Below are 72,089 nucleotides of genomic sequence, written 5' to 3'. Positions count from 1 at the left end.
TCAGGACTGTCCACCTCTCCTCTGGCCACATCCCTCATGGACGCTGCTCTACACCCTTCTCAAGTGCTTTTCCCTAGCTGAAATGTGCCTTCTTTCCTGCCTGGATGGAAAGAGGCATGCATGCAAAGAACCTTCTGACTTTGGTATGTCTTTGTGTAGAAAAGGAAGTGTCACATCCATTATACCACCCACTTTTTCCTCTGGCCCCATTCAGTACTAATATAGTGTACTTACTTCTTATTATTTTCAAAATGTGGTACCCTGCTGGTGCAGAGACAAGCATGTGGCACCTCACAGCTGCACAGCTGCCCCCCGCCCCGGTATTCTCTTGTGGGTCTGGTATCCTGCTTGCATCACCACCAAGTCACCAATAGCTCTTCCACAACTCCAGTACCACCAGCTTTAAAAGGCTACTGCCCAACTGCACCCCCTCTGTATTGGCCACCCTCTGCACTGCAATGAGATGATTGTGAACTGGATGGTAGGGAAGGAATCACCGGGCTTATATAATCCATCCAAACCTCTGCCCCCACCCACTCATCCTGCCTGGCATGTGTTTGATGGCATGACTTCACATTGTAAGTCCCACATGTTCAGACATAAGAGCCAACTTCTAGGGGCCAAGGGGTCTTTGCCCCCTCCCCAATAAAATATTTGATGGTCCCCCTCCCTCAAGTTGACGGACATTTCCTTTCAAATGATGTGCATGCACTGTGTCATGTGATCGATTATGTGGGGCGGGGCTTACCTGCCCCCCTTCAATATTTGATTCAAGTTGGCACCCCTGTGTCAAAACACTATCAAGGCTGAGTGAAGATGCAGCAAAAGGGAAATTTAGAAATAAAATGCCACCCACTCACCCACGCCCGGTGCTAACTGCAAGCAACATTTCAGGTGAGGGTGCCAAAAAGTTGTGACATTGAGCAAAGTTCTTTTTATGCCAGGCGTCCCACTGCTCAGAGCACAATGCACAGCAAAGGCTTCAGGAAAATCATCAGAACATCTGCTGGAGCAACTGCTTAGAGTACCAGAGTTTTAAATGTACAGGAAATTTATGGGAAAGCCTCTGTGACATTCATAAACGAGCTGATGGCATCACGAAGGCACCTATTTCTCCAGTCGTACAGTCAAGGAGGTAGAGTGAACATCGTGAATGTAGATGCAGGGAGGACCATCTGGGCTAGTAATTCACCTTTTTGATTGTATCCGGATGATCACCCATAAAGACTTTTCTGAATAACAATGGAAGGCAAGTTGTCACATTTCTTCCCCCCTGTATACATCTCATGTCGAAAGGCCCTTTAAGGCTGTCGGTTTGTTTCAGCCAGAAACTCAAAATCTGCCAGTTATCATATGAATATGATATCAGTAAAAACAATGTTCTGAACATATCATTACTTTTTCTCTCAAGGCAGATGCTGTTTCCCCAACATGCCACCCAGCAGTTGCTGCTGCAGTAAATCCAACCTTCTCTTGGAAACACTCTTGGTATTTGGATGAGATCTGATTGGGATATCAAATGATCTTACACTTAATTAACCTGGACTGTGTACACACCATACATTTAATGCACATACCCCCGGAAGAATCACGGGAACTGTAGTTTACCCCCACAGAGCTACAGTTCCCACCACCTTAAAAAAGCTTCTGTTGTTCAAGATTCTTTAGGATGAAATATGCTTTAAATGCACATTAAATATATGGTATATATGCACTCCAACCTAGCAAGGAAACACCCTCTCTCCCTTCCGCACACACACAAAACAGCCCGTGTTTCATTCCTCTTAGAGGAGTCACTGGCCACTCATTATTAATAGGAGAGGAATAGGGGAGTGCATACATTCAAGGACAGCTAGCTGTGTTTTTTTTTAACCAGATGGTTGCTGGCAGGGATGACTCACAAATACCTGCCATATTATGGGACGCTGTCAACCTAGGTGACATTGCAGAGCCCTTGACAATTATTTCTTGAGCAGGATCTGTCATCCTAATAAGTTTCTCTAATATGAATTCAATTAAAATACACATAAATATTTCTCTTTGTCGTTTCTTCTTGGAAAGCAGAGATGAATGAGTAAAATTTAGGAGAGGGGAAAGGAAGAGACTCTCTCTTTTTGCCCATCAGACTTTGCTTTGTCTTTCAAAACCAGCTCTGCTATAATCACCCATTTGTATATGCCCATGCTGAATATTGAGTGGGCAAGAGTTGAGTGGGAGTGTGTCATCAGAGACAGGTTGTTTTTCTGCACATAAACGACATCTTTCTGGGGAATAATTCATCAGTGAAGCTGTCCAAAAGCACGTGTGCTTCACAGAAAACGGCCACCTCAAAAAGTGTTATTTCATTCATGGCTGCTCCATGTGTTGAATCAGTTTAGTGGTATTTGGTTGTTTAAATGTTTCCATGAAGTATTCTAGCTTGTGGCATGAGAAGCCACATGGTAGCAGCCAACTCAGTGAGAAATTACTACCTGCAAGTGGTTTGCCATGTTGTCTATTCACCTTTGACAATGCAGTTTCAAGTGGTGGCCTTTTAAATTGAAACTATCAGTGAAGTGCTCTGATGGATTTTCATTTTTTTTTTTCTTGAGGACTCTTCTGATGAAGCTCTTTGTTACAAGCAGTGGATTAAGGCTTTGCTAAACATTCACCCTAGTGCTGAAATCAGTCCTTGAGCTTCTCTAAAGAGATATTGTCTTGCAAACAAGGCTTCTATTTTCGTCTCATTCTCAGATTGCTTTAGAATTTCTTCAGAATGTTGATGGAGTAGGGGATGATTTTGCTTTGTTGCTGTAATGGGGCCATGGGTGGTGGCTGTCTGTGGGCTGTATTTCTTTCCACTAAATATTCCTCTAGCACTCTATAGCTGCTTTGGCTGCACCATCTTCTCATCTGAGAAAACCTCATGTGAGGAGCTGGGTCACAACGTCTTCCCCTGAGTTTCAACTTGGTTACCAAATGTGTGAGATGATTTTGTTTTTAAGAGAAGTTCTTCCTTTTGACCTTAAAAAAATTATTTCCACACTGATTTGGTTAAAACAAAAATTTCATCTTTTTAAACAACAACAAACAGCTACCACACAGTGAGCAGCAGCCCTGCCTTCCTGTACTTAAATGAAGCCTAGCTAAGGATGTAATAAACTTTTCAGGAAAATGAGCACACATTAAGGCTGCAGACTGCAAATTTCTAGATTGATCTGTGAAGTAAAAGGAAGGACATTGACAGATACCCACTGGGTAAGGTAGGCACTAGAAAACTCTGCACTACTCCCTTGAGAATTTGCCTAAAATATCATCTCCCCTTTGATAATTTTTGAATGCACTTTCTTGTCTCATTAACTGATGCAGAATGCCCCCAAATGTGAGAGAATTCTTTAGGCACCGTTTTGCTGATTGCAAAAGTTGCATTTTGGAGAGAGTAAAGGTAATCATTTACCTGTACCATCACGTTCTTTCAATACTATTGGGACAGTCGTATGCAACCCTACTTTCAATATTGTCCGCACCTGCAAAAGTTCTAGGGTGGCCATGCTGCTTCCAGTCAGTACCTATCCTGCAACTTCACATAACATGACATGTTCATGCCAAGTGATCCTGACATGGAAGAAGTCTGAGTTCACCTTGCTGAAAGCCTTTTAAGGCGTCACAAATTGAGAGCTGCTAGAAAGAAGAAAGGGAGATTGTGCTTGAAGATAAAATCGTCACCAGGCCTGTTAGTGTAGCTAAGCTCCCATATAGCTCCCAGCTCCCCAACCCCGACACAACAAGGGATGCTGGTGAGAAAAGTAGGGTTAAACTACTTGACACAGTCAAATGCAGCTCGATGCATGACAAAAATTGCTAGCTCTATAGAAAGACTGGCTGGGATGTATTTTTAATCTGTTTATTCCAGCTCAGTTTGCATGCCTGTTCCAAAGGTAAAAAAGACAGGAAAGTACTGTGAAATTACTATGACTAAAATAAAAATGTGACCACAAGCCCCATCACATGGCTACAATGCATTATTTTTTTTACAAGGATAGGAGAAAGAGTTCAAATTATTATTATTATTATTATTATTATTATTATTAAAGCATAAGGAGAGGAAAATAAGAGATCTAATGCTGAAAAGTGAACTGTGATGGTTATTATGTGCTATAAATAAATTTGTTTGGTTACAAAGAATTCTCTGTTGCCTTAGATATAAAATGTGGGACTAAACACACTCTCCAGTCAGGGAGAGCCCCAACAGTAGGTTTTATTTTTCTTTTAAAAAATATAGGGAATATAGGCTGTTAGACCTTTTAAATATCTTATTCTGACTCTTACAGCACTTTCTGCCCCCTTTTACAGTGAACAGACCACACAGTGTGATAAGTTTAAATGCCTTTTACTTACAAACTTTCCTGCATCTTTCCATTCAGCAGAAAGGAAAACACAGGTAGAAATCTTGAGATACAAAATATGGTAGATAAAGTTTCTAAACACACAGTTTGTGCTTGGAGCTCCTGGTCTAGAATTCAATTACACACAGAGTTGTAATGGTAGACTGAGTGAACAAGTCTTCCTTCTTCACCAGAGGGTTCTTGACCTAGACAAGTTTAACAACAACAGCTTACTTTGTGGTTTTAACCCCTTAATGCATTAACTAGAGCTACACATGCTAGCTATATGAGGCTGCAATTTATCCCCCAAAGCATGAAGAAATTTTACTGAGCTATGAGGTTTCCAGCATCAAACTGCCAACTCTATGATTAAGGCCTAATTACTGTTGTTTCTAGGTCAGATCTGAATCGGCAAAAAACCCTCCAATGCACACTTGTGGCCTGGTTGTGTGATGCCATCCCTTTTGTCGCAGACATAAAGTTCCTGAAATTTATGCTCTGTGGGATAGCAACATACTGTGAGAGGTAACCTCTGAGAGGCACTGTTTCACTGTATTTAAAGTGTGTGCTCTCTATGTTTTCGTAGAGGTTTCTCTGTTCAAGAGCAAGTCACTTGCCAGAAAAATCCAGCTCCTGTAGCCCTGCCTTCTTAAGTCCTTTTGAGCTTTTATGAGCATTAAAGCAAGCCTCATACTGATAACAAAGGTTAAGGCAATCATCTCTTTTCCTTTACAGATAAGGACTTGAAAACTGCCTTTGCAATCTCTCTCTCTTCTGCGCCACACAGAGAGGTATTTGCTGCCGACTGCCATTTTTCTTAGTCTAAGCGGCATTTATCAAATGAGAACATATGTATATAGTAGGTAAGCAAACATTTGCTACACTTTGAAGAAGGCTTTCTCTTGTTTCAGTGCCGGCATGTGTGGACAAAACAAACATTCACCCCCCACAATATTTTCATCTTTGCTCCCCCCCCCCTTAACGCTTCATAAGGGAGCTCAATCATTCTGATTTCCCTTGAACTGTAAAACAAGCAATTTCTTAATTATATTCTTTTGTGCCTGCTCTTTCTCCCCTGCAGAGGAAAGAAGGTAATTACAGGCATTTTTTAAAGATGGCACAAGTAGTTCTGTGGCAATTATTTTACAACAGCAGAGGGAATTTGTGAACACCTCCCTTCTATTACACCAATTAGAAAGCAGCTTTCTGCGCTTTTACAAAGCTGAAATAGGTCTCATACTGCCCAACATGGGACAATCATAGGGCAATTTCAGCCGACTGATATGTAGGCTATGTATATTTAGCAAATGTGAATTAATTATTGCATAAATGACTCAACTTTCCTTGGCTTAGATGTGGATCTCACTGTCTTTTTGACCTTGGACAACGACCTACACCTAGAGACGAGACAGATAAGAGAAAGTGCATAGATTAATACCCTCTTGCAGCTAACAGTGCAATCCAATTAATGTCTATTCAACAGTAAGCTCAGCGGGGTTCACTGCGCTCATGTTAGTGAATAAAGGATTGCAGCCTTTGACCTCAGCACACCTACCTAAGATCAAGGCCTGTTGAACTCAGTGGCTCTTACTTAAGAACAGGCATGCATATGATTGTCATGGTAAAGATATAAAATTTATAAATACTTGAAATCGGGGTGGAGAGAGAAAGGGAGTGCTTGTACCTTGTTTAAAAAAAGAAAATGACTTCTGTAGAAATAAGAAGCGTACCATTTGTTTATAAAAATGTATGCCATGCCACTTAACTGTAAAATGACCTCAAGGGAGCTTAGAATAATAAAAGTTGATAATTGAATGAACACCGTACAAACCAACAGGACTGAGAAGTAAAACCATCAACCTGAAAACACAGAGACATACACACAGCAGATAAAGGGTCATTAGAAGATCTCATAGAAAAGAGAGAACAGAGACTATAACCTAGGATGCATGCCTATAAGTACATTAAGAGAGAGTTTCTTCAGGGAAATATTTGGAGCAGTATGGAAGAAGTGTGGAAGCACCTATCTAAAGGTAAAGGTAAAGGGACCCCTGATCATTAGGGCCGACTGTGGGGTTGCGACGCTCATCTCGCTTTATTGGCCAAGGGAGCTGGCGTACAGCTTCCGGGTCATGTGGCCAGCATGACTAAGCCGCTTCTGGCGAGCCAGAGCAGCACATGGAAATGCTGTTTACCCACCAGAGCGGTACCTATTAATCTACTTGCACTTTTTTAGGTGCTTTCAAACTGCTAGGTTGGCAGGAGCAGGGACTGAGCAACGGGAGCTCACCCCATCATGGGGATTCGAACCGCCGACCTTCTTATCGGTAAACCCTAGGCTCTGTAGTTTAACCCACAGCACCATCCGCGTCCACCTATCTAAAGAGGATTGGGCAAAAACAAAAACTAAAGCAGATTGCCATATTTTGAAGAGCAAAAAAGAGGGCACATTTGCCAACTTCTACTTCTATGGATCTCTGTGACAACTCTCATCATAAAAAAGAGGACATGTCCTGGAAAAAGAGGACACATGGCAACCCCAGAGACCATTAAATGGCCCATAGCTCAGCAAATCACACAAAAATATGTAAGAGCACCTAGCACCCATTAATCAGATAATGGGAGGTTATTTGTAATGACTATGAAAGCTTTAATTGATTAATCACACTAATTAATCAATTAAAATGTGCAGCTCTATAATTTACAATGCTCATTTTGAACTAGACATTTAATTATCTTGAAATGAAGGACAAACATTTCTTAATACTACTGTGAAGAGGAAGTTTCAGGCAGGTAGGCAGTGTCGCCAAAAACTATGGCATGGATTTCCAGGGTGCAATGTCATATTTATTTATTCGTTTGTTTTATGTAAAGTATTTATCTACTGATTATTATATTAAAGTGTACATGGGGCTTCAGCCTAAATGTTAAGTGCAAAGGACACTTGGCTGTCTTTTAAGCAAGGGTAGTAGATCACTTTGGTATACTTTCATTAGGCTGATTGGGCTGGTTTTAGCCTTTCATTGGGTGGAATTCCAGAGGACCTCCAACCCTGGGGAAAGGACTTCTTGAGAGACACAGGAACTTCCATCAAAAGGGAGAGCCTAGAGGTTCCCATGCATATGTGGAAGTAGCACTACATTTTTCTGGATCTCTCCAACTTAATTAATTTTCTCTTTCCCCCCTCTCCTAGGGTACTGGAGGGCAAAAAGCTACAAATGGAAAATGGGACTAAAGTAGATTTTCAAAAGTCTGAACCAGGCAACTGACCCCACTGAAAATTCTCATCCAATCACTGTGCATGGAAAACTGAAGACAGAATCGCTTTCACTGTGTGGTGAGAACGAGAAAGGAATCGCTTTCATCTTAGGTCTTAAGATTGTGATATCTGTGCTGAGTCTCCATTGATAAAAGGCAAAGCAAGAGACTGTGGCATTAGCCTGAGTTTTTATCATTCACAGGTACAATCACAGTTTAATCAGTGCTGAAGAAAGATGCTGTGTTGGGAAATGCAAAGACTTCAGCATGGAGATGATCAAGGCTTTTATTTAGAACTCAAGAAAATAAGTCAGTTGTCACTTGCCTATCAGGCAGCTTTCACTTCCATTCTCCTTATCTACAGATGGAAACAGAGAAATCAGTATTTCCAAGAGCAACAGGGACATTTCTGTTAGAAGCTAAAACGGTCTGATGATATTGCACAAAGGAGCCAGATTTTATCATGTAATCATGCGGAATGAGTATTCTTCCTTTTGCTGCCATTTCATTCCAAAGCCCTTGGTTCGCTTTGAGAATAAAACAGAAAAACTCATGTGCTTAATCAGTACAGTATTGCAAGACTATTAAATGGCAGAACATGTGTGCATGTGCATGTGCATGCATGTATGGATTAATCGGCACATGGATATATATATTGATACAGAGAGCATAATAACAAATAACAATAATATACACAGTAGCATTATATGCTTTATAAATAATAATTGTTGTTATTTATGGTAAGCGTTATTTTCGAAAGAGGAGTGCAGCTCAAACCCATTGACTATATATGACTAAATTAGCAGTTATGCAGCACTGCTAAATTGTGAATACTTTCTTCATTGGAACACTTATCTATGCATTATCAGAACAATGCAATTCATTGTATGTATATGCCAAATTCTATGAATATTTTGCATGAAAGAAAAATCCAAAAAAAGATTCTGAGGGCCTTTCCAGGATATACCGGTTTTGTGAGATTCCTAGCACCAAAATAAATATATATCACATTTTACACTTACAGCCTTATTAGATGCATGTTTATTCTGAAGTAAGTCCCACTAAGTTCACCTGGGGTTTAACCCTGAGGAAGTGTGCATAGGAACTGCCACCCTGTGCATGTTTATTTAGAAATAAGCTCTACAATATTCAATGCTGCTTACAGATAAGCATACATAGGATTGCCTCGTAAGTCCATCTATTACTTATCCATAGGACAATTAGTCAGAGTTTCCTTCTGGTGACCTCTCCCCTGGGCAGTCATCTAGGTATTCCCCTTTGGAATTGCATCTGAGTTCTTGATATAGATTCATGGTCTTCTAGGTTGCAGTGGCTTATTTTGCTGCATGCAAAGAACAATTCTGTGGTTCAGAAGCAGACATTCACCTCCCCTTTAATTTAACATATTGCTTTCATTGTCATGGCACATTATAGAATAGTGGCACATAGACTGGGTTGGGTTCTTGTGGAAAAATAAATATGGGCTGTGAATACTTTATGAAGTTTCTGAGATGTGTATCTGAGGTCCAAAGCTGAGCCTGAAGTAATTAAATAAGTGGTGAGCTAACCATTCATTTGAATAAAGAGTGGATCTCATGTAATTTGGTTTGCAATTTTGGCAGTTAATGGCACTGATACCAGAACTGCTTCTGCATCAGAGGTGGAGGCAGCAGGGCAGGCTGGCTTGATGCAGGGCTGCCATTTTTCAGGCTTCCACCACCTATCTAATGGCAGAGCCGGCTCTGCTTTAAAAATTCATAATTTGCGAAATGTCTTATACATGGTTATTCCATACCCTCCAACATTTCTCTGGTGAAAATAGGAATGTCCTAGTCCATAATAATAATAACACTAATAATTTATTATTTATACCCCATTCATCTGACTGGGTTGCCCCAGCCACTCTGGGCAGCTTCCAACATATATAAAAACAGAACTAAACATTAAAAAACTTCCTTATACAGCGCTGCCTTCAGATGTCTTCTAAAGGTTGTATAGTTACTTATCTCCTTGGCTCAGGAGTTGCATAGCTCCATACCCTCCAACATTTATTTGATGAAAATGGGGACATCCTAAGGAAAAGCAGGACTTTATGGGAGCTAGTCAGAAACCAGGATGGCTATTGTAAATCCAGGACTGTCCCTGGAAAATAGGGACATTGGAGGGTCTGTTATTCAGCAGCACGCAGATAACAGATTTCTCTCACATGTCGGATGCTGTTGTCAGGTTGGCACAGATGCTGCAATCAGTTGCCAGTAAAACACTTGGATCGAAAGGCACCTCTGGAGGATTTAGGTCACTCCAGTTCAGTCCCTCCCATCAAACTGTTCTGCTGCTCTGAAACTCCCTGATCGTACCCACCACCCGCCACCCCCACCTCCAGGTACCAACTCCTTCTTTGTCTTTGACATGTAGTTGTCTGGGAAACGCTCATCCTCTCTAACTTGGAACTGCTGTGCTAAGAAATATCACTTGGCAGAGATAGTTGTTAAATGCTTCACGGGCTTTATTAGGAGATGCACTTCCTTTTTGATGCAATCTTCAACTCTTTTACTCGCCTTCACATAAATTATATTTTAGCCATACCTCTCTTTGGGGGGGGGGGCACACATCCCCACATGAAACCTCTTGAAGCTGTGCTCTTTTTTTGGACAAGCTCAGCAACGACGCAATTGCTGAGATTTGGAGAAGATGAAGAAAAACCACGCACCCTGTCTTTGCTAATGTATCAAGCAAATTGTCACTTTACCAGGCACTCCTGAGCTCCTGTCATGGAAAGCGAGTTTGCTCTCCACAGGGGTGCAGGAAAACATGAATGCATCCAAGTTCCTCAAGGTTGAACTTTTGACACCACCTAATTTCTCTCTTGCTATAAATGTGAGAGAAAGCAGATACAGACAGTGAGGATAAGAGTGCTATAGATTTGCTTTGCTTGGGAAAGTGGTCTCAACTATAGTCTGCTGCCCTGGCATATCATTGTAGAAAGTATAACAAAGGGGGAAAGGATTACCTCCCATTTGGTCCTTTCAAAGATTTTGCTCTAAAAATAGAGCTTTTGGGGCCTGGTGCTTAGAAGAAGAAGGGAAAAGGCTGAACGATGAACCAAGGCAGATCTTCTGCATGTGTAATAAGAGCATTATATTTGTGATGGAAATGTTTCCTCTGATCTGAAGCAATATCTGCTCTGCGTATTCTGTTTGCCAAGGGGTAACTTTCAGACCCAGGCATCGTCTATGTATATTTGATATTGAATAATTTATCTAGAGCAAATCATAAAACCATCCCACTCTGCAGCACTTTGGGGGAGGCAGGTGGTTGAAATGACACTTAGCAAACAGAAAAAAATTCCAAATCTGCCTTTTCTCCTCACTTGCCTGATGACATGGATCAAAAGTGAATTGTGGTGGGGACCCCAAAACAAACCTTGAAGCTTAAGCAAATGTCATTTAATTGTTCTCTTTAAGACACAATGGCAAGCCCTTGCTGTATTTCAAACACATTTTGTGATGTATTCGATTATAAGGGTGTTTGATAATACGTGGGGTGCAAGTAAGGTGAATGAAGGGTATGGGGTTCTGCATAGCACACTTCCACAATCTGAAGCCTTCTAGATGTTTTAAACTACAACTCCCATAATCCCTGATGATTTGCAATGCTGGCTGTAGCTGATGGGAGTTGTAGTACAAAACATCAGAATGATGCCAGTTTGCGGAAAGGTGCTTAAAGATTGGGGGACAGGCAGGGTTCATGTGAGTAGGGACTGAATATATGGCCATGATTTGTGACTATAAGAAGGATTTTGAGTTCATGGGGGATGCAACTATTAGGATTCCTGCTCTGTGTTTGCAGTCATGAGATTGTTGTCTATCACATGATGGTGTATGTTTTCATTCCACAGTGTGGGAAGTTATGGAGACAGGATGTTTTTACTACTGTGTTCCATGAAGTGGGGCTATTGTCCTTTGTTCTTTCTCTCTTTGCTATCTAATGAGAAAGAGGAAGGAGCTAAGTCAGAATGCTCCAAGTGTATTATATGTAAATAAATGTAGATTAGCCAAAATGCTGTGCTACTGAGTTTTGTTACGCAAACTGCCAATACTCTGCAGATCCTTAAGTGTGCTGATGCTTCTTGGTATCAGCCACTGTGATGTTTGGGCAGAAGAAAGCGTTTGAAGCTCCCGAATGATCAACCAGGAGGGAGAGAACATGCCAGTTGGGCATGTGTCTCTACCAGGGTCCTACATAAGAGTAGAACAATCCTAACAGCAACTTCAGTCTTTCAGTGCATAGAAACATATGTGGAGGGGCAGGGTTTGGCTCTAGGAATAAATCTGAATTGTTTTAAGGGAGAGAGCCATACCGGAAATCCAATTTTTCTGCTGGGAGTTATGTTAATAAAAGAAAAAAGTCTACAGGTTGGCTAACAGGCTGATATTCATCATTGGTCAATTTTATACATGAGCTAATCCTAAAACGGTTCCTTTCCCAAAATGTTCCCTAGTTTCACCAATTCAGGTGCATTTTCCTGTCTCTTCTGTTATCTTCAGGACACATTTGCATTGTCACTGATCTCCCATAAAAACGAGGCCATTTCTGTGGGAGAAATTTTCTGATGCGGTTGAGTTGGAATAAAGGTTTGGGTCATTGGTGTCCTTAGTGAGGAACTGATCTTGCACCCATTTTTATGGTATTCCCAATTCCCAGCCTCTTTTTTTTGCTTTCCCCTGTGGATATAGAATGATAGTATCATAGATGAATGAGTTCTAATGGCTTAGACAGGAGAAAGAAGAAAAACTAATGCAACCAGTGAGTAGGGCATTTCCACAGTTTGAAAATAATGAATGTAGGACAAAGCAAATGGAACTGGGAAGACTGGTCTGAAGGGGACAAAACCACCTCCTTCTTCCTTGGCACCAGCCAGCAGTCCCCAGTGAGGTGGGGTTGGTAGAAAGCTCACACCTGAAGTTGTGGCCCTAATTTCAGTCTTTGTACAGGGATGCGTTTAATAAAAACATGAGAAGAGCCCTTCTGGATCAGACTAATGGCCCATCTAGTTCTCTTGGTGGCCAATCAGATGCCTGTGAGAAGCCTGGTAAGCTCAGGCTCAGCAACACTTTTGCCTCCTGCAGTTTCCAGGAACTGGTATTCAAAAGCATAGTATCTGGTGTTATGGAGAATGAGGTTATACCAATTTTTGACCCTTCACTTCCTCTCACTCAATTAATGATCTGGGAGAAGAAAACATACCAATGGGCACTTCATTAGTTTAAAAATAAACCTGTGTTTTGCTGTTCTCCCTTTGTCCATGAAGCTTGAAATGAACTGCAACTAGCTGTATTTTGGGCTCGCTGCCCGCACATATTTTATTGTTGCTCTATACAGTATAATTGTGTAATCACATGGATAGATTTAATTACATTTGCTGATTTAAAACTAAACATTAAAAATTGTATCCAGTTACGTGAAGATTGCTCAGGAGAAAAAATAATTCAGGTGAATATTGAACCACACACATTATTGGCTCCAATGGGCTTAAGTTAGAAAGAGAGGCTAAGGGAGTTGTAATATGAATTCTATCGATGATGTACAACATTTGGAAAATCATAATAAATGAAGATGCATATCTATTCCAGCTGGACCCTGGAATATGATCTATAAAGGAAACTACCTAGATAAAGGCCCACAGAGTCTATTATACACTGGCAAGAGCTGTTTATGTTCACAACCGTGGCACTTGAGAAAGTAGCATTCTCTAGACCAGTGGTTCTCAAACTTTTTGCCCTTACAGATAATTTGAAAATTTTGAAGACCTCAGCAGACCAATCAGTGATCTCTTTCTTGTTGTTGTTGTTTCCAGGTCGATGCAGATACATGTCATAGTTTTATGACAGTAATGCTGCCTTTCTAATGTAAAAGATGTGCATAAAGAGCCATCTCCCCAGCTCAATGGTAGAACATATATTATGCATGCAGCCTTCGGGCTCAGTCCTTTGCATTTCCTGAGACTCAAGGAAGCTTCTTCCAAACAAAGTACTAGGTTACGCAAACCAAGGAGGCCAGTATAATTCTACTTCCCACTATAATGCAGCTTCTTCTGTTCACCTCTAATAACTTTTCATTTAGCCCATTAATATTTCTACATACTTAGAGCAGACCCACGGAAATGAATGTATTTAAGTCACTAATGTTGGATGCCACCCATTTATTTTAGGGGGTTTAATGCTATATACAATGGATCCCCAAATGCAACATTATGCACATAGTATTACATAGTATTACTATGTGTTTAAGGGTTGCCATATGTCCTCTTTTTCCAGGACACATCCACTTTTTCATGGAAGTAGAAATTGGCATATTTGTCCTCTTTTTTGCTCTTCAAAATATGGCAATCCTAAGTAAGAAATTGGGACGCGGGTGGCTCTGTGGGTTAAAGCCTCAGTGCCTAGGGCTTGCCGATCGAAAGGTCGGTGGTTCGAATCCCCGCGGCGGGGTGCGCTCCCGTTGTTCGGTCCCAGCGCCTGCCAACCTAGCAGTTCGAAAGCACCCCTGGGTGCAAGTAGATAAATAGGGACCGCTTACTAGCGGGAAGGTAAACGGCGTTTCCGTGTGCGGCTCTGGCTCGCCAGAGCAGCGATGTCACGCTGGCCACGTGACCCGGAAGTGTCTTCGGACAGCGCTAGCCCTTGGCCTCTTTGAGTGAGATGGGCGCACAACCCTAGAGTCTGTCAAGACTGGCCCGTACAGGCAGGGGTACCTTTACCTTTTTAAGTAAGAAATTAGGTAACTAAGGATGAATTTACACAATATATTTTGGTACACTGGTAATTAAATTTGAAAGCAAAAATGTTTAAATGAAAAATGTATCACTTCTTGATGAAGACATGTGGGCTGGCTTTTGCTTTCAGTTTTGGCCACACTATGACATGTCTGAGCAGAGCAAAAAAACTCATTACCAGACACCTGTAGCCTAGCTATATAGAACAGCATCCCACATAAGCCTTTGACTGCATAAACCCACGATGAGCATTCTGTGTGTTGTTTTATTCTCATGCTGTAACTTCATTCAATAAAAACAGGACTAAAAACAAAAGTACTCATTTAGGAAGCAGCTGCTGCTTAGCTTTCTGGTTGCACTGACCTGCTGCCTTCATTGTGCTCCCAAAAATTGAAAGCAATGGTTGGCAGCCATAGGCTGCCATGGAACCAAAAGGTGCTACACTGGAGTCTTTGAAATAGCCCCCCAAAATGATATTGGGAACGCAGAAGTATTGAGTCATGTTTAGTAGTTCACTACTTGCCAACTAATGCAGGAAGGCATCAACAGACAGAACAAACCAAACACCTGATCCACTGTGCTGAAGGTGGTTTGGATAGAGTGGAAGTGTCCCTTTGCCCCCAACACCAGGGAGTCCTCATGGCAAGCAAAACTTAATGCACCTTCCCCAATGGTGGGCAGAAGCTACTGCTGCAGGTAATAGTGAAAGTTACTGCTGGCAGCATCCCCAGAAATTCTTGGAATGGGGCATTTTAGGAATGAGGCACAGTTGGGCTTGGCTGGAACAGAAGCCACTGGATCCTGAATTGGTCCTGCTGACACCACATAGTGGCAATGGGCTCAATCCAGGCCTCTTAGATGGAACAGCCTGGGAAGCTGGCACAGCTAAGGGGATTTTTCCCTACTACTCCCATCTTCTGATCTGGCCAGTTCAGGTGGTAGGTCTGTGGATGTGGCAACAATTGCCTTGCTTCATCGAGTGCTGATGGCTAGGGTGAGGATTGAAGACTACACATTGCTATGTATGTCTTCTCTATAATACAGAATGTTGATTTAATAAGAGTTTTGTCCAAGCAGAGGTGGGGAACTTCAGGCCTAGGAGCAGAATGTGACCCTCCAAGCACTTCTGTGTGGCCCACAGGACCCTGCTCATTCTTGGTCACATTATTCACAGCCTCAGCTTTGCTTTCTCCTGGCAGGAAAGTGTACTTCAACTTTCCTTCAATAGAGGGTGATACTCAAATTGTACTCAAAGCAGTCCCATTGAAATTAATAGTCCAAACCTAGTCATGTTCATTAATTCAGTGGGTCTAATCTGAGGAAAACTCAGTCATGGTGACTGGAGCAATGTAGGTTGTAGTCCAAAACATCAGGCTAGGGATGTCTGGTTTACAGTTTTAAAATTACAACTGTATGGTGTAATAGCCCAGTGCACTCATGTTTAATGTAAGGGAGTTGTGTTTCGTTCCACAAAGCATGCTGGCCCTTTAATTAGCCATCATTTTTAATCATGCAGTTGGGTGAAGTTAATATATGTTGTGCTTAGAAAATCATTTTTCTCAGTTACAGATTACCTCCCATTACCTGACTTTCAGAGTGTAGTTGATTACTTTAAGGAAGTCAAAGTTAGCTTAAACAATTATAAACAATGTAACCCAAGGTACAGTGGTACCTCGGGTTACATTCGCTTCAGGTTACATATGCTTCAGGTTACAGACTCCGCTAACCCAGAAATAGTGCTTCAGGTTAAGAACTTTGCTTCAGGATAAGAACAGAAATCGTGCTCCGGCAGCGCAGTGGCAGCAGGAGGCCCCATTAGCTAAAGTGGTGCTTCAGGTTAAGAACAGTTTCAGGTTAAGAATGGACCTCCAGAACAAATTAAGCACTTAACCCGAGGTACCACTGTATATCATAAACCATAAATATATATCATATTTTCTCAATCTGTTCAGGATGGTTGCTACCTGGGGCTATATCCAACACTGCAGCTGTGCTGGTCCAGGGGTCTTGTCTGCGTGCAGCAGAACTTCTTTCACACATATCTCTTCCAACACTCACTCCTTCCTAGACACCCTTAAAATCAGCTTCAGAGGGTTGGGGGATTTTGGGGGAATACAGGGGGAGGAGATGCAGTAGAAGTTCCATTCTGCTAGTGGAACCCCACTTCCACAGTTTTGGAGACAACCCCTGGTCTTTTTGCAATTGAAATGTATATCGCGTGGGATCCATTAAAGAATCTCCAATTTATTTTCTTCCAAAGAAAGGAGCTGATATTTGGACCAAAACCTTAAAATAGGCCACTGTACCAAATGAGTACATCTCTCACCCTATAGAGACTTGTAAGTGGGCATTTTCGGCCTATTAAAACAAAGAAGGTCACAATCTTCTCCTCTTGTGTGGCTTCCATTTCTGTCTCTTCATTTCACTGACCTTGCATCCTGAGCTGGTTTTTGCCTCCACCTAAAAGCCACTACACGCATGACATTCCAATTCGCTATCCCTACACGCCTAGCTTCCGAGCGTGTTTGTTTTTGCCGTTCTTCTTTCCTAGCTACAAATATGATTGGAAAAATGCTGTCTAATAGGGTATTCTGAGGATGAGAAGTGACAGTCAATATCGTATGACACCTTGACTGATGCTCATACCGTCAGGTAAACTGGCTAAAGCAGCAAATAATAAGAAGCTGAAACAAGGCATCTACTGGGTACCGTAAGATAAAATGTAGGGCTCCATTGCCTGAAGCAATACACGTAGCATAGCTGCCCATATGAAATTGCTCTTCAGTTGGTAGTAATGTGACTCAATCATCAGCCTTTGCAGTGAGCTTAAGTACACAATATACACTGTTATTTTTATTGTCTATTGAAAAGAACATCAAAAACACAGTGATGGGGTTACAAGGTAGTAAACAGGCAGTGGGCTGTTGTTGTTGTTTTACTGGCATGAACAAGGATGTAAATTTGTTTTGTCAAGCACTGCCAACATACACTCTCTAACGTATCTTAATGCACATGTCCTTCACTGATAGGGAATTTGGCCTGGTGCACTTGCTTTGCAATTCAGCTTCCTCAAAGCAAACATTATTTAATCTTGATGCCAAGCAGCAGCACAAAACCAGTGGCTTATTTCCCTTCCTTAGGTCTTATGATGTCTAATGTAAGTGAAGCTAAAGTCAACAAGCCCTAAGTGAAAGAGGAATGAAATCCTTCATTTATATGCACACCATATTGAATTTTCTTGGTCCCTTGATCTTTCTGAAGTCATATCACAATTTAGCCTCAAAAAATGATGTGCAGAAACAGTTTGAAATAATCAGAGCAGACTTGTGTGTGTATGCGCACGCAAATAGTATTCCATCTAGATGTACAGCTCAATATAAATCTTCATCCAGCCTCCCCCAAGATGGTCCTCTCCAGTAGTTTTGGATTGCAGCTTCCACCAGCTCCAGCCAGCATAGCCAATGGTGAGGGATGATAACAATAATGATAATAATTTATTATTTATACCCCGCCCATCTGCCTGGGTTTCCCCAGCCACTCTGGGCGGCTCTCAATCGAGTGTTTAAAACAATACAGCATTAAATATTAAAAACTTCCCTAAACAGGGCTGCCTTCAGATGTCTTTTAAAGACAGGATAGCTGCTTATTTCCTTCACATCTGAAGGGTGTTCTACAGGGTGGGCGCCACTACTGAGGAGGCCCTCTGTCTGGTTCCCTGTAATCTCACTTCTCGCAATGAGGGAACCGCCAGAAGGCCCTCTGCGCTGGATCTCAGTGTCTGGGCTGAATGATGGGGGTGGAGACGCTCCTTCAGATATACTGGACCGAGACCGTTTAGGGCTTTAAAGGTCAGCACCAACACTTTGAATTGTGCTTGGAAACTATGAGAGTTTTAGGCCAATGCATTTGAAGGGCAACAGGTTGGAGAAGACTTTTCTGTTTATAAAGATTCTTTAAGATTTTGCCATACAGATACCATTAGCTGATTGTGGACACTTTCACAAACTGGAGGAAAATAATGTGACTTATATACCATTTGAAGTTTCTTGCATTTGGAAATAGACATATAGATGTACCCTGACATCCAGGCTGATATGCACCAATTTTGCAATGCACAAAATTTGATGCTAGGACAGATTACAAAACTAAAACAATAAAACTACATAATCAAAATGACAATAGCACATGTATTCTCTCTTCTTTTGGATTTCTTGTCATCTAGAATTGGAATGAAATCTAATGCATGTCCTTTCAAAAGTAAGTCCCAGAAAGTTCTGTGAAATTGACTCCAGTGCAATTTGTATAGGATTGCCATTCCGAATTTGATTTATTGTAGTCTATACATATCCATTACAAGAGGTTTATCCTAATACAAAGTGTAATCATTATTCTCAGGCACTGAGACTACAGTTGCAATAAGTGGGCTATTCTGAACTAATTAGTTGGTCATGCAAATCCATTTGGCAATGAATGTGCTTTTTTGTAACCCAGTCGTGTCTGGCAAGATATTCTGTACTAGATGAGATAAAACAGCCAACTGCTACATGCTAGGTTGTTCCTGATTCTTCTTGGCATTTCTACAAGTGTCTGTGGTCTTTGTTATACAATCACAAATAAAACCTTCAGTTCCGGCTTTAAGCCAACATGCTTTGGAACAATTCACAGGCGGTGCTGCATCCCCATTTCTTCCATTAACGATTTCTGTATCTGCGGATTTCCATGTTTCAATTCTTTCTTTATTGATACTGAGGCTGTCTGAAATGATTCATCAATGAAGTTTAGAAGAGGTGATGTCTGATCAGTTTTAATCAGTGTTTCAAGAATCAGATAATCAGATACCTTGAAGAAGTTCTGGAGTTCTTATCTTCGCAGAAGAACTTCTCCATGCAGCAGATAGTTAAACCATGGGAATTTGCAAGTGCTGCATGTAGTGATAACCAGCAACTTGGATGGCTTTAAAGGGTCTGTGTGGACAAATCCATCAATGACTATCAGTCTTCATTGCTATTTATTTTCATAGTTATATCCCATCTTCTTTTATGATAGAACCCAAGGCATCTTACATGGGGTTCACAGACAGTCTGCCGACTAAGCACTGACCAGGCCCAGACGTGCTTAGCTTCAAGGCCAAAGTAGTGGCCATGTGTACTGTCAGACTAAAAGGTAAAGGTAAAGGACCCCTGGACAGTTAAGTCCAGTCAAAGGCGACTATGGGGTTATGGCGCTCATCTCGCTTTTAGGCCGAGGGAGCAGGCGTTTGTCCACAGACAGCTTTCCGGGTCATGTGGCTAGCATGACTAAACTGCTTCTGGTGCAACAGAACACCGTAACGGAAACCAGAGCACACGGAAATGCTGGTTACCTTCCTCCCGCAGCAGTACCTATTTATCTACTTGCACTGGCATGCTTTCAAACTGCTAGGTTGGCAGAAGCTGGGACAGAGCAACGGGAGCTCACACCGTCATGGGGATTCGAACCGCCAACCTGATTAATAAGCCCAAGAGGCTCAGTGGTTTAGACCACAGCGCCACCCGTGTCCCATTTGTACTGTCAGATACAAGGCATCAGTTAAGGAGGTGCAAGGAAATAACCACTCGCTCCCCACTGGGTGACACCATCCTGGTTCCAGGCTCCAGATCAATGATCAATGCCTTTCCTCAGATTTTATTATGTGGACCATATCGGTGCAAGACTGCCAACCTGCAGATCACATCTCATTAGTATATTGATAATTTAGTCAAAATTAGTCAATGGAAACCATCCTCCACATGGATCCACTGGCTTCATTGATATCCAGTACAGCATGTACAGACTACTCATGATCAGAGCATATGTGGCCTGCAAGTGTGACCCAGAGAAGAAGGAAGAGGAGAGCCATCAGATCTCTGCATAGGAACTGGACACAAGGCTGCCACTGATTCTAATCGGCAGGCACATTGCAGTGTCCCAGGATTGCAGCAGTTCACAGCATGGAGAACAGTTCCACTGAGTCTTATGAGAATGCTGATAGATTCCTCCCGGTGCAGCTTTGTTGGCTGTATGCAGAAGAGAGCATGGATCATTCTCCTCCTGGTCCCAGTAAGCAGGAATGTAGGAAGTTGCCTTATATTGCCATGGCCATTGGTCCATCTAGCTCTGTATTATCTACACAATCCCATTTTTCAGCTGGACACTGAGGTCTAGGTCTAAAGGCCTTCTGGTGGTTTCCTCACTGTGAGAAGTGAAGTTACAGGGAACCAGGCAGAGGGTCTTCTCAGCACCGGCGCCTGCCCTGTGGAACGCCCTCCCATCAGATGTCAAGGAAATAAACAACTATCTTACTTTCAGAAGACATCTGAAAGCAGCTTTGTATCAGGAAGTTTTGAATGTTTGACATTTTAAATATGTTTTATATGTGTTGGAAGAGGCCAAGAGTGGTTGGGGGCAACCTAGCCAGATGGGTGGGGTATACATAACATCATCATCATCATCATCATCATCATTTAACTGATTGTCAGCAGCTGTCTAGTATTTCAGACAAATGACATTTCCAGCCCTATCTGGAGATTCCAGGGACTTAACCTGGGGTTTTCTGCAAGCTAGACCAATACTTTGGCCCTTCCCCGGGAATACCACAAATAAAAACATTTTGTTAAATAGAAGCTATTGGCACCCTTTCTAAAACCATGTATTTGTGGGGAATTGCCAACTATGGTTATAGTTAATTACAATTAAATATGAAGGGAAAGCATTATGCCCTCTGGATCATTCATCGCCCATATGCATTATCCTGGTTGAATGTGATGCTGCAAAAGGCCAAAAACTAGCTACTCTCATTTCTGGAAACGATTTGATGCTTTGGACAGTGAGTGGTGCTGCTGTACATGAAATCAAATAACAGTGCATAGAAAAAAATGAAAGAGGGAAGGGAAAACCCTATTCACAAATGAATGTCCCTTTCCCCATGTTGGGCATGTGTTTGAAACCGGCAGTGGTGCATAAACAGCTTGCATATCAAGCAGGCAAAAGGTACTTTTCAAAACCCTGCTGGCAAGGAAAGCAAAAAGAAATTAGCATTTTTGTTTGCATACCTTCAAAGTCGTAAGTAATCCACTAGAGACTTCCTTATTCTCAGCATTTCTCATGTTAATCCATAATGGAGTCAAACTCTTAAACATCAGCTGGGAGATCTTAATTAAAACCACCAGCTTATAGTTTTATCTGGCAGCAAATGTATTGCAATATATATATATATATATATAGCAATAGTAGTGTTTATCATTTCTAGTACTTTTTGTATTAAACTGTTTCCTTTCCTCTCCAGGCACATGTTACTTATTCTTTGGATTTGGACATTTTTAGGACAGTTTAGGACCTCATACATGATCATCCAGTATCTCGCTCTCCCAGAACAGAATCTCTTGCATGCCAATCATAGAATTGTATTAAATTTATCAGTTGCTTCATCTTGCCCAGGACACCCCAAAGTGACTTAGAACCAAACAGATGGACAATGAACCTCAGATAGGTACAACAAAACCTAGAGGAAAGAGAAATACATTAAAAATATACCATCCACTTCTAAAAGGCCACAAATAGTTAGAGGCCAAAGACCTGATTAGAGAGGAAAGTTTTTGCCAGGCACCTAAAGATATATAATGATGGTTCCAGGTGAGCCTCTCCACAATTGCACAAATGGGGAGCCGCTGCAGAAAAGACCTGTTCTCTTGTTGCCACCCTCTGGGCCTCTTATGGAAGGGGCAGATGAAGAAAGGTAAGTGTCAGGAGTGCGTGCAGGAGCCAGGCCCTGTGACTGGCAGGGCCTCGCAAGACTGGGGCCTTCCTGAGTTTGGCCTGGAAGGGCAAGGCACGGCCGCACAGGTGAGGCTTGACAAAAGACTTGTAGCACCTGGTAGCAAGGACTGGGAGGGGTATATAAGACCAGCATTTCCCTCTGGCTCTTTGCCACAGCAACACGCTGCCCACCTAGCTGTGCTTTGGCTTCCTGACTCCTGGTATCCTGACTCCTGGTTTCCTGACCCTCGGACTCTTGGCTTCCTGAGTCCTGGATTGCTGACCCTAGACAGCTGCTTCCTGCTTCCTGACCTCTACCCCGGTCCCGATGTACCAAGCCGGGACTCCAACTGCCTGTAACCCAGAACGTGACAGTAAGGGTATCCTGTTAAAAGGATCTGGGAGGTGTGGCTCCTGTCCGATGCCCAAACGGGGGCTAGGGCCATACCACTCCTCCCATAGGGACTACTTGGGGAACGCCCCGATCTGATGTAGGTCATAGGGTGTCCCCCCGCTGGCTTCACCTTTAGAAACACTCCCAGTGGAAGGGCGGGAGTGACATATGCAGTTTCTTACCACAATACCGATGGCCAAACCTTCACATCTGTAAAGTTATGGCCTTATTTGCTCCCAAACCAATATGCCGTGTGATGTCTAGTTGTTTGCACCTAGGGAACCACTAGGGTGGTTATGGGACCTCGATACGCAAGTTTGAGTAAAGCAGGAGTGGGGAGACGCAGAAGAAAATGATCGTTTTCAACAACAGCTGTGATTTGAATAAAACGTGGATTGGGATGCACAGAGAAAATGATGGTTTTGAACGACAGCAGGCATTTCACTAAAGCAGGGATGGGAAAAACAGAGAGGGGAAAAGCAGTAATTTTAAACAATGGCAGAGATTTGGGTAGAGTGATCAGGGAGTGATATGTGTGGAGTGGGGAGGCAGTTTAAAACAAGGTTTGAGGACAGTGGGGAGGGAGTAGAGAAAATCACTGTTGTGTTAGCCTTTTGGTTTTAAGTCAATTGTTGATGCCTCACTCACAACTGATTTTCTTTCAGTTCCTTTCAGTCCCTTCAGGCTTCAACCCTATTCTTCCTTTCCTGAGAGGATGTCCAGCCAAACTCATTAAATGCTCTCTTTTTTGGACTTGCAGCAGGTATGATGAAATCTGCTTAGCTTTTCTAGAGAGTGCTCTAAGTGAATAGTAAATGTTTTTATTTTTTATTGAAAATCTCTCTTCCAGACTATTAATCTCTATGTTCTGCATAATATGTAATAAAAATACATGGCAGTATATGTATTAATATACAACAGCATGCAAAATACCATATAAGATTAAATATATAATTAATTTCCTATGCTGGTGTTACGAAGATGTAAATAAAGGTTGATCACACACACACACACACACACACACGAAGAAGGAGTGGATGATTAGAAGGACAAATTATCCATCCATTCCTTAACTATTAAAACTTTTTCCAATATCTATTCAAACAATATTTTGGCCTTATAAGTGTGTATAATATAGTTTATATCCTGTCCTGGAATCTTTTGTTGCTTCTTTATAAAATGTTAAACTAAAAATAATAATCTTGAAGCAATTTATAAAAAGTGTAAAACATTTATTTAAGAATGCATATAAAATCAACACAATTTAAAAACAATGATAAGTAATAAAATTATGAAAGCCGCAGATAAACCACAGATTGCTTCAATAGAGTTAAAATATCCCTCTCCTTGAGATGGAAGGGTTAAACAAAATACATTTCTTCGGCACTGTAGAAACTGTGCTGCTTGAATGAACAGAATGAATCAGAACAAATATTTTATAGTTAAGTATAAAGAAATGGCCAGAGTTGACTGTTTAGCTGCTGACTCATCCAGGAATAAATTAAAGTTGGAGGAAATTGGTTACTGAAGAGACAAACCTTAATTGTTTTTCATTATAGGGTCTTATGTAATGTTTTATTTGTTTATGGAGTTACATTTTATAAAGCCAGGCTTGAAAAAAAAAGTTGGCATAGTTTGAAACGGTGACAAACAACCTTATAGAAAAGGGGATTAACTCATACAAATTTTATTCCCATTGAAAATGTGGAACAGCGAGAACTAGGTTTCCCCCCAAATCATTTTATTTTACTTTTTTAATGCCCATTTTCACTAAACTGTGGTTAAACTATTTAACACTGGTATTGTAGTAGCTTAGCAACAATGAAAAGGATAGAAAAGCTACTATGATCTTGGTGTCTGGTAAGGAGCACTCGTTAGACAAGAACAAAAACCACAAACCCTTAAAAAATAAGATTTCCCTTTCCTCCAAGACCCAGACTTCTTCCTTTATCTTTCCCCTGGTTTTTCGTCCTTAACTTGAAGTGCAGTCCTGAGAGCTCAGACCACAGAGAAAAGGAAAAAGGAAAAAAACCCAAGAATGAACTGCAACAAAGGATGAGGGAGGTTTGATTCAGTTCATCTTTAAAGGGAAATCTATCAAATTTGCACTTTCTGAAACAACATGAGAACTGAAACACAGCCTTTCTTTTACATTCACACTTATCCAAAATTCGCGATGTAGTTCTCCAACCGACCAGTGCTCAGATCAACAGTGCAGCACAAGGAGGACAGTCTAGGAAGATTGTGGTTCTTCTCTATTCACCCTTCCCATGTAGGTACAGTTGTACCTTGGATCTCGAATGCCTTGGCTCCCAAACTATCGAAACCTGGAAGTGAATGTTCTGGTTTCTGAACATTCTTCTGGAAGCCAAACATCCGACAGGGCTTCTGCGGCTTCCAATCGGCTGCAGGAGCTTCCTGCAGCCATTCAGAAGCTGTGCTTTGGTTTCCAACTGTTTTGGAAGTCGAACAGACTTCCGGAACGGATTCCGTTCAACTTCCAAGGTTCAACTGTATATAAATCAGCATACACTGCAAGCTTAGCTCCATCCCAACACTTCTAACATAGGATTGTGTTGTTAATTATGACTAAGGTTAAATGGATTGTGGACAATTTATTGTCACACTGTTTCTATTCTAGAGACCTAATAAAATAAATAGTAGCAGTAGGGATCATTTTTCTTTCTTTCTTTCTTGTCAAGGGATATATTTAAATAAAATATCAATTTCAAATAGTCTCTACTCTGGGTTTTTTTTATTATTATTACATTACTAGGTTATTTTCTGTATCTTTCTCTGTAATTTCAATGTACTTTACTCTTGTTGAAAATTAGGCTATTACCTCTAAAGAGATTTCCATTATGCTTGTCGTCAGAGGATCCTGAAATGCAAGGATTGAGATACTGCCAAGATAAGAGCAGAATCAACAGCTAAATTCTTCTCCAAGTAAAGCAAAAGTTTACATAATTTATACATTCACAATATTTTTGGCATATAAGTTATTACGGCTTTTCCACCACTGCTAGGATTTCATACCTTTATTTATTTTTTAATGTCAGCATTCCATATCGTTGTAAAATATACAATGCAATATAATTGCCTGTGAAGGTCACAGCAGCATTTCAATAATGCCATGAAGAGAATGTTGCCCTGGGATCAGATAAAACAATAACACACATTCGGAAAAGGAAAGTCTCTCAAGGTGAATTAAGGTTAAAAGAAAACGAATTCATATTGTAGCTATTGTATCCCTCTTATGCTACAAGATACAGGCTGTTGTTGTTGGGTTTTGTTGTTGTTGTTTTACAAATCTACAAGATCCAGGGTTGTTGCATAATATTTTGCTATTTTTTATTTAATAATAAAAAGAAGGTACTTGAAATTCCATATTGTCTCCATTGCTGTCCTTGTACTGAAGTTCAAACAAGTCATTTTCTTTGCTTTTGGACTAGTGGTACCATAGAATCAAATAATCTTAGAGTTGGAAGGGACCCCAAGGAATGCAGGAATCTCAGCTAAAGCATCCATGACAGATGGCCACTCCCTTCAATATACCTATATTTCAAATTTATTAAAAGAAAGAGAGAGCGAGAGAGAGAAGCAGGTGCCATAACTTTCCAACAATTTGACATTACCCTGAAGGTGGCCTCTTTCATTGTCTTCTTTTCATATAGATTTTTTTTTGTTTTTTCAGATTTTTTTTACAAATCAAATAATTAAATTATTTCATGAGTTGACTTGCCACCCTCGCCTCCCCAGTGTTTTTACTCAAACCTTTTCTACTTTATTTATCTTTATTTACTACAAAAAAGTTTCTCTTACAATTACTTTGTCATTTTTCTTCCACTGCTTTTTATCTCAAATCCTGCCCATGATTTCATTTGACTGTAATATCACTATTTCATTGTCTTCTGAGACCAATGAATGCCAACCACAAGTAATAAGTCCATGGGAATCATGGCAGCCCCAAAGTCCCAAGCCAGTCCAGGTAAGGGGACCTCAGCATATACCGTATGTTAATAGTCCCCCCCACCCCCCAAAAAACCCTAGCAAAATGAGGGTCTTCAACATAACCACTTCCACATGTTCAGGTAGGAGGACTGTTGAGCAGTAGGGTGGATATATGTGAGTTCATATGCATGCATGTTTCCCCTCCCTTCAGAAAGTCATCTGGGAATTCTCATCTTCTATTACTCTATATCTGCATATTTTCAGTCTGTACCCTTTCTGGAGCAAGTCTGGGCAGTAACAGGTGGGCTCCTAGAATGGGATAATCTGATTTGCCTGCTAAGATTCAGCCTGTCCCTCCCCTCCCCTCCCCTATTTGCATAACACCATCTTGGTCGTGCTGAGCATGAGCAAAGCACCATAGGCTATTATGCATATGACATAGGCTTCCTTGTACTCTGTTTATCTTGATGCTCCCTAGCCTTAATTGCTTTCTTATTGCAGCAAAACGTTGCCTTGCAGCTTGGCAAAATTTCTCATCAGTTCTGACCTTCACAGCAGCCCAGTTCTCTCCTTTTCAGTATTAGCCGTTTTAGCTTGTATAAGTAGAAAATTGCTGTAGGGTCCAGTTTACTTAGGAATATATCTATTGACAAACACACAAGCAAAGTCTTTTATCAGCAGTGATCCTTTTATTGTGAAATGGTGTTATGCGGCTGCAGGGACTGCTGTTTTAGTGACCCCTTTCATCCCATCTTAAAAACCATTTTATATACCTCCCTCCCCATTAGCAAATAGTAGTAAAGGTAATGCGTGTTGACATTTCCAAGTCTTCATCTTACCTATTAAGACAGAAAGCAGTAGTGTTATTGATCTCTCTCTCTCTCTTTCTTTCTCTCTCTCTCCTCCTGTGTGTGTTTGTTTGTTTTTGTTTGTGTGTTGTTGTTTTTTGTGTGAAGACATATCACACTCTTTGGGCTTCTTTTCTAATTGATAGCTAAACTCTTGACACAATCAAAATAAAATATTTAACGTCAAATTCCTGGATGCTAATCTGCCCTGAACAGCTTCTAAGCCAATTGCAGGATCATCAGATGCTGCACAACCCTGTATAAAATGTATCTGTGAACTTTGTACACATCTATTAACAAAGCAACAAGAAGCTTTGACTGCATATAGAGCCACCTTAGAATTTTTAAAATCCACAGAAAATGTCAATGTAGTATTTCATATCAGGAGTAGGAACCTCAGGCCTAGTGGCTGAATGTGGCCTCATGACCTTTCGGTCTGGCCCTCTGGAATCTCTCCAGGCCACATCCCTCAGCAGAACTTCTTTGAACCCCCTTGTTCATGGCTGCAATGTGTCTTTGAACTCTGCCCTTGTCTCTTGCCTGCCTCAGGGGCGCTGCAGGGGGCACCACAACTATGATGCAGAATAGAAGGCGAGATGTGTGTGTGTGTGTGTGTGTGCTGGATTTTGGTGTCACACAGGGCGCCACTGCTACAATCCTTCCTCAAACAGGCTTTGGTAGTGACTAGCTATGGTCAAGGGGCATTTACAATTGAGGCTGACCTACAGATTGACGTTGAATACTGACAAGACAGAAGTACTGTTTTGGGGAAACGGGGCAGGCTGCTGTGGAGGACTCCCTGGTCCTGAATGGGGTAACTGTGCCCTTGAAGGATTGAAGGACAAGGTGTGAAGCCTGGGAGTCATTTTGGACTCACAGCTGTCCATGGAGGCGCACATGAATTCTGTATCTAGGGCAGTTGTCTACCAGCTCCATCTGGTATGCCAGCTGAGACCTTACCTGCCCACAGACTGTCTCACCAGAGTGGTACATGCTCTGGTTATCTCCTGCTTGGATTACTGCAATGCACTCTATGGGAGGCTACCTTTGAAGGTGACATGGAAACTACAACTAATCCAGAATCCAGCGAGACTGGTGACTGGGAGTGGCTGCCGAGACTATGTGATACCAGTCCTGAAAGACCTACATTAGCTCCCAGTATGTTTCCAAGCACAATTCAAAGTGTTGGTGCTGACCTTTAAAGCCCTAAACTGCCTCGGCCCAGTATACCTGAAGGAGCGTCTCTATCCCCATTGTTTATCCCAGACACTTAGGTCCAGCTCCACGGTCCTTCTGGCAGTTCCCTCACTGCGAGAAGTGAGGTTACAGGGAACCAGGCAGAGGACCTTCTCAGTAGTGGCGCCCGCCCTGTGGAACGTCCTCCCATCAGTTGTCAAGGAAATAAACAACTATCTGACTTTTAGAAGACATCTGAAGGCAGCTCTGTTTCAAGAATTTTTTAATGTTTGATTTTATTTTTCATATTCTGTTGGGAGCTGCCCAGAGTGGCTGGGGAAACCCAGGCAGATGGGCAGGGTATAAATAATAAATTACGACTACTACTGCTACTACTACTACGGCAAATGGAGCAGCGTCCCACCAATCTTGGTCTGCCCTCATCCAGCCCCCAGCTTCCCGCCTTCTTCAAACCAGTGAGGGGATTGCTCTGCATGTCATTGGCTCTGGCTCCACTTACTGTTGGTCCTCCTACTTTGCACCCTACCAGCCCCAAACAGTAGCAGCCATCATGCGGGACATAGAATTTGCCATTATCCAAGTTTGGTGTCCTAGAGAGTCCAAGAATGATGTGTGTGAGAGAGAAAGGATGTGAGACAGTTCTGTCTCGTGAGTTTTCCTTTGAGGTGTGTGGGCAACATTTGAATAGCATCAAAGTGAAACATATGCATTAGTAACTTTGCCTCAGTAGACAGCTAAAAGGTTTGTGAAAATAACAGGGGCTAATCTGATTTCTAAAAAGCTTCCTCTCAGTGGGTATTGGGAGTTTCCTGCTCTTCCTATCCAAACTGAATTTAGAAAAATGGCTTTCATTGTCCTACAGATTACATTTCCTTTCCAAATGAAATCTTGTGGAAAAGGATTTGATTTACTAGGTGAAGGATGGGATGTCATTTGTAATTCTTACGGTCCTACTGGCAGCTTTATAGGCAATAATAATTGAAACTGTAGATAGTCTTATGCTGATGTTGTAAAGCTGGACAAAGCAATGCAGAAGAGGAAATAACATATCTCACTGCACTTGATCTAATCTTTGGAAGCTTGATGTAAATAAATATAGCAGCTACATTAACCATACCAGTGTAACTTGATTATACAAGATAACTTGATATGTTCCACAGATTACCTGTTGGACATCCGATGCATGGGTGACAATGGCTTGAACTGTACATTGAAAGAATTTGTGCTGTATTATGTTCTTCAAAACTGAAATATCTGGTATAGCATTAAGCAACTTCTCTCCATACTGAACTTCCTCTTGTTTGAAAAATGTACCATAACCCTGTAACCTCACTTCTCGCAGTGAGGGAACCGCCAGAAGGCACTTGGCGCTGGACCTCAATGTCCAGGATGAATGATGGGGGTGGAGACACTCCTTCAGGTATATGGGCTGAGGCCATTTAGGGCTTTAAAGGTCAGCACCAACTACTGTCATACGCAATAACAGCCTTTCCTTGCTGCTGTTTTTCTTTCCACCTTAACCAATGTATAGATATATGGAATTTGCTTCAACTTTTTGTTTGTAATCATACAAAATCAGTTGCTAGTTTTGCATTTCCATTGGAGAACACTGCATTTTGGACTACTCTAAGACCGATGTTTTGCCCCTGTTTCATAGTAGGAGTTGTGCCATACAAAAACTCAGTAATTCTTTGCAGAGGAGGAAAGGTTCTACATACATTTCCCATGACCTTGACCACTCCATGAGTAGACAATATCCCCATTGGCTTTTCTGTTTCCAATGTGAAGTAAGAAAAAGACAAGTGTCAAAACAGTGATATGTCTACCTGGATTATCAGAGTTTGTGCCGTTGATACAGTTTCTAAGGACTTTCTGAATCTGACACTTCACCATATTTACCAGATATCTCCTGCATCTCCCCCTGTGCCTACTGCTTTTACCTTATCTGCTTTCTGCTTTCTATCACACATTCGAAACAAAGGTGAGAAGATAGGGTTGGGACTCACAAAGTTAAGAATCACTGATGTAAGATACATTGATTTCAACAAATCAATGCATAATGATGAAACATTCACCATTTTCCAATGATCATCTACTGAGGCATCAAGTGATTCAGAGGTGAGTACACGCGTTTATGAGGAAAGACAGAATCCAATCTACTGTTGTAAAATTCAATGTGGAGTTGCTGACATGCTCAATACAACATAAAACACCTTCACTCACTCATATAAAAAAGATAATGAAACAAAGAGGGAACAAAATACAATACCAATCTCTTATACTAAAAGTAATTGTAGAGTTCATTTCCACCACAGTTAAAGAAATAGTCTAGCTAATCAGCTCATGTGCCCTGTGTGGATGTTCATCCCTTATGAGGTGTGACTTTGGAGGAAAAGTAGTCTTTCTATGACCTCATTAAATATGTGGTGAATTCATAATGGAATCACTTTGAGGTAAGGTGGTAAGTCAAATATAAGTCAAAACATTCAAATATAATGAAGTGTTCTTGAAAATATATGGAATCCTGGGGAAATTATGGAATCTGGGCTGCACTGGGATTTGGTGAGCTCCACTCTTGGCCTCTTGTTTGTGAGACAACACAGCTGAATTTCTCATTTTCATAATTTAGCAAGAAAACCATGGATTATCTAAATCAGTACCTGTACCTGGAAGCAGTAATAGCAGGAATGAGAGCTAAGAAATTGACAGGTGTGCTCTTAGTAGACAAATATTGGTACTTTACTTGAAACTTCACATTTAGGCTATTGTAATGTGCTTTGCATTGGACTTCGCTTGAGGATGGGCCAGAGATTGTTGCTAGTGCAGAAGACTATCACCAGATTTTTGACCTGTGCGCATAGTCACAATATACTTGTTCTGCAGAATCTGTAGTAATGGCTGCCCAAATCAGACAAAATGTCTTCCACCAAACCCATCTATCCAGTCTTTAAGTAGAGGCAATGAGACCATCATTGTGGTCCATGCAATAAATGAGCATGGGCGCCTATAATAGGTCCCCCCCCCCCATGGCAATTCCAAAACTGGAACCATTTCTCCACTGAGGTGCATCTTGCCTCAGCACTATATTTCATTTAGGTTTATTTTGTATGTAGCTTGTACTGATGTTTTAGCTGGTTTTATACATATGTATTGCTCTGTTTTAATGGGTTGCACATTGCTCTGTGATCATATGGTGAATCTAAATAAGTAAATAATATAGCCTACTTGATCCAATTGAAAGTGTTACTACTGACTTTTAGCGCCCTTCATGACCTCAAATTCAGTTATTTGTTGAAGCACCTCCTTTCATATCAACTGATCTGGATCCTGGAATTACTGTGTGTGTGAGAGAGGAGGCTTTCCATCCCACTGAAATTCTCTCCACCTGGAAATGCAGGTGATGACAATTTTGCTGGGCTTCCATCATCGAGTTAAAAACATTTTTGTTCTTTCTGGACCTGAAACAAATTGATAGATCTTTTTTTCTGTAATTTTTAAAAATTAATTATTGGTTTCAAGTATTGCATTTTATTTGGCAAATAAATAAATAAAATACCGTTAGTTGATCAGTAGGACACGTTCGACCTCCACTCTCACAACACAGTTTTTGAAGAGACTTACTTCAGGATAGGAATCATAAATGATCCTCATATAACATTTGTATGACATTTTACAATTTTAGCTTTGAGGTACTTTCTTCCAAAAGGTATGCAATGTTAAGTATTTGTAGCATCACTGTATTGTTCACTTCTCTTTTTCATTGTATTCTTTTATCCCCTTTTCTTGTTCTGCTTGTCCTTTTTGAGATTTTCAACTGCTTTCTCTACTTATGTATCAAAACAAAATTGAAAAAAAATACTTGATGGGAAGTTGAGAATGACCTGGGAGAACAGGAGAATCTGACAATGTTCCCTAATTCCCTATTCAGAAACTCCTCCACCAGATTAGTTTCTGCCTCTTAAACACTTTTTTGAAAAAAAATATTGAAGGAGGGAGTAGGTGGTATTTAAGATTTTGAACACTGGCATTGTTTAACAACATGACCAGCCAATTTGGTGTGTGATGCACGCTATCATAGTTAGCAGCTGTTGTGTAAGTGGCAGAAATTAAACAAGTGGGTGAGTGTAAATTATCCAGTCACATCAAGAAAGGAGGTCAGGGTTGAGGTTAATAAAATGTAGAAATGTATGAAGCTTGCATCCAAAATTAAACTTGCTAATTACCAGACTACCCGAGCATTTCCTACCACAATAATTAAGAAAATTTAATAGGGAACGAATTTCCCAGGGTGAATGTGTGATTGTTCCTGCTGACATAAACATTAATGGAAGTGACAACCCTACTGGACTACGTCCCGGTTTTGTGGCCAATGTGCCAACCAGATGCTTTTTGGCTCAAGTGACATAGCAGGATGCATGGTGCGGCTAGCAATCTGAACTGTGCCAAAACAGATTGCACACTTGCCACAACCTCTTTCTGGCTATGCAATCTACCTTGAGGTTGTTAGCTCTCTGTGCATCCTGGCACCTGCTGCCCCCATGGCCCTCTTGGGAGTCAGATGGGAAGGAAACTTAAAGGGCCATCTTTGCCATTAGAATTTAACCCACAATAGAACAATCCAGTCGGTTGCTAGCTGCCATCCTCTACTGAATTCAGCAGAACTCTACAAAAGCTTTACTAAAAGGCCCAAAGCAGGGAGGAAATAAAGTAGGGTATTCAGAAACCCTATGGATTAAACCACACTAACTGTACAATACACGCAGTTGGATTTAGCAACAAAAAATGTATTCTGCAAAACAGTATTGTAGTCGCTTGAAATATACAAGAAAAGTTTGTTCTAACTGCTAATTTGCTCTAATAAAGCCAAACAGCTTTTCTTATGGGTAGCTGAGGATCTCTATTTGGCATCAGTAGTTGAGTTGGACACCAGCAGCTTAATGTTTTTACCCTCCTGGCAAACAAATAGCTTAGATTTTGTCATGGAGACTTACTGGCTAATCCCAGCACAGATATTGATTAAGCATTAATTGGCCATTACCAAGTGCTTTTTTTTCTGGGGAGACGCAGGGGTATGCATACCCCTAAACATTTTGTGAATCTTTGTACTTTTGTCTCTTTATTGTATTTATTTTCCCCAATTTGAACTCAAAAGTGGTAATTTTCTTGAGTCAAAATGAGAGTACCCCTAAACATTTTTATTTTTATTTTAGAAAAAGCACCCCCATTTCATGTGAAGGGAATGCAGTGACCCAACCAGCTTCAGGATTTCAGCAGTGGTGGGAGGAAAAGTCAACCTTGACTAGGACAGAAGAAAAACATGGAGGCATAATGGGGTATTGGGAGTTAACAAAAGGTCAAACTTAATTTTAGATGTTTTCTGTCCTGGACAGGTTATCTTTGGGATGTCTCTCCCCTTTCTGCTTTGATATCTTGCATCTGGAAGTGGCTAACACCATTATCATTGGAGACTCACTTCTGAAGGATAACATTGTACCATGGAAGGCTACTTTTTGAAGGGTCTGCATCTTGCTGTGTCTTGCACAGCAGTTATGAAATGTTGCTTCCTCTTAGCGTGACTTTAACTTTTGTCACTGTGGTGATGTACAGATGGTCATCAGTTGATGCAAAAGTGATGGCAGCTGGCATGCTAATGGCAGAAAGGCCTGACTCCAAATATGACCGCTTGTGACAGAAGTATTTGGATAATTATGCATTTACTGTGCAAAGTGATGGCAAGGAGGGAAAACAAGCTATTTTGCCACCTTTAATAGCATGATTAACATGAAGTGTCTTCATCCGCAGCAAAACTTTCCACTTACTATGTCCAATTTCTGTTTTGCCTCTCATAAAATGTTTGCAAGTCTGGTTCCCTTGGCAAAAGTAGAAAGATCAGGTGAATAATGCTGTCTTCTCAACTTGGCTGGCATTTTTAATGCCTTGATAGGAGATTGGTGGCTGGTGCGTCCATTGAAGTTTAGATGAAATAAAAACGTGCCGCTAGTAAAAGTGAAGACACTTGCTTTCGTTAGGATTATAGTTATACAAACTATACTGCAGTTGCTCACAAGAGTTACACACAAAGTAATAGGCTTAACACATGAATGCATAAAAATGCATCTATTTGCAATAGTAATATACACAATGCGTTAAGTGAAGGGAAACTGCTTTGCACAAATGGGTACATTAAGCAAACTTGCATACAAACACACACATTTGCACTAAAATGCTGAAAACTGTTCATGAGAACTTTTTATATTACAAACTGATGTGGAAATGTAAAGAACAAAATTTAAGATTGGAAAAATGAGAACCTAAGAGAAACCAAAATTGGCAGATTTGCCCATACCTAAAACTAAGTGATGTTTTTGTTTTAAATTTTTCATTCATCTTCACTTGAGCTGAAACACAACCCTCTCTCTCACTCTTATCCTACCCAAATCATAAAACATGGGTATACTTGCCAAGACTAGAGCAATGTAAACTGATCTCTTTCAAGGAGATCCAATAACAGTACAGTGGTACCTCGGGTTACAGACACTTCAGGTTACAGACACTTCAGGTTACAGACTCCGCTAACCCAGAAATAGTACCTCGGGTTAAGAAGTTTGCTTCAGGATGAGAACAGAAATCGCACAGCGGCGGCAGTGGGAGCTCCCATTAGCTAAAGTGCTACCTCAGGTTAAGAATAGTTTCAGGTTAAGAATGGACCTCCAGAATGAATTAAGTTCTTAACCCAAGGTACCACTGTACTATGTTTAACATGCTGACTGCATTGTGTCCTGTGAACTGGGTCAATTGAACTTTAGTCTTCATCATTTATAAATCTGCATAGTTATCCCAGAGAGCTAAAGAAGAAGAAGTGCTTTCAGCTGTATCTTCTGCCTACCTGAAGCTGAGGTGGAAGCTTTGTGAAGGCTGGATTGGGATCTCCCACCCCTTCAGATGCCATCTGAGAGGGCAGCAAGTTAGCTGCAGGGCTCCAGGGCAGACCACATGGCACACCTTTCTAGCCCCTCAGAATGTGCTGCTTGAGATAGCTGCCTCACTCTGCCTCACGACAAAGCTGTTCCTGTGGCAACCTATACCTTCTACACAACTGTTAAAGATGCAGGAGCCCTGTCCTCTTCTGCATCTGACGACTCCATGTCTACCAACAGCAGGGTTTAGCATAATCCACAAACCATAGCAGACCACACATATATAGCCTTGTAGGAATGGCTGCAAATCTTGCTACTTGGCCTGCTGCCTTCATGATAGTGATCAAACTTGGAACGCTTTCCCCTACAACTGTACACCTGTCATGTTTTTTTAAGTCTTCTTAACTTTGTGTTCTAACTAACCCTTCACCTGTCTTAAGAAATGTGGGTCCTTAAGTCAAATAGCAATCAACCAGCATCTAGAACTTGGGTAAAACAGGGATCAGTTCCTTGACATTTGCTGACCAGTCTCACTGGAACTTTATGCATACCTTGCTAAAGATTTTCTAATTCCAAAAATACAGAAAACAAATATTAGTGTTGTGAGGAAATATTAAGATTAGCAGGGTGGAACAAAAGCATGTGAAAATCCTCCCATTTCTTCTTTATTCCATTTCTGAGTATCCCAACCTTTTTTTCCTGGATTCTACTACAGAGATACTTTGATTTAATCATTCACATTAGCTGGACTAATTATAATTTTCAGTCCCTGACAACCCCAGGCCTCTGTCTAGAATTACCTTGAAGTGTTATTTGTTCAGAGCTTTTAGTATTCACATGATGCTGCTTCATTTCTGCCAAAACCCTGAGATTTAATAGCTATAATGCCTTTTATCTGACTTCCACTTTCTTTCAATAAAGAAACTGAAGTAGCGTATACTTTGAGATGTATAAACCTATCCTAATGGATAACATCTGAATGGCAGAGCTCTAGACCTTATCAAAACTGGGGACTGTGTGATAAAAAGCCCATTGGACATATTAGTCTGTCAAATTTTTGGTTTGATGTCAAAATATAGCTTGACTCAACTAATTATTGTCAGCAAGATTTTGGCCATTAAAATGCCAAGTTATTGAATTTTATATTAATTGCAAAATAACATAAAGGCCTTTAATATTCACAGGGAGCAAAGATACAAATAGCCACCTTCCACAGAAAGACTAGCACCATGGAAGCAATTTAATACAATCAGACTTAGCTGCACGAAGCCTCTACTATGCGAAACTTCAAACTGAACGGAGGCCCTAAAATGACTCACGGAACATTTGGTTTGCTCCAGATCCAGGGCTTTCCCCACACATCTGCTTGTCCAGTGCCTACTTGTGTATTCATATCTCATAATCCAACATCACAAAGTCTTGTAAGAACCACCCATCCCTAAAACATACAGAGCCTTAGAAAACATCCTTTGGCATTTGAGATCTAGAGCTGGGTAAGCCATCAGACGCCTTGCACAACACGATAAGACAGAAGGGGACAACATTTCATTAAAGATTTCATGCTGGTGAACCACGACAGGACATAGTGCCATTCAGTATCACTCCAAGCAATAAAATATATTGGGGCTACAGTACACTTCACTTAACCATATGAACAGCTGTCTGACTCTGCCCTAAATTACATACAGTTGTTTAAATTGAACACACCAGCAGCTAAGGAATGAGTCTGTTCTTTGCTTACAGCTGTCATTCTTTTTTCTGGGGGAGGGGAGGGAATGAGTTTACCCTAGCATGTTTAGGAGGCGAGGATAAATCCATCTATGCATCCTAACTTCAGAACAGAACTCATGTACATACAATCCTTGCATTTCTAGGAAGGGACGCAAAAGAGGAGCGCTACTGCCAGTCACTGTTGACAGTACAGAGTGAGATGCACTTGACTTATTAAAAGGCAGCTTCAGAATCCGATGCACCCTTATTTAGGAGTAGGTCTAGTTGTCTTGTCTTTCCTCCATCGATTTTATTAAAGTTTGAAAAAAGATATGCTCAGTACCCAATATATCCAATATCCAATATCTTTTTAGAAAATAAAAAATAAGTTAAAAGGTAAAGGACCCCTGGATGGTTAAGTCCAGTCAAAGGCGACTATGGGGTTGCGACGCTCATCTCGCTTTCAGGCCAAGGGAGCCGGCGTTTGTCCACAGACAGTTTTCTGGGTCATGTGGCCAGCATGACTAAACTGCTACTGGTGCACGGAGGACTGTGATGAGTGCCAGAGTGCATGGAAACGCCATTTACCTTCCCGCCACAGTGGTCCTATTTATCTACTTGCACTGGCATGCTTTTGAACTGCTGGGTTGGCACGAGTTGGGACAGAGCAACGGGAGCTCACCCCGTCGCGGGGATTTGAACCACCGACCTTCCGATCAGCACGCCCAAGAGGCTCAGAGGTTTAGACCACAGCGCCACCTGTGTTATAATAAACTAATAAAACTAACTAAACTATAAACTAACTAAACAAATCTTTATAAAAACACAAACAAAAAAAGGAAGAGAAAAAAAGGACAAGGAAAAAACACCTTGAAACTTCTGGTTCTTAGTCTGTCAGCTATATTCACGAGTAAGTCTAATTAAGCTTAGTTGGACTTACCTCAGTGAACCACCACTGAAGCATTTCACCAAAACTCCCAAGTTACTGTAACTAGTTAACAAGACAGAGCTGGTAAAAAACACTCCTAGCCATAGAAGACACTTGGGCCTCTAGTGACAGACATGTTGCCAGGAGTACCTCCAAGCCTCCCAACTTTAGAAGGAGTGCAGCCCCATCCAGAATGGGTTGTTGTTGTTGTTGTTTAGTCGTTCAGTCGTGTCCGACTCTTCGTGACCCCATGGACCAGAGCACGCCAGGCACTTCTGTCTTCCACTGCCACCCGCAGTTTGGTCAGATTCATGTTTGTAGCTTCGAGAACACTGTCTAACCATCTCGTCCTCTGTCGTCCCCTTCTCCTTGTGCCCTCCATCTTTCCCAACATCAGGGTCTTTTCCAGTGAGTCTTCTCTTCTCATGAGGGTAGCTTGGCTATTTCATGAAGAAAAGAACCATCCCTCCAAAGAACCTCCATTTTCCCAGGATGCAAGCATTGTTTATTGGCCCTCAATCAGTTCACCTCTGCATTCAGACACCATTGCAGAGCTTTTACAGCCTCTCCTGGTTGAGATGTTATGGAGAAATGGAGCTTCATTGTCATCAGTGTACTGATTCACAAGATACATAGAATCACAGACTTGGAAGGGACCCTGAGGATTATCTAGTCCAACTCCCTACAATGCAGGAATATGCAGCTGCCCCTTAGAGGGATTGGACCAGCAACCATGGCATTATCAGCGCCGTGCTCTAACCAACTGAGCTATCCAGTACTGAACATGCTAGTCATTTATTTCCTTTAGGAAAAATTAGTTACCGCATTTTTCGCTCTATAAGACACACCAGATCACAAGACGCACCTCGTTTTTGGAGGAGGAAAACAAGAAAAAAAAAATTCTGAATCTCAGAAGCCAGAACAGCAAGAGGGATCACTGCGCAGTGAAAGCAGCAATCCCTCTTGTTGTTCTGGCTTCTGGGATAGCTGCGCAGCCTGCATTCGCTCCATAAGACGCACATACATTTCCCCTTACTTTTTAGGAAGGAAAAAGTGAGTCTTATAGAGCAAAAAATACGGTATTCTGTTTTCATGTATAAGTTACCTTAAGAATCCAAAGGCCTACTTTAGGTATGGACAAGGCTTTGGAGTACCATACCCATGACATTGAAAATAGGTTTCTATGAACATCTTATTTTTATTTGTCTTTATTTTATTTAGGAGTATTTACACCCTACCTGCTAACCAAAGTTCGTGAGCTGCCTTGCATTATATTATTGTTATTGGCCTTTATTAGCATAAGTTTAAACAACAAAATCATAGCATCATACAAAGTCATCCAAATACATTAATAATCTGAACACATACAATATATAAAAGACTAGATAGCCACCCCTGAGTAAATCAGGCAACTTTAGATTTAGCTTTAAAAGATTTAGCTTTAAAAATCTCAGATGAAACAATCTTGCATTAGATAGCATCATACTTCCATGTGTAATTTTCTTTTGAATCTCGCCTCAGTTTTAGAAAGGGTTTGCAATGCTGTGTGGAGTGTGTACAGGGGTACTATTTGAGGTACGCTAGCTCCTAAAGGACCTTGGGCATGTGGAAATAGTTTGAACTTAGCCCATATATCTAAGAAACTGTTGGCAATGTGTAGACTATGTAAATAAGCATTATTTTAGTCCCCTTCATCATTTTTAATAAACCAGCCTGGGAAAATCAGATAGATCTCTCAGCATAAACCTTGCAAAATGATTTAAGGTCAACAAAAAATGAAATATGGAACATGGTGAAATGTCATTGTGCTGCAAGAAAAGTTGTAGATTACCCAAGTAAAATGAAATGTCTTTTAAAAATGTGGGAAGTAGTTGAGATTAGCAATCAGCTTTGTAAGTAAAAGTGATTAAGTAAAATAATAAAATAAAATCCCAACACTGATATTAATCAAAATTAAATATATTCAGTTTAGCAAAGAGAAGAGAGTAAAGTTATTAATCTCAAATTTGTTTTTAATCTTTGCTATATTTATTTTCCGATAGAATCATAGTTTAATTTACTTTCATTGGTATATCAGTTTAGACACACTTTCTGAATAATGATTGGGGGTCACACCACTGCTTCCCCCTCTCCTTTATATGAAAGATGGAATTAGACCATTAATTTTCAAATTCACTTCTTAATCCAATTAATCTAAGATTAAACAAGTATGAGTTGTTAAACTGTCTGTTTCTCTACATTTCATTAGAAATATTTTTGTGTAAATGTTTATATTTGCTGGGGGGGGGGTTATGTTTCTACTCCAGAGAGGTTAATGCTTTGGAATCTAAGTAATAAATTGTCATAATCCTATCAGAGTGGATATTAGAGATTTGCTGCTCCCTAACTCCCCCACTGAAATGAAGACTCACAAACAAGAAAGTTGGAGTAAATGGCCAAAACCTTTATTAACAAAGCAAAATGATCTACAGAAGAGAATGGAATACCCAGAGGTTGGATTTTGGCAGAGAACAGGGGAATGCCAAACTCTTTGCTCTCCATATTTTGGCAACAGCACCCTAGCTCTAACCCACACACCATATTTAAGGAAAGGCTTTCAGTGCAACCCTCCACAAAGGAGAGCTTTGTTTGCCCACTCTGTACCTGCTGCCCAGCATTCATCAGGGTGAGCCCTCAGGTCCCAAGACTATCGTACCAAGCAAACCACAAGAACTGGGTGGCAATGCAAGGAGGGGGGGTGTCAGAAAGCCTTCCCAAGAGGTACCTCAGGGTGCTTCTCCTAACTGCTTGCCAGCTCACCTGGAATTCAAAGTTGCAACAGGTAGGCATCCAATTTACACATCCCAGATCAGAACTGTACACTGTAGGCAAAATAATAATAATAATAATACACAAAGGCCAATCATGGATGTCCCCCAAATGGTTAGTCAATCTCGGGTGGCATCTGGCTAATCCTACGCTGCCACAGGAAGAAGCTAGAATCTCTTTTTATGGGACACAGCTGCCCATCTCCCATTGACCACTGAAGATATCTTTCCCATCTACAACTCAGGACTTTTTGTTGACATCACAGTTCGACTTAAAGAGGGGTGAAATCTCCCCAGATCACCCTGATTTGCCTTCCTATTCAGGCCCAGCACAGAGCCACTGCAAACTTCTAATATTTACTGCTCAGACCATTCAAACACAGCATGTAGATGGGATGACGACAATGGAACAACGACTATCATGGCAAATTCTTTCAGCAAATAATCTTAAGCAACAATCAACATTCATGTTGTCAGCCTCAAGCATCTGTCAAAAATGTGTGCAAGAAATGCAAATCCATGCAATTAAAACAATTGCTATGCATTCTAAAGAGCCAGTTAAACTTTTAATGCATGTTTGTTTTTGTCTGTGATTTTATGAGTCTGTGACAGTGCTAACTATGCTAGCAGCCCTCTGTAGGTGTAAGAAGCCCAGGGCTAACAATGGAGTGTCACAACAAAAACAGATTCACTGTAGACTAGGAGTCTTTAGGGATGCTTGTGGGACTTACCGTATTTTTCACTCCACTTTTTAGGAAGAAAAAAGTGTGTCTTATGGAGCGAAAAATACAGTATTTTTTTGTGAATTTTGATACAAACTGACTTGATCTTCACATCCTAAACTCGTCCACACTTTTGCTTGTCCTGTGCCTAGAAACATGGGTCTGAGCAGTTTTCTATTTGCCCCACCCGTTTCCCAGGGAAAAACCACTCTTTAGCATTGAATTGGAGGAAGTTTCAATCTGTGCAAAACACAACTGATGTTTGCTCCAATCCAATGATAAAGATCAGGTTTCCCAGTGGAAAACAGTGGGACAAGCAGGAGTCTTGATGAGTCCTTAGATATGGATCAAGTTGTAATTATCCTTAAGAATTTACACCTCTCCATCCAAATTCTGTGATACAGTCATTGGCTCAAAAAACATGCCTAAATCTGGGATAAAAGAAATGTTTTGAAATACTTCTTTTTTCATGTGGTAGATTACTGTGGAACAGGGGTCATTCCTTACACCATTCATCTTTTCTCTCCTCTGAATGCAAACCCCATACATACAGTTCATTGGATCATATTTTGGAGTTAGTTCTACTGAAATGAGAGGGTTTTCTGAGTAAACATGTATGGGACTGGGCTGCACAATGAGTAGGTAGGTGCATCACAAACAGATTGGATATGTAGCTTACTGCTCCAGAGATGTTTTCCCTCCACTGAAAATAAGCACAACAGTCAGTGATTCCCATTCAGAATTCCCTATTCTTTCCCATTATTCTTTTAGAATAAAACTGGGTTAATATGCTTACTGGCATAAACAAACTCCAGTTCACATAGGGTTAACCCACTCACCAGCTCAGCACTTTAGCTTTCAAACAAAACCACACCAAAAAATCAATCAAGGGAAGATTAAGTACAAATAAAGCTTCTTATGAGTAGCTTTCAAGTACAAAGTGCCTCATATGACATGGCCCTTACTCTTTAACCACCCTACAGTAAATGATTTGCTAAATGGGCTGCTGTATGTATTTAAGGCTTGATAGGTCAAATGTTAATTAACTGTTTATTGAAGGAGACTCGAGCAGATTAGATGGTGTCACTTTGGAATGTATCATCATCTGTGTCAGTACTCACAAATTTTCTAGAGGAAATAACACCATTATAAGCACTTATTTGTCTGACAATCACAACATGGCTAATTCACAGAAGGGACAATGGAGCGGGGAGAGGTAGGGAGACATTCAGCCTGGAAAAGAACTGCCTATTAGCTAATGAAAATCATTAGACAAAGAGTCAGGCCTCTGAAGTGGGGCCTGTTTCTCTTTTGTTTTCTGAAGAGGCAACATTGGAACACTCCAAGAAAGGAGGGCTTTTTTTTTTTTTGTCCTGCCTGATGAGGAGGAAGCTTTGGTGATGCTGTCAGTTCTGATGAAGGGGAATCAAGGCTTTCACCTTCAGAGCTAAGAATGAGATGAATAGGCAGTGATAGCAAGAATAAATGAGGAGCCAATACAGTTGGACAAACACTTGTCCTGAAAGGCCTGACAGAAGCTATTAGTATTCACCCTGTGGTTCTCATTTCCACACTCGCCGACTGAGTGAGCATTGAAGGCGAATGTAACAAGCTATTGATGCAGCTTCGGTGGTATTGGTAGCCCTGGCTGTACATTGTGTGTTATGGATTACCATTGTGATAGCTCTGATGTGAATCCCGATAAAATGTGTGATGAAAAATAACTCATCGGCCTGTAAGAATCACCTGCTCCCTGTATTAAATGGACACCACCCCAGCCCTGCTGTCAAGTACATCCCATTGAAATAAATAATGGACAAATTAGGCTGTTTGATATTGCTTTCGCAAAGATCTCCTCCTCCATTTCACATCATAATCCATTATCCATATGATATTGTGGGGGGTGAATTTGGAGGACTGCTTTTTGTTGTTTTTTTTATGGGCCTTAAGTTTAGTGGAGTTGCAGAAGCTAGGGCCATTTTCCAGAGGTAATATTTACCTCATAAGGAATCTCTATAGTTTTGCAGGACTATTTTTCTGAGTACAGTATTTCCTTATTCAACCGCATTTGAACAAACTCTTTTTCTACTGTTATCTTTAATTTACAATTGGATAATAGAAAGGCACAAGATCTACATGGGGCTGCCCTTGAAGGCAACTTGGAAACTTCAACCAGTCCAAAATGCATCATGTAGCTGGGGATTCCTTTTGAAATCATAATCATGCACTTGGGCAAAAAAAATGAGAGGCACAAATACAAGATGGGTGACACCTGGCTTGAGAGCAGTACATGTGAAAAGGATCTAGGAGTCTTGGTTGACCACAAACTTAACATGAGCCAACAGTGTGACGCGGCAGCTAAAAAAGCCAATGCAATTCTGGGCTGCATCAATAGGAGTATAGCATCTAGATCAAGGGAAGTTATAGTGCCACTGTATTCTGCTCTGGTCAGACCTCACCTGGAGTACTGTGTCCAGTTCTGGGCACCACAGTTCAAGAAGGACACTGACAAACTAGAACGTGTACAGAGGAGGGCAACCAAAATGGTCAAAGGCCTGGAAACAATGCCTTATGAGGATCGGCTAAGGGAGCTGGGCATGTTTAGCCTGGAGAAGAGGAGGTTAAGGGGTGATATGATAGCCATGTTCAAATATATAAAAGGATGTCACATAGAGGAGGGAGAAAGGTTGTTTTCTGCTGCTCCAGAGAAGCGGACACGGAGCAATGGATACAAACTACAAGAAAGAAGATTCCACCTAAACATTAGGAAGAACTTCCTGACAGTAAGAGCTGTTCGACAGTGGAATTTGCTGCCAAGGAGTGTGGTGGAGTCTCCTTCTTTGGAGGTCTTTAAGCAGAGGCTTGACAACCATATGTCAGGAGTGCTCTGATGGTGTTTCCTGCTTGGCAGGGGGTTGGACTCGATGACCCTTGTGGTCTCTTCCAACTCTATGATTCTATGATTCTATGATTCTATGAAACCCTGTTTTAAAATAAGCAATGAGATACAGCAATTGAAAGCTGCCTTTTGGGCTCTAATAACTCACCACAGGTCTGGATACTGGAGGCACAGAAGAGTGGTTGACAGGCCCAAAGACTTGGATATGTAGCTTACTGCTCCAGAAATGTTCTTCCTCCACTGAAAATAAGCAACTAACATAAACCAAAAGAAATGGATTCACCAATCTCTATTTGCTGTTCAAAAGATACCTTCATTGGATCCATTAAGAAATCAGTAAGAATGTAAATAATAATAATAATATGTTTGTGTGGAGAATGAAATTCCAATAGCAATTCTTGTCAAAGTTGCTTAGCTGGAGATGAGAAAGTTTCTACTACATTTTCTATAACCAAAATAGCAGGAAACTTATTAAGACATAGCACAAGTTGGGTAACAGATTCAGAGAACCTAACACAAAGGGTAATTGTTTCCATATTTCCACTTTCCTATAACTGAAGTGTACACTAGTGTTTCGAACCCTGTAGCAGTACTGAGCATAAAGAGAACTTCTAACTGTGCCATCCTTGGACTAATGGAATTCGAAAGTCTTCCTGTAGGAGCAACTTCCTTTCATGTTCTATTAGTCTTGCAGCATGTTGGGCTAGCTGGTGTTTCCTAATGTGATTTGAAGGTCACTAATAGGATAAGACGTGTCTGTTCTATGACTATTAGGAATACTAATGCAAAACATTAGTGATATGACATGATGGGAAATTGATAACATTGTACACAATGCTCCTAAGTCTGTACTTCACAGGACTTCCTCTGCAAAGGAAGATTGGAAGGCAGAACAGAAAGACACAACAATTTATTTCCCAGTCCACTACCTTTCATCATCTCTCTCTTTTCCCCCCAAAAGAAAAGATAGCTGAACAGTCAGTTTTATTACCATCTCCTTTTCTTAATGATTTTCATATGATCCTGAAAAATCACATTGTGACTGCAATGCACAGGAATTAAGAATGTGACTGTCAGAGCTGGCTCCGGGTCCCAGCTCACCAAGGACCAACGCTAGCCGATCGTACAGTAACAAAGTCTTTATTGAAGAATAGTCTCCATTTACAAGTCTTAGCGTCCCAGCCCTACGTCTGGACTTTAGACCGGCGAAGCTCTGTCTGGATCTCCGCCCCCTGTGCACCAGTTTAATACTCTAATCTTACTCCACCTCTTCCTTCTCTCTCTCTTCCTCTGGGTCTTACTACCCCCCGGGGTCTCATTCCTCCTGGACTCTTCCGACGCAGAGCTTGACCCCTCTGACTCCTCCCCCTCTCTTCGGCGGGCTTTAGGACCTGGCTCCCTACCCGGGCTGCCCACCTTGCCGCCCTCCTGTACATTTGAACTTGGCGCGCGCGCGCGTTTTACTTTCCGGATGACCGTTTCCTCGCTCCCTGACGAGGGTGTGGTCAGTCCTGCCTCACGTTCTCCCTCTGCCTGCGCGCTCCCTGATCCCGATGCCTTGGACTCCTCCCCCCTACTGCACTCTGGGGGGGACGCTGGCCCGGATTTCCAGCTGCTACTCCCTGAGTCCCCTCCTTCCCGAGGTGTCCCCCTGGGCTCTCCCCTTGCCCTGACCATGGGGGCCCCTTTCTGTGAATCCTCCGAGTCACTGGAGAGACTCAGAGACCTCGGACTACTGTCGCCGCTGACATTTCCTTCCGACTCCTCCCCCTCGCTCTCCGTTTCTTCCCTCTCCTGTGACTCTGCTCCTGAACCCCTGACATCCATCCCCCCCTCGAAGCCCCCCCTTCCCCCCTCCCCTTCCTCCGGCGGGGGTGCTGGGTGCTCCGTCGTTGTGGGGGTGAATGGTGGATACAGTTCGTCCCCCGTGGCGTGCATCCAGTTAGAGAAATCCGGCTCGTCCTCCATGTCTTCGCCGACCTCGATCTCCTCTGCTTCCATCTCCGTGCCGCCATGCTCGAACCCAACGTCCTCCCCCATCACGTCCATGTCCCTCTCACCCTCGTTCCCCTCTGGGTCCGTTGCCTGCCAAGGGCCCCTCAGCCACCTCTCCTCTCCTCGATTGTCCCACCAAAAGGAGCGGTCTGAGGCAAACCCCGAGGGCGAGCCCTCCGGTGAACGTGTTTCTAATGCTGGTTCTTCGTCCGAGGTGAATCCCTGGAACGTGCTGGTAGAAAGCGTGGGTGTGAAAAGCCAGTCGTCGAAATACTCGGCTGGCATGGGCCTGTGTGGGAACAAGGCATGAAACTCCTCTTTGAGGAGAGGCTCGTCCAGGGCATAGTCCGGCACCCAACTGTTGGCGCTGGCCGGGGTACCTTCCCTTGCGAGAAAATATTCGACTCCCTCTTCCCCCCATCTCGAGTCCAAAATCTCTGTGACCTGGTTGATGGGTTCCCTTCTTGGCGACTCCCTCCTTGGGGGGATCTCCTTATACTGGTCTGGTGCCGTGCCCTGCGCCTGAAATCGGTGAGGTGCTTTGTAGGGCGTGAGCACCGACCTATGGAATACTGGGTGCATTCTGGATCCTTCCGGAAGTGTCAACCGGAAGGCCACCGGATTGATCTGTGCCTCAACTAGGTAAGGTCCTAGCTGCTTATGTCCGAGTTTCTTCTTAGCTAAGGATCTTGTCGGCACTGCGTGGGCCGCTAACCACACCCAGTCTCCCACCTGTATGTCTTCACCAACCCTCCTGTGCTTGTCAGCCTGCAGTTTGTATGCGTGCTTTGCCAGCTCTAACTGCCTCCGAAGCTGCTCGTGAACTTCCTGCAATTCCGCCGCCAAGACTTCCGCTGCCTGTGGCTCCCCCTCCCCCAGTCTCTCTAATCCCGGGAAGGTTCTGGGATGCCTCCCGTTGTTGGCGAAGAACGGCGTCACCCCTGTGGACACGTGCTTCGTGTTGTTGTAAGCGAACTCAGCGAGCGGCAGGTAGTCCACCCATGTCGTCGGCTGTTGATTTGCATAGCATCTCAGGTACTGCTGCATGACGGCGTTGACGCGTTCCGCTTGTCCGTTGGTCTGCGGGTGTCTCGCCGACGCTAGGTTGATCTTGACATTCAGGAAACCCATCAGCTTCTGCCAGAAGCTCGAAATGAACTGGCGCCCCCTGTCGGACAAAACAGACCGTGGCAGTCCATGCACTCTGAAGACGTGGTCTATGAACAGCTTGGCGGTCTGTTCTGCCGTGGCCACCTTCGCGCACGGAATGAAGTGGGCCATTTTAGTGAACATGTCCACCACCACTAGCACTGCCGTTTTACCCCTTGAGCTGGGTAAATCCGTGACAAAGTCCAGGGCCACCCTCTCCCACGGTTCGCTCGGAGTCTGCAGCGGTTCGAGCAGTCCCGCCGGAGGTTTGTGCACTGATTTGGCCCTTTGGCAGGTGTCGCACCTCGAGACATACTCCGCGACTTCCCCCCGCATCTTGGGCCACCAAAAATCCCTGGCAACAAGGTCTGCCGTCTTCTCCTTGCCAAAGTGCCCGGCGGTGGGTGCGTCGTGTAACTGCTGCAGTACCTTCGCCCGGAGGTCGTCTCCCGGTACATAGAGAGCTCCTCTGCGGATGAGCAATCCGTCTCGTACTTGGAACTCGTCGTCCTTCACCGTGCCCTTGTGCACCTCCTCCATCTTGGCTTGTGCAAAGGGGTCCCCCTGCAGTGCTCGACGGACCGCCTCCAAGTCCACGGTTGCTGCAGCGCATGCCCACGCTTTCGGAGCGAAAATGTGCTTGGCCGCTGCTGGTGCCGCCTCTTCAAGGTATTGCGGCTTCCTGGACAGTGCATCCGCCATGATGTTGTTGTCGCCTGGGATGTATTCTATCCTGAAGTCGAAATCCGCGAAAAATTCCGCCCATCTGATGTGCCGCTGGTTTAGGAATCTTGCCGTGCGCCAGTACTCCAGGTTCTTATGATCCGTGCGAACCTGCACGGTGTGCTTGGCCCCGACGAGGAAGTGCCGCCACGCCTTGAATGCTGCATGAATGGCCAGCAACTCCCTGTCCCAGATGGTGTAGTTTTGCTCCGACTTGCTGAGCTTCCTAGAGTAGAAGGCACACGGTCTCCAGTCCCCCTGCGGGTCCTCTTGCAACAGTACGGCGCCCACGGCTCTGTCTGAGGCGTCTGTTTCAACCCTCAGCGGTTTGCTGGGATTCACATGCAGTAGCTGCCCTTCGGACGAGAAGAGACGCTTAAGGTTCTGAAAGGACTGCTCCGCTTGCTCCGTCCAGATGAACTTCTTCTTCTTAGAGCTGAGCGTGTCCGTAATGGCCGCCGTCTGCATCGCGAACCCCTTGATGAACTTGCGGTAAAAGTTGGCGAACCCCACAAACCGCTGGACCTCCTTCCGATTGCGCGGGCTCTTCCAGTCCAACACTGCGCGAACCTTGGCGCTGTCCATGGCAAGCCCCTTATCCGACAGCTTGTAGCCCAGGAAATCCACCTCCTTCCTGTCGAACTGGCACTTCTCCAGCTTGGCATACAGTCGATGCTCCTGCAGTCTCTGCAGAACTTCCTTGACGTCTCTCTCGTGGGTCTCCTCAGATTCTGAGAATATCAGGATGTCGTCCAAGAAGCAGACGCATGTCTTGTAGAGGAGACCCGCCAGGACGTGATGCATGAAAGCTTGAAAACAGTGGGCGCCATTTTGTAAACCGAAGGGCATAACTCTGTATTCATATGTGCCCAGGGGCGTGAACATGGCAGTCTTCCACTCGTCTCCTTCCCGTATGCGAATCAGGTTGTACGCCCCTCGCAGATCCAACTTTGTAAAAACGCGTCCTTTCCTCGCCGTCGCCAGCAGGTCATCTATCTTGGGCATGGGAAAGGCCGCGGGCTTGGTCTTTGAATTTAAGAGCCTGAAGTCTACCACAAGTCTTTTTTGGGGCGTGTCCCTTTTCTTCACAAAGAATACAGGACTGCCACCCGCTGCCTTCGACTCCCGGATGAAACCGCGCTTCAAGTTGAGGTCTATGAACTCCTTGAGCTCCTGCAGCTCGTCCTCAGACATGGAATACAGTTTCCCGGCTGGCAGCGTCGCTCCTGGCAGGAGGTCAATCTTGCAGTCATAGGGCCTGTGGGGAGGCAGCTTGTCCGCTTCCTTCTCGCAGAAAACCTCCAAAAACGCTGCGTACTTGCGCGGCACTGCTTGCAGCGTGCCTAATTGTAGCTGCGGGTCGTCCCCTCCTTCTTCCGGGCTAGGAAGGATGCAATGTTCCGCGCAATAGGAGGAGCCGAAGGTCAGTTGGCGCTGGTACCACGCCAATGCTGGGCTGTGCCTGTGCAGCCAACTCATGCCCAGGACTACAGGCGTGTCCGACAGGTGGGTGACGTTAAAGCTGATGACTTCTCGGTGATTTCCAATCCGCATCACCATTGGTTGCGTTTGTTGCACCACCTGCCCCCCTAACAAGTCTCTGCCATCCACCGTGACAACGTTCAGGGGCAGTGTGGCTGGTAGCAGTGGTATATTGTGCTGCTGAATGAATTCCAGTCCTATAAAGTCAGCGTTGCTGCCGGAGTCAATGGTGATCGGCACCTCCACAGTGCGTCCATTGGGCAGTTGGAGAGACGCTGTAAGCTGCACCACTGGTTTGGGTGGGAGGGGGTCTGTGGGTTGCAAAAGTGCTGGGGATTGTTTCATTGACTTGTCTGGCTGGACCCCAGTGCCTCTTCCTCCAGCCAGACTCCGTCGTTTAACTGTTGCTGCGTTTTCAATTGAGCTGCTTCAGCGACTGTTGCCGAGGCTGCAGTGTGCTTGTGGAGCCTCTGGGGACACTCTTTCGCCATGTGTTGAGCACTGTCGCAGATGTAGCACTTCCTGTTCCCTCTAGGAGGCTTCGTTTTGGCTGCTCCCGGCGTTAGGGCTCTGTTAGCTGACTGAGCCCTGGCACCTCCTATCTCCATCGGCTCTTCTCCCCCTCCCTGCGAGGGTGTGGAGTGCGCACGCGCTGCTTCTCTGGGAAAGAAGGGAGGTGCTCTGGCTGGTGCCCTTCCCCAACGCCCTTCTTCCCTGTTCCAAGGACGTTCTTCCAGATGCACCCCGATCTCCAGAGCCCTCTGGACTACCTGCTGGGTGCTCTTTGGTCTCTCCCCTCTTCCAATCTCCGCTTTTACATCTGCATTCAACCCCTCCCAAAAGAGGTCTCTGACTGGCGCAGAATCTTTTTCCCACCCCAGGGCATGAACCAGTCCGAAAAATCGAGTATGGTACTGCCGCACGCTGGCTTTGCCTTGTTTAAGTCCATGTATGTCCCTCCTGGCAATATCGACGTCTACCTTTGATAAAAAGCATGAGTCCATTGCTTTAATAAAAGCCTTCGCATCTTGGAGCGCTGGATCATTGTCCCTCCATAGATTCCGCAGCCACGTTTTGGCTTCCCCATGCAAATGGGACAGGATAAACCCCACTCTCTCTCTCTCATCTCTAAAGTCTTTGTCAAGGAGATCCAGCGCAAACAGCAGGTCTGCTCTGAAGTTGGGGTACTGCTGCAAACTCCCGTCGAAATGCGATACAAGGCTGCCTCCCCTCCTCCCCAAGCCAATGCCTTCTGCCTTGGATCCCGTTTGCCCCTGTTTAGAAAGCACGTCCAACCTGGCCTGGAGATCCCGGCAGGAGGTAACCATTTCCTCCTCTCTCTTCCTGGATGCAATTACCTCCGTGCTGAGGTGCGTCACCGCTTCTTGCAGGGCTTTTATCTGCTCTTCCGTCGTCATCTTGCCTGAGTTTTGTGAGCTCTGTAAGCACCCCTCCTCTGTCCTCGCTGCGTCGACTCATGTGGCGAGGTTCTTGGTGCCAAAACTTTAAAATTAGAGACAGAGCTTACTGTCAGAGCTGGCTCCGGGTCCCAGCTCACCAAGGACCAACGCTAGCCGATCGTACAGTAACAAAGTCTTTATTGAAGAATAGTCTCCATTTACAAGTCTTAGCGTCCCAGCCCTACGTCTGGACTTTAGACCGGCGAAGCTCTGTCTGGATCTCCGCCCCCTGTGCACCAGTTTAATACTCTAATCTTACTCCACCTCTTCCTTCTCTCTCTCTTCCTCTGGGTCTTACTACCCCCCGGGGTCTCATTCCTCCTGGACTCTTCCGACGCAGAGCTTGACCCCTCTGACTCCTCCCCCTCTCTTCGGCGGGCTTTAGGACCTGGCTCCCTACCCGGGCTGCCCACCTTGCCGCCCTCCTGTACATTTGAACTTGGCGCGCGCGCGCGTTTTACTTTCCGGATGACCGTTTCCTCGCTCCCTGACGAGGGTGTGGTCAGTCCTGCCTCACGTTCTCCCTCTGCCTGCGCGCTCCCTGATCCCGATGCCTTGGACTCCTCCCCCCTACTGCACTCTGGGGGGGACGCTGGCCCGGATTTCCAGCTGCTACTCCCTGAGTCCCCTCCTTCCCGAGGTGTCCCCCTGGGCTCTCCCCTTGCCCTGACCATGGGGGCCCCTTTCTGTGAATCCTCCGAGTCACTGGAGAGACTCAGAGACCTCGGACTACTGTCGCCGCTGACATTTCCTTCCGACTCCTCCCCCTCGCTCTCCGTTTCTTCCCTCTCCTGTGACTCTGCTCCTGAACCCCTGACAGTGACATTAACAAATGTCTGCTGTTCAAATTTTTATTTTTAAAACTCAGTGGGAATGCCTAATCCCCACTGCCTTTCAATGGCCACTATGGGTTGTATGCAATATAGCCCTAAGGCAAATGTTCTCCTCCATCCCTGTCATCACCATTTGCCCCCTAAATCTGTCCTGGGGTTGCCCACAAACCTTCAGAACAGATTTGAGGATAGAAAGGGAGGACGAGAGGGAAACCCGTATTGCACTAGTGATAACTGTTGTGCTAGCACAGCTATTCAGCTGCATACTGGCCTATGTGATTCAAATTTTAAGGAGAGTCTTATATTATGGCATATATTCTTGATCACTTGTACTGAGCCAGTCATCTACAGTGAGTAGGTCTCAATCCTTATGAGCCTGCATGGATATTCCACCATACAAGAGTATTACTATCTTCCAAATGATGGGAATAATATCTGGATCGGGCATTAAGCTCTCTGCACGTTCTCTGTCCTGAGTTGTCAGATTTCGAGAGAGAAAAACAGTATTTTCCCTCTGACTGTTGAAGGAATGCTGCAAAGAGGAAGCATTTTTTTCAAAAATAACTTGTATGGCATTTAACACGGAGACTTGCGTTCATGTTAAAATTCTGCAGTGTATTTGTAAGCCTATATTTCTATATTTTGATCTGGTGAGAACTATATAGGGCTGCATACTGCTGCAGGGAGAATTAGTCTGCCTCTTACACACACACACACACACACACACACACACTATATAATTTGTTGAAAAATGAGGAAGCAAGAGAGACTGTATTAAATTGTTATGAGAATTTAAAGCTCATTGTTTTGCTGAAATTGCTTTTTCTTTTATGGTAGTTTGAAGTTGAAGAAATCTTTCCCTTGGCTATAAAGTCAAAGTGGCAATGTGTTCAGCTCATCTTTTCTTAATGCTGAAAAAGAAAAGAAAGGAATTCACTGGTTCATATGTCATACTGATTTTTAAAAATAGCATTATTTTGCCATCCTTCTGGCTATGAAGCCCATGTCCGTTACAGGCAATGACATTTTTTAAGCATACCAAAGCCCTCTTCAGGTGTTACCATCAAGGTAACACATGTGGGCAGAGCATAGACAAGGTGTTAGCTTTGCCCCTTGTCATCATTCATCACCAGTGAGAGCCAGTGTGATGTAGTGGTTAAGAGCAGTAGACTCGTAATCTGGTGAACTGGGTTCGTGTCTCCGCTCCTCCACATGCAGCTGCTGGGTGACCTTGGGCTAGTCACACTTCCCTGAAGTCTCTCAGCCCCACTCACCTCACAGAGTGTTTGTTGTGGGGGAGGAAGGGAAAGGAGAATGTTAGCTGCTTTGAAACTCCTTCGGGTAGTGATAAAGCGGGATATCAAATCCAAACTCTTCTTCTTCCTTGTTCAATTCATGGAGAGAGCCTCTTGTATTATGAAAGCTGACTATGCAATGTAGAATCCTGAAGGGAAGTGTGCTCCCCACCTTTCCCCACCCCAAGTGTTTTCTTAGCATGCACTAATAACACATGAGGAGGGTGATATTGTATACAAAATCTGGACTACAACAGGACACAGGTCTATGGACACATCAAGATCAAGACTCTCTCTAGCAGTGGCTTCTAGAAAGTTCACAAGCAGAGGGTCATAAAGATAGACATTCTGTGGTTCTGTGGCCATGTAGCCAAACAGGTAGCCCCTATGCCCAATTTAGAATGTGCCTTTCTGTATTGTATGTTTTCCTCTGTACTTCTGTTCCTCTGATTCTATTGCTTTTCAGTTAACCAAAGCAGCATAAGTAAATAGAGCACACAGCACTCGTAGGTCCCCAGTAACAGTTTAGGTATGCATACCAGTGTCAAGGAGAGGCAAGGACAGAGTCAATTAAATGACCAGAGCCAGCTGGAAAGATGAATGAAGAAGACACCCTAATACGTTATAGGGAGTTTTAGGTAGAAAAAAGCTCCAACTATGAGGTGTCCCATTGGAAGGCCAGGTAAAGAGCCATGAGCTATTCATGTGTTGCTGTAACCAGTAATATTGCAGAAATGATATGGGCACGAGGGCAACATGTATTCAGATGATGATAGATAGATAGATGATAGATAGATAGATAGATGATAGATAGATAGATAGATAGATAGATAGATAGATAGATAGATAGATGATAGATAGATAGATAGATAGATAGATAGATAGATAGATAGATGATAGATAGATATGCCTTGAATTCTTGTATTTCCGCCCAGCTTTTGGAATTATCCATTGGGACACCTTTGTTCTTACTGCAGTAAGAAATAAAGCTCATTTTTCCACCATGGCTTTCTACTGATTGGGAAAAGGTGTAATTTTCAGATGTTCTGGAACTCAGGGGCAAACATTCTTTGAAGCATGGAAGCTGAAACTGATAGCCACTGAAAGCCTCATTTCCCAAATCTGACCAACTCTTTTCAAAGCTATGCCACTCCTCCTCCTCCTCCTCCTCCTCCTCCTCCTCCTCCTCCTCTTCTTCTTTCTTCCTCCTCCTCCAGAATATTCAGGTTCACTCCATACATGCCAGTTACATACAAGGCACTTCTCCATTGTGTTGTACCATATGACTGCAGTACATGAACAAAAAGTGCAACCAGTTTGGTGGGGCATGATTGCATGATTCTTTCTGACCAAATCAGCACCAGATCCTTCCAATACGGTGGTTCAGAGGTTTTGTGCACACTAGGAAAAGTGGTCAAGGGAGCCATTGGACTTGAGGGCATCTCACTGGCAACACTTGCCCTCACTGATATTACAGAATATCTGAAAAGCATATGTGATGTACAGACAATGCTTGCTGGTTTTGAAGAGACCCTGTGAGAAAGTAAGAAATATTGTAAAAAAAGAGAGTAAGAGGGGAAAGGAGTTCTTAAAGGCAATATTAAGTTTAGAACTGCGTTAATAATAGAAACTTTAACGAAAGATTGACAGAGAAACTGAGGGAAGTCCAAAACTGAAGAATGAGTGATAAATTATGTGTTGATTGTATAAAATTGTTCGGAAAATGAATAAAATTTATTATAAAAAAAAACACTTGCCCTCACTGGCGGAGGAATGTGGGCGTGGGGAGTGCACTGCCCCGGCACCATCGGGGAGGGGAGACCATCGCTGCTGCCCTTGGATATGCACTGCACACCCCTGACTGTGCCAGGCGCCATGCCCCCAGGACACACGTCACACCCCTGGGGGCGGCACACCACGCCCCCGGGACGCACACCCCGCCCCACGGGCGGCATGCCACACCCCCGGGACACATGCCACGCCCCCAGGATGCATGCCAGCCACACCCCACCAGCTCTCCACCCCCAGTGCCAGAGCATGTAGCTTCACCACTGTTTGCCTTAAAAATATGATGGCCTTTCACTAATTTCTATGTCCAGAACTTAACTATTATATGACTCTGGGTAATGTCAGTATACCACATCCCTTGTTGGAGGCAGTATGCCTGTGAGTACCAGACGCTAGGAATCACAGACAGGGAGAATGCTGTTGGACCCATTCTCATGCTTCCCGTGGGCATATGGTTGGCCATTTCCTTTTAGTAGCTACTTGATTCATTGTACTACTTCCTCCCCTATAAAGTTTCATACCAATCATCACCATCCCAGGGAAAAAAGCAACAATATTGAGCACACAGAAAAACCCTGGTGCCTGCTTTTTTTCTAATCTAATATATCAGCATTGATGCCATAAATATGCAGTTTGTCATCTTGCATTAAAAATGAATGACTTTTACAAATGATAGAATAGTGTGTGTATTTTTTTTCCTAGCAGAAAAGTGAAAGAGATGTGTCTGCAATTTTTACCCCTGCAGACTTAGTCTGCCCCAGTTGTAATGTAGTTAATATGATTTGCAAGTACAATTTTCTTAAAAGTCCTTGTCAATCATATCTGAAAAAAATGCACAGACATGTATATAAATGCAGTTTTTGACAGCAGGATTTTAACTGTTTCCAGGAACTAAGCATATACACCAACAAATTAGTCCAGGGAAATAACTAATCTGTAGATATGCATGCATCAAATTATATCATTTGATATGCATAATTCTCCTCTTCTCCCAGGACTTTGACTAATTAAACAATTTGTGGTCTTTTAAACTGGTGTGTGTGTGTGTGTTATTTTTGTTATTATGGTATGTATTTTTGTGTTTTTATATTGTAAATTGTCCTGTGGTCTTTGGATGAAGGGCAGCATGGAAATTTAATAAATAATAATAGTAGTAATAATAAATTCAAATTATGCTTAACAAATGCCCACAACTGCCCACACCTTAGATACAGCTATGCATAATCAAAGTATGGGAACTGTCCCTGAAAATTTTAGAGACCTTTCCATTTAGAATACCCATGCTTTGATGAAAGACTATAGAACATGCAGTGATTCAATCACTCTGATTCATTCAGTTATCCTTTTGGACTCAGTCCTAAAGTACTAATTAAATGGGATTTGGAGGACCGAGTGACCAAATTTGCTTTTAAAGGCTACAATTAGAGCATTATTGTTGGAGTACCACCAAGAATTAATATTTATTTCAAACCAAGGTTATGATTGTTGGCCAAAAATTTCTCTCTGCTAGAAGGGTTTTTGTTGTATTTGTTGCTTCATACATGAGAGCTGATATAAGAAGAGATGGTCTCCTGAAAGTTGGATCTCTCTCACTGGGGGTGGGAATTGATTCAAATTGCATTTAAAGAGCAACCTATGCAACTTGCACTTTTCAGAACAATGCGTGATTTGAAACACAGCCATCCTGCAAAATTTGCACTTTTCTGAATTTTGCAAAGCATTTCTCCAGTCAAGTCATTTGTGCAAAAATGCATATCCTAGAGCAGTTATGGCCAAACTTGGCCCTCCAGCTGTTTTGGGACTACAACTCCCATCATGCCTAGCTAACAGGACCAGTGGTCAGGGATGATGGGAATTGTAGTCCTAAAACAGCTGAAGGGCCATGTTTAGCCATCACTGTCCTAGAGTAAAGTGCATACATTGCCGAAAATAAGATTTAAAATTGTACTCCATTAGGGGAAAATGTTTTACAAAAACATGCATATGAGGAGCAATTGGCACAAAAGTGGTAGTGAATTTTCACGAGGACTTCCTTGCCAATGGATGCAGAAATGTGGAGACCTAAACGTCAGGCTGGAAAAATGCATAATTGAAATTGACAGATTTGCCAATCTGTACTCTCTGCTATGCAGTATTTACAGAGAAATGATGGAAATGTTTGTAAGCATCAGGAGGCATGTGAACAGCATCTGAACTGAAGTGCCAACATGGAATTTAACATGGATGTAGATTCCTCTGTAGAAAGTAGTCTAAGCTCTCTCGGCTTTGCTGCCATCTTAGACTTCCTTCTGGCATTTCTGTCAATGTTTTTGTTTAACCTTCTGTGAAATTGAAGAAACCTCATCATAGCACTGAAAGCAAAGTGAATATTATTTCTATAAAAGGGGGGGGGGCTCTTGTTGAAATTCAGCAAATTGAGACTTTAGTAATAACCACTCTTCCTAAATGGAAAAAAGCCTCTTTTGTGGAATGACGTCTTACCTCTCATATTATAGAGAAAGGCTCTGAGTGGAATGGTTTCATTCTGAGAGGATTCGGGGTTCCTGTGTGATACTTCACTTGATTCATCTTTGCCTAACAATTTAAGTGCAGGGCACGGGGACTCTGTATCCACTTCCCTAGCTAAAGACAACCCTGTTCTAACAAAGGAATCAGATAGAAAGACAGCACAGAAGGTACACGCTGATTGCTGTAGATTTTCAGAAATGAGAACATTGCTGTACAGTGAGTCATTTGCATGCCCTGAAAACAGGTTGTTCCAAGCTTTAAGGGGGAGGGAGATATCAAGGCAGTTGCTTTTCATCTCCAATATGGAGTAAGGTTTTTTCTTTTTGCAAAAACATTCAGTATATTTCTAGCCTCCGAAAGCCAGCTCCCTTGAATTGGTTATTAAAGGAGTGCTGCTGAGCTCTGTAAACAGATTCATCAGGACTGCTGCAGTGTATGGTGCAGGTGTCAGCAAGTATTAGAGATAACATGTGCCAAAATGAGACTTTCTGGCAGTGTGGAAGGTGCCACATTTATACTTGAAAACTGTTTTTAAAGATTTTTTTTTTTTAATAGAAACCCCTAACTTTTCCAAGCTTTTCTAAATTGACTTGGGGTCTGTATGTGACCACATACAATGTTGTCAAATAAGAAAAAATAACATCTTTATGCAGATACTACTTGGGGTGTAATCCTTTGAAAGGATCTCCTGCCCCTATTATGGACACTGTGTTCTCACCCAGCACCCATTAATTCCAGTGGGACTTGTGCTGGAACAGTGAATATAGTGTGGGGGCTAAAACAATAGGCTATGAGTGAGTAGTGTTTGGGCAAGGTTGTGTTTCTTCTGCTCTCAGTCACTCAACCCCTCCATATGGGTCCCCCAAAGGTTTCTTAGTCCCTGGTGAAAGCAGCCTTTCAGAGCATCAGAAGTTAATCCCCATTATCTCCTTTCCACTGGAGATAATACAATAACCAAGATACAAGGCTTGGTTATCGTTAATCACCAAATAATTATCTCTGTCAATGAGCTGTTGACAGGAGACCTCTAGGCCACCATGATTCCTCCGAGGAAGTCCACCAGCATTCAAATATTGATAAAAGTGCTATGGCTACCAGCACAAAATGGCTGCTAGGGGCAGCAAGAAGAGTGTTTGTGTGTGTGAAGTTTCCATTGAAATTTGTATTCTTTATCACTTTGGGATGTTTCCAGTGAAGCGCTTCATAAATGAAATGGATTAAATAATACAGGGGGTAAAATTGCTGGTGCGCCTTACATCAAGCTTTTGTAAAGCTTACAGAAATAGCATATGAAGTTCTCTGAATACTCAGAAGATGCTATGTGAAAGCTAAGTTGCAGTAATAATTATAAAATACTTCTGTGATTTTTAGGCCTTTGGTTTTCAAGCAACTATCACAGTAGTGCTGACAATGGTTATTAGAGACGAGGTTTCTGCTGTTTTTGTAGACCTTTAAAAACGGGAAAGCAGCGACTTTAAAATATTTCTTTCAAGTCCTCTGTTCTCCTCAAATTAATAAGCATGAGAGTGCTTTGCTTGTAGAACAGTATGTGCTGTTAGTGTTAAAAAATAAATAAGCCAAAATAAATTCTTCAGTGTGCCTGTTCATATGTATGTTCATAGATACATTGTTCTGTTCTACATAATTAACAGAATTTGCCATTTAACCAAACATGCAGCAGCGCTTATTAGCCCCAAACAATTTACATGCTTTTCTTCTGACTGCTGCTCCAGTAATGAGCCCACAATTCTCATATCAGAACTAGAACAACCTGGCACAGCTTCATTGTTTCCAATATGCATCAGTTCACTGCCTTTCTCCTCAGTTACAGTGGTACCTTGGTTCTCCAACTTAATCTGTTCCAAAACCAAAGCATTCTAAAACCAAAGAGTGCTTTCCCATAGAAAGTAATGCAAAATGGATTGATCTGTCCCAAACTTTTAAAATAACCCCTAAAACTGCAATTTAACATGAATTTTAATATCTAACGAGACCATTGATCCATAAAATGAAAGCAATAATCAATGTACTGTACTATAAAATGAATAAAACAGTATTGTAGATGATAAAAATTATTATTATTATTATTATTATTATTATTATTATTATTATTATTATCTGCACTGATGATAGTCATTGTTTGGATGGGGGGCTTTTATCCATTTCGGCAGTCACGCAATCAATCAATCAGTCGCTGAACTGGGTTCCACACAGTCACAAAAGCCAATTAACCAAAAAAGCCTCAAGAACAAAAAATAAATAGCAACAACAAAAGCACCAAACTTAATCCAATCCGGAAGTCCATTTGACTTCTGAAATGTTTGAAAGCCAAGGCGCAGCTTCTGATTGGTGCAGGCGCCTCGGAAACAATAGCTGACAGCCGCATCGGACGTTTGGCTTCCAAAAAAGTCTGAAAATTTACATCCGGGTTTGGGGGGTTTGAGAACCAAGGCATTTGAATCCCAAGGCGTTTGAGAACCAAGGTACCACTGTACTTGAAAGTAAAAAAGAATAGAGCCCTAGTTCAGTAACAAAGTAACTGCCTTGCATGCACAAGGTCCCAGGTTCAATCTTGGTATCTTCAGGCAGGGCTGGGAGAATCTCCTGTCTGAGATTCGTGAAAGCTACTGCCACTCAATACTGAGCTACATGGACCAATGGTCTGACCCACAGCATCCTATGTTTCTATAAGCATGGCAAAATCCTCAGCACCAGGTCACTTCCTACAGGTTTGATTCTGGCGCCTCAGAATTCAAGCACAACTGTCATCATTCACTGGAAGTTAGTTACCATCTAAGTCTGACATGCTGCTCTCAGTGGCGGTCCGTCTCAGGTGCCATCTCTGAGGGGGGTGACAAGAAGGCACCCCACGGAGGGCTCACCCTGCCACCCTATTGGTAAAACCTATTTGGTGTTTTGCAACTTGCTGACCAGTTGCAGGACCTTAGCCAGACCTAGCAGAGTACACGCAGAATCCACGGAAGCAATTGGCAACTTGGCTGCAGACAGGATAGATGAAGCAGGAACCAGGAACTTGTAGTTAGGTGTTTATTATATACAGTGGACTATTTACAGGAACAGAACACGGATCTTTTGCTAGCTCTCTCTGACACGACTCACAACTCCTACACTCACTGACACACTGAACCACGGGACTCTGAACTCCCAGTTATTAGGCCATTAATTATCACTCCATCGAGAGAGCTTGACCAGTCAGGGAGCTGTCTCCATGCCTGTTATCTCCAGGCAGACTTACTCCTTCAGATTGCCTTCTGGCTGTCTGCCAAACCTTAATTGACTATGTGTGAGTAGCTGCACGTACACAGTTTCCCAACACCCCCCCCCCCGGGTGCAGTGGCATGAACCGGCACCATTGGCAAACTGTCCGGTGCTGCATGTGTGGTGCTGCTACATGTGGTGCATGCGTGTGACCATACGTATCGGTGCCGCACATGCGGCGCATATGCGGCGCATGAGCTGCCGGGTGGTTTGCACCGCCCCCTGACACCCCACACTGGGTACCAGTTAGCCTTCCTTCTCCCCTGGCTGCTCTTTGAGGACAAGCTGATAGTTTCCATTCCTTCACATGCAGAAGCCAACTGGGCTGGTAACTGAATATTACTTCAACTATGAAGTTAGAACAACAGCTTCCACTATACCAAAGAGAAGAATGAGGTTGGGTGCGTTCGGATAGGGCATGACACATAGCTCTGTCTTCCAACCTGTTGTAATTGTTTTGTACTCTGCCAAATAATAGAGCCGGCTGCAAGGCCAATATTGCTGAGGCTCTGCACTATCTGCAAATCTAGTGACAGACACTTGGTATATTACCTGTGGCACTTGATGAGCTTTATCCTACAAAGAAGTCCACAGTCAGGTCCCATGCCTAGTTCTCACTTATGGGAGCAGGGCCTCTGTTTGTGGAAATAATGGCACACAAATTAGTAGTTCATTTGGTAAGTGTAAAATGATTGCTAGCCTGCAATTCTGCACATACATACCTTCAAATAAGCTCTACTAAATCAAGAGGGACTTTTGCCTGTTCTATAAAGGCAAATATATGGGTCATCTGGGTGTGCTAATGACTTTACACAATAATATATTCTAGAGTATTAGCCAACCGCATTTTCACAAGAGAAACACAAAAGAGTTCTTGAAATTCCATTTACCCTGTGAAACAGCCACATTGATTGAATGTTAGAAATTAGATTTTCAATCAGAAATTAGATTTTACAAACTAAAAAAAGCATTCCCCAGTATCACTTTTCAGTAGCATTAACAACATTATCTGTTGAAATCTCCATAACATGTTTGGGGGTGGGGAAGTGTCCAAAATGTAAAACAAAACATGTTTTTCTTTGCATTTTTTAATTATTGGAAATTAAATTAAATTATTTTTCTCAGATCCTTAATCTATTAAAGTAATGTGTGTGTGTGTGTGTGTGTGTGTGTGTGTGTGTATCACCAAGAATTGCTAGCAGACACATAGATTACCTGAATAAGAGTAGGCCACTTGTGGAGATAACTTACTTTGGGTATTCTCAGACATATTAACTTCATATTTTTCCATTGTCCTGGTAGGCTGGGGCTTTTAAACCTTTGCCTACATTTCCTTTTCTCTGTTGAGTCTTCAGAAACCTCATTTGTATTGCTGCATTGGCAAATAACAGATGGCCATCAAGTTAGTTTTGCCGTTGCACTCCCACTTTACTATTAGTTTCAGGACACATCTGTAACATCTGGAAAAGAAGATGACAGAGAAGGAACTTGGGACTTTGAATATTTTACAAGATGCCACAACCCTGAAGGTATGAGAACTTTGCCATTTCCGAAAGAGAGAGAGAGAGAGAGAGAGAGAGAGAGAGAGAGAGAGAATTATGGGACCCCTTCCTCCAGTTTCAAAGATCCAGGTGACATCTTGGTAATAAATTAAAATGATATTAAAAATAAATGATTTGTGATCTTTAGGCCTCTAGCTGGAGGTAGTAAAAAAAAAAGTGTGTTGTGCAGCTGTCTTAATAAACTTCAAACACCTGCCATATGTGCAGATGTCAACACATAAATATCATGAACATTAATAATACCTTCAAACAAGAGCAAAACAACCAAAATAATCAAAGTTATTTTTATAGCACCTTTTCTCTCTGAAAACACCTACTGAGTTATTTTTGAGGAAAAAAAACTTTTTTCTATTGCATTTATTCCACTCTTGGAGGGGGAAAAAACCCTGTATGCTGTTACTTAATTGAGTACAAAAATTGCAATTTACACGTTTCATAAACTTTAGAATAAAGAATTTCACTGTAGGCTTCTGGGGAAATGGTGGAAAAAATAACTAATCCAGGGGTGGACTTCAGGCTTCTCAGAACTAGTTTGCTTATTTATTTCATCAGGACCCCAGGAGCTACCAATGAGAGCCAGATGCAAAAGACATATTGCTAGTGCCCATGGACAGGGTGCCTCTGAGCACATTCTGAGCCCAAGAAATTGTTTTCAGTACCAGAAATGAGAACAAGGTCATTTCATACCAAAGTCCAGTCCTGGGGCCAGATTCAACTAAATGGCTACACTAGTGGGAGCCAGTGCACAGAGCTCCCTTAGTGCATTGGGGATTCCCTTAATTCCCGCCCCCTGGTGCCTGCCTTCTAAATCAGCTTCAGGAGGTCTGAAGAACCCACAGAAGAAGGGAGATAGTTCTACCAGGCAAGCATTAATGCAGTGCTTGTGCTGACAGAGCAATCTTCTTAGCACTACTTTGACTTCAACCCCTACTTAGCTTTCATTTACCGTATTTTTCGTCCTATAGGGCGCACTGGCCCATAGGACGCACCTCGTTTTTTTGGGGGGGGGGAAATGAATAAAAAAAATTTATTTCCCCCCCTCAGCTGCGGCTGCCGCCCCAAGCCTTGCGGACACCCGCCAGAAGCAAGAGGAGCCCTCTGGAGGGCTCCCCGTGCTTCGGGCGGGAGGCTGCCGCCCCAAGCCTCGCGCGCTCGGCGGGACCTCCCGTCGGGCGCGCAAGGCTTGCGGACACGGGCCCGAAGCACGGGGAGTCCTCCGGAGGGCTCCCCGTGCTTTGGGCGGCAAGCTGCTGCCCCAAGCCTGGCGCACTCGGCGGGACCTCCCGTCGGGCGCGCAAGGCTTGCGGACACGCCCCCGAAGCACGGGGAGTCCTCCGGAGGGCTCCCCGTGCTTCAGGCGGGAGGCTGCCGCCCCAAGCCTCGCGCGCTCGGCGGGACCTCCCGTGCGCTCGGCTTGCGGACACGCCCCCGAAGCACGGGGAGTCCTCCGGAGGGCTACCCGTGCTTCGGGCGGGAGACTGCCGCCCCAAGCCTCGCGCGCTCGGCGGGACCTCCCGTCGGGCGCGCAAGGCTTGCGGACACGCCCCCGAAGCAGGGGGAGTCCTCCGGAGGGCTCCCCGTGCTTCGGGCGGGAGGCTGCCGCCCCAAGCCTCGCGCGCTCGGCGGGACCTCCCGTCGGGCGCACTCGGCTTGCGGACACGCCCCCGAAGCACGGGGAGTCCTCCGGAGGGCTCCCCGTGCTTCGGGCGGGAGGCTGCCGCCCCAAGCCTCACGCGCTCGGCGGGACCTCCCGCCGGGCGCGCAAGGCTTGCGGACACGCCCCCGAAGCACGGGGAGTCCTCCGGAGGGCTCCCCGTGCTTCGGGCGGGAGGCTGCCACCCCAAGCCTCGCGCGCTCGGCGGGACCTCCCGTCGGGCGCGCTCGGCTTGCGGACACGCCCCCGAAGCACGGGGAGTCCTCCGGAGGGCTCCCCGTGCTTCGGGCGGGAGGCTGCCGCCCCAAGCCTCGCTCGCTGGGCGGGACCTCCCGTCGGGCGCGCCAGGGTTGGGGACACTCGCCCGAAGCACAGGGAGTCCTCCGGAGGGTTCCCCTGCTTCGGGCGGCAGGCTGCTGCCCGCAAGCCTTGTGAGCCTGTGGGAACTCCCACAGGGCTTGCAAGGCTTGCGGATAGCTTCCTGAAGCCTGGAGAGGGAGAGGGGTCGGTGCGCACCGATGCCTCTTGCTCTCCCGGCTTCAGCGAAAGCCTGCATTCGCCCCATAGGACACACACACATTTCCCCTTCATTTTTGGAGGGGAAAAAGTGCGTCCTATGGGGCGAAAAATACGGTATATAGGTGGGAAAAGGCATTTCCTTTTTGCTATTGTTAAACAATTGCAAGCCTGAAACCCCTGCACAGAGATACCGATCTAGGTAGGGATGTGGGTGGCACTGTGGGTTAAACTACAGAGCCCAGGGCTTGTCGATCAGAAGGTTGGTTCAAATCCCTGCAAAGGTGTGAGCTCCTGTTGCTTGGTCCCTGCTCCTGCCCACCTAGCAGTTCGAAAGCACATCAAGGTGCAAGTAGATAAATAGGTACTGCTCTGGCAGGAAGGTAAACGGCGTTTCCGTGCGCTGCTCTGGTTTGCCAGAAGCGGCTTAGTCATGCTGGCCACTTGACCTGGAAGCTGTACGCCGGTTCCCTCAGCCAGTAAAGCGAGATGAGCGCCACAACCCCATAGTAGGCCACGACTAGACCTAATGGTCAGGGGTCTCTTTACCTTTACCTTTACCTTTACCTTTACCTTTACCTTTACCTTTACCAATCTAGGTGCTGCTCACCCCTGGACTAGGCCACCAGCTATCCTTCTCCTAGCTATTCATGCATTTGCTCACATTCACTCATATCTCTCACTCCCTTCTCCTTTCCTTCCTGTACCATTTGTGCCAAAGAGAGGCTAGAACGAGAGAGTCCTTGACACTGCTAGACCTGCCACTAGGTGATCTGGCTTGGCTGCCCAGTGCAACATCATTTGCTGATTTATTTTTGTTATGTGCAGCCATTTTGCTCAACTGTCACCTGGAAAGAGATCTCCACCCCACCCCCCAGCTTCAGCTTTCTTGGTGCATTTGCTTGGGAAGAGCAGAAGAGCTGATATTAACATGAGGGTGAAGAAGAATTTGCAAAGGCAGTCAAGGGATTGAAGACCCAGACCACAGCACCAGCCTCCCTGCAACCTTGTCCCCCCCATTCCCAGAAAGAAGCAGAAACCCAGCAGCTGAGAGGTCAGGTAAGCACAACTGCCGCTCTCACAATCCACCACTGCCTAGAAGTAGGGCTACCATACGTTCGGTGGGAATTTCCGAAAGGTGGTGCTTTGTCCTGTATCTTAGGCAACCCTCTTAGAAGGTGAGAAGCTAGCCATATTGGCAGATTCCAAATTCCTACACTTAGTTAAAGCCATCTTCCATGATGGGCAGACCTTACAGATAAAAAGCATTACCAGCACAATTAAGGATAGGGGCCATTTTCCTTGTCTTAGCTTACACACACACACACACACACACACACACACAAATAAGAAAACAGCTTAGATGAAAAGGTCAAAATCATGAAGGAATAAACATCCATAGTTCATTAATTCACTTCCACAGCAAGCAGCAGATAGACAGGGCACGGAGATTTAGCTCAAAACAAAAGCCTCTCTGTTACAGGGTCTTCCCTTTCTTCCCTTGGCTTCTTTTCCTTATAATTGTGGAACGCTCACTCCTTGAGGCTGCAGCACAGAGGAGCAACACTCTCCTAATTATTGCTGCAGCTTCCAAACAAAAGACAAAACATTATTCAGCCCTGAAGTATCTTTGAGAAATGTACTTTAAGGCCTTCTTGGGCCACTATGGTTGTACTTCTGCTTGCCTCGACACTGTCAACCGTAATGTCCTGTGGACTGTAGTCCTGAAAGTTGGCTACCCAGATAAATTTGTGAACATCCTTTGGCTCCTCCATGATAATATAACTGCAGCAATCACAGATAGCAATGACTCTCAAACCATTCACAGTGAGACCATCTGTTAAACAGGGATGTGTTTTCAGCCCAATTCTATTTATTATTTTCATGGCCATGATCCTATACATTGTCAAAGGGAAACTCCCCACCAGGGTAGAAATCATATATTGAACAGATGGAAATCTCTTTAACTTGAGTAGGCTGAAAGCAAAGAGCAAGGTTACCAAAACTTCTGTCATAGGGCTTCAATATTATGATGACACCATAGTGTGTGCACACTCAGAGGAAGACCTCCAAACCATCTAAATTGCTTTGCAGAAGCTTACAAAAAGCTTGGCCTATTGTTCAACATCCAAAAAACCAAAGTGCTGCACCAACAAGCACAAAACAACCCATCTGCAGTGCCTCAAGTCCAGCTTAATGGTGTAACATTGGAAAATGTCAATCACTTCTCCTACCTGGGCAGCTATCTGTTCACAAGGGCCGACACTGATGCCAAAATCTAGCATCGCCTGAGCTCTGTGAGTGCAGCTTTCTCCTGAATGAAGTGCAGAGTGTTTGAGGACCAGGACATTTGCAGGGAAACCAAAATGCTTGTTTACAAAGCTATTGTACTACCAACCTTACTGTACGCTTGTGAAACATGGACCACTTATAAACACCATCTCCAACTCCTCGAAAGATTCCATCAATGGTGTCTCCAAAATGTTTTACATATCACTTGGGAAGACAGTGCGAGTGCTCCAACTGGAGAACAGCCTTTACCAAAGGCACTTGAACTCAGGACGAAAGGGACAAATGTGCCATGAGGAAGGCACATTTGGCAAACTCTCAATTTGATCAACTCCCACCTGGAAACCTATGTCCCCACTGTGGAAGGATGTGTGGATCCAGAATTGGCCTCCACAGTCACTTACAGACTCACTGTTAAGACTGTGATCATGGAAGACAATCATACTCAGCTACGAGTGATCGCCAAAGAAGAAGAAGACTTCTGCTTGCTTCCATCTAAGTGGATACAATGTGGTCAGTGTTCTCTAAGGTCTGTCAAAGAATACTTCCGGGTGTGTGGCTTTTACTGTCACTGCAGTATTGTGATTTCACAACCTGAATGGGCAATAAGGATCTCCACCCCGAAAGCAGAAGAGAGGGCTGAATTACACATACTGTACTGATTTAAAATCTAGTCAACTCTTTTGTGTGGACTTCAAGTGATAATTATTATGCAACAGAACCCGAACAGTGAAGTTACAAAAGTGATTTTCAGCATCACCCTATGTTTATATATAAGCTAGCTTATTGTTCATAAAGTCACTTGCTTTTATGCCTAACAGTTTTTATTTACAGAGTACAGGATACAGAGATCACTTAGGAAGAGCAAGATTGAAACACATTTGGGTTCTATGATACTTTGTGATTTATAATCTGTTAATATTGTTAATATTTTGTCAACATATGCTGTTTGTGTTTGGATTCTTTTGCTTTGGAAATAAGTAGATATATATGGTTTGCTTTTAATTCCATCAGAATTAAGTACAGTTTTGTTCCATGGATGATATTTAGAGGTCAAGGAGTATAGGATTGTAGCCTCAGAATTGTTAGGGCAATTTGGAAGCAATTTTGCATGAAATGATTTGCTTCTTTAACACTGTTTGCTTTTAGCTTCAGTGAAAGAATCTGATGCATCTTGTCAAGGCCCAAGACTACCTTCTTCCCACACTTTTCTTTCTTACTCAGAAAACTTTGAATTAACGCCATGTTGTTCCTTCCTGATGGAAGCTTTGAAGTCAAGTAATATATACATCCCTGCTCTTCTTTCCCCAATTGAATATTCTCTTATCGCCTCCTCTGTTGCCATCTTTGTAGCATGCCACCTGATGAAGCTGTTAAAGTTAATAAAGTTCAAGAAGCAACTCCTTTGGCCCTTGACAGCTACTGTCAAATGAGTTCCATTTCTTTAAAAATAAAAAAGTACACTGAATTATGGAGAGTGTTGAATTTGAATCAGGTTCACTCCAGCAAAGATAAACGGAGAGCCTGTGCATCATAATTTGCTTTTTTAGATGCCTCTATTTTCCGTTGCTGTCAACTATTCATAATTGTTATTGGAAGTATGCAATAATGACTGGCGACCTCTCCACCACAATTATTGATTCAAATTATTGTTTCGGGGTAGAGAATGCTGAACCTCCCACAATTGCTTTCTTAGCATCTGGCCAAAATTGCACAGTGGATAAGGAGACCCATGTATGCCAATGGTTTTTTTTGTGTGTGTGTGGATGCCACAAATCAAGGCCAAAGTATGTAAGAAGGAGTTGGCAATCTGTGACCCTTACAACACCTATCATCCCTGATCATTGGCCATGCTGGCTGGAGGTGATGGAAGTTGTAGTCTGACAGTGTCTGGAGTGACATAGGTTTCCAATCTTTGATAGAAAATAACCTTTCTTGTAGGCACTTCAGAACCTACGCTGCTCCTTGCACCTTGGAGTTATCTTGTAGGCCACAGAGCCAGGAAGCAAATAGCAGTAAAATATACAACAGGGAGGCAGGAACGCTGACCTACCCTCCTCCTAATGAATTAGAAACCAGATCAGATTCCAGGGACGTACAGTGATGTTTGATGGCTCTCCTGGCAAACTAACTTAAGATACTTGCTCCATTCGGAAAGACATCTCTCAGTTTTAAAGATCCCACTTGACTGTGCAATATATGCACATATTTGTATGTGGCATTCAAAGGCTGGTTAAGTCTTCTTGCTAGCAATCCAAATTGGTGATTACTTTTGATTTGTATATATAAAAGCTGGCTTATTGTTTGTAAAGTCACACTTGCTTTTATGCCTAACAGTTTTTATCTACATAGTACAGAGACCGCTGAGGAAGACCAAGGTTGAAACACATTTGGGTCCTATGATACTTTGTGATTTATAATCTGTTCATATTATTCATATTTTGTCAGTATACACTGCTTGTGTTTGGATAGTTTTGTTTTGGAAATAAGTAGAGATATACGGTTTGCTTTTAATTCCGTCAGGTTGTTTTTATATGCCAAAAGCATGTAGCAAGTTAGTTTGTAATGGTTACTTTTTGTTGTTGATCCTAATGGATAAAGAAGAGCTTTGGGTAAAGCAGAACATCACACATCACAAACATATCTTGTAGACTATATTAGATATAACACAGTTGGGCTGTATTTAGAGGTAGTACTGCTCTGCAGTCAATCCACTGGGTTAAGAATTGTATCTGAATTTAGAAACTTGAAGAACTCTAATTTCTGACAGTGCATGACTAAGCAACTCAATCTGAGAGTGAAGTACTTTTGCTCATGGAGCAAGTCCATGTTGAAGAAAACTCACATGCGCAGAAATCAACTACTAATATCTAAGGGGGGAGGAGAGGAGAGGAGAGGGATGGAGAAGAGCCTTTCTAAGAGAATTTAAATGAAGCTCTTCTCAGCTCTTGTCAGTTTCTTCCATGTGATGTGTAAAACAAGGTTAAGGTTAAGAGTGGCAGCCTAAGGGAGGAAAACACAGAGGGAGGAATTGGATGAGTTCAAAGTCTCATTCCTCTGCAAATTTCTTTGCAACACGGGCCCTGTTTGTGGTGCTATTTTTAAATCTGAAACATCAAACCCTTCTTTCCATTAGCAAGTTATAGGACACTGGCATTCTAATGCCTCCAAAGTTCATTATGCACTTGGAAAGTGACTGCCTCGTGTAAAATATTGTCGCCACAGAACATTTCTGGGATTTTCAAGTGCCCTTGCTGAGTTCCATCCTCATTAAACTACCCAGTGTGTGTTCTCAGCTGGACAGCATCTTTATAACTTCCAAGTATGTCGAGTGGAGCCCTTGCCAGGCACAAAATGCAGCAGATGCAAGGTGGAAAGAAATGAAGGCTTGCTTGTTACAAATAAACAAAAGATCAAATCCCTCAAACCAGTCCCTGAAGCGATAACCTCCAAGTTGAAATGCTTATGATGTCTGTTTTGGTTTTTCCAATGTTAAGTTTTTCCACATCAGTTTGAATTACACACAGATCATACATACATACATACATGTATAATTTTAGTTGTATGTCATCTTTCCACAGTTGAAGCCATGCTCAAGTTGGCTTACAACATGATAAAATATGTAACATAACAAAAGTATTCATAAACAATAAATAAAGCATAGAAAAAATATACAACCAAACTAATCAATTGTCACATAAATCACAACAAGATCTAAGATAAAGATGCAAAAAAGCAACAGCAACAACAGTAACAGCAACTACTTCCTGCCCCAACAAACAAACAAACAAACAAACATATCCACAAATGCAGCATGAAGGCTGGCAAAATCAACACCGTTATGTGGGAATCCCTTGCAGATGACAGCAGTACCTGGAGACAGACAGTCAGGTCATGTATCCACAGCAGTGACCAGAGGAGGAATGACTGCAGGGAGGAGCACGGAGAGAAGAAACACCATGGTGCATGTGGAGCTGTACAACCAGACATCTTCATCTGCCCAGCTACAACAAGACATATCTTTCCTGTATCAATCTCTACAGTCACAGTAGGTGCTGTGGCATTCCAGCAGTTTGACTTCACCCTCAAAGGCACATTCCTCCATTGCCTTCCAAGACAGACAGATGCCAACAACAACTTAATGGCTCACCAAGGTTTGTCTGCTGGGTCTTCCATCCAGGAACCTTTCAAGGTCTGGATTGCTTTGCTCACGCCTTTGAATCTTATTATGTACCTGCAGAGCAACACTGAGACAACAAACCTATGCATGCCCAAAAATATGTTCCACTGTGTTCAGTGAAGAGTACCCACCAGGCAAGTGTACATAACTGGTTAAAGAACAGGAATCAGAGAATAGGATTAAAGGGTACTTCTCACAGTGGATGGATGTAAAGGAGTGGAGTCCCACCGGGATCCATACTGGGACCTATGCTTTTAAACTTGTTCATGAATGATCTCAAGACAGGGATGCACAATGAGCTGGCCAAGTTTGCTGATGACACCATACTGTTCTGGGCGACAAAAACACAGGGCTCCAAAAGGATCTGCCCAAACTGGGTGAATGGCAGATGTGTAAGCAAGTGCTAAGTGATGGAAACTGGGGCAAAATATAGGAACTTGGAATATACACCTACAGGGTCTGAACTGGAGGTGACTGATCAGGAATGAGATCTTGGTTTTCAGACCCCATGAGTGTATAACATGGGTGGGTTTGTGCTGCTGCTGCTGCTGTTTTAATGAAACACATCCAAGTCACATGACTGTATGAAAAATGCATCCCCTAACAACTCTCTGCACTCTTAACAAACTACAGGATCTTTGGGGGAAGCCATGGCTTTGAAAGTGGTCTAATAGTGCTTTAAATGCCTGGTGTAGATGTGGCCTTAGTAAGTAATATAACAGAATAGCGCTAAAGTTCTAAATTGTCTCCAAATTGATCAAAGCCAGGGTATAAATGAGACAATATGCCTTCACAAACTCCCATCACTCACTGACTGATAGTTCTCTTTCCTA

This window comes from Podarcis tiliguerta (assembly GCF_965153285.1).
Source record: "Podarcis tiliguerta genome assembly, chromosome: 4".
NCBI lineage: Eukaryota > Metazoa > Chordata > Lepidosauria > Squamata > Lacertidae > Podarcis > Podarcis tiliguerta.
This window is presented reverse-complemented; position numbering follows the sequence as displayed.